Source organism: Rhinolophus sinicus, linkage group LG01, assembly GCF_036562045.2.
Source record: "Rhinolophus sinicus isolate RSC01 linkage group LG01, ASM3656204v1, whole genome shotgun sequence".
NCBI lineage: Eukaryota > Metazoa > Chordata > Mammalia > Chiroptera > Rhinolophidae > Rhinolophus > Rhinolophus sinicus.
The window spans coordinates 48,046,472-48,107,419 of NC_133751.1; the positions used below are offsets into that span (position 1 = coordinate 48,046,472).

At 50.3% G+C, this 60,948-nt stretch overlaps 4 protein-coding genes across 18 annotated transcripts; 2 read left to right on the plus strand and 2 right to left on the minus strand.

The window, feature by feature from the left end:
* Positions 1–9,600: 9,600 nt before the first annotated feature.
* On the plus strand, positions 9,601–22,085 carry VWA5B2 (von Willebrand factor A domain containing 5B2). Of its 11 annotated transcripts, none has more exons than XM_074328789.1 (20): positions 9,831–10,077; positions 10,980–11,124; positions 11,203–11,373; positions 13,224–13,443; positions 13,623–13,780; positions 14,330–14,461; positions 14,696–14,820; positions 15,219–15,374; positions 15,852–15,962; positions 16,043–16,251; positions 16,346–16,457; positions 16,954–17,139; positions 18,007–18,178; positions 18,271–18,584; positions 19,113–19,302; positions 19,403–19,759; positions 20,552–20,689; positions 20,778–20,861; positions 20,941–21,161; positions 21,247–22,085. In XM_074328789.1, the coding sequence occupies exons 2-20, from the start codon at positions 10,986–10,988 to the stop codon at positions 21,793–21,795; spliced, it is 3,744 nt and encodes a 1,247-aa protein (XP_074184890.1). In that variant the 5' UTR covers positions 9,831–10,077; positions 10,980–10,985; the 3' UTR covers positions 21,796–22,085. The 11 variants fall into 11 exon arrangements, 10 of the variants coding, with proteins under 10 accessions (XP_074184909.1, XP_074184906.1, XP_019591342.2 ...); XM_074328793.1 differs by having other exon boundaries at positions 9,874–10,077; positions 11,012–11,124; positions 13,224–13,455; XM_019735778.2 differs by having other exon boundaries at positions 9,632–11,124; positions 13,224–13,455.
* Positions 22,086–22,156: 71 nt separating this feature from the next.
* On the minus strand, positions 22,157–28,246 carry ALG3 (ALG3 alpha-1,3- mannosyltransferase). Of its 2 annotated transcripts, none has more exons than XM_074328832.1 (9): positions 27,627–28,246; positions 25,875–25,974; positions 25,637–25,784; positions 25,367–25,527; positions 24,630–24,750; positions 24,009–24,214; positions 23,774–23,851; positions 22,537–22,680; positions 22,157–22,397 (listed from the first exon to the last, which is right to left on the minus strand). In XM_074328832.1, the coding sequence occupies exons 1-9, from the start codon at positions 27,820–27,822 to the stop codon at positions 22,235–22,237; spliced, it is 1,317 nt and encodes a 438-aa protein (XP_074184933.1). In that variant the 5' UTR covers positions 27,823–28,246; the 3' UTR covers positions 22,157–22,234. The 2 variants fall into 2 exon arrangements, with proteins under 2 accessions (XP_074184933.1, XP_074184939.1); XM_074328838.1 differs by having other exon boundaries at positions 27,664–27,859.
* A 261-nt stretch (positions 28,247–28,507) lies between these two features.
* Positions 28,508–59,952, plus strand: ECE2 (endothelin converting enzyme 2). 4 transcript variants are annotated; one of them, XM_019735790.2, is made up of 20 exons: positions 28,554–28,836; positions 34,452–34,735; positions 47,585–47,671; positions 48,034–48,169; positions 48,357–48,572; positions 49,042–49,166; positions 49,284–49,430; positions 49,597–49,662; positions 52,291–52,479; positions 53,180–53,322; positions 53,690–53,804; positions 55,182–55,292; positions 56,235–56,333; positions 56,442–56,519; positions 57,069–57,172; positions 57,361–57,471; positions 57,596–57,663; positions 57,845–58,035; positions 58,149–58,244; positions 58,953–59,952. In XM_019735790.2, the coding sequence occupies exons 1-20, from the start codon at positions 28,641–28,643 to the stop codon at positions 59,127–59,129; spliced, it is 2,739 nt and encodes a 912-aa protein (XP_019591349.2). In that variant the 5' UTR covers positions 28,554–28,640; the 3' UTR covers positions 59,130–59,952. The 4 variants fall into 4 exon arrangements, with proteins under 4 accessions (XP_019591348.1, XP_019591349.2, XP_074184922.1 ...); XM_019735786.2 differs by lacking the exons at positions 28,554–28,836; positions 34,452–34,735 and adding an exon at positions 41,812–47,347; XM_074328821.1 differs by lacking the exons at positions 28,554–28,836; positions 34,452–34,735; positions 57,361–57,471 and adding an exon at positions 41,809–47,347.
* CAMK2N2 (calcium/calmodulin dependent protein kinase II inhibitor 2) lies at positions 36,167–38,445 on the minus strand. The gene is made up of 2 exons (XM_019735754.2): positions 38,049–38,445; positions 36,167–37,191 (listed from the first exon to the last, which is right to left on the minus strand). Exons 1-2 carry the CDS (start codon positions 38,215–38,217, stop codon positions 37,121–37,123), a joined length of 240 nt encoding a protein of 79 aa, XP_019591313.2. The 5' UTR covers positions 38,218–38,445; the 3' UTR covers positions 36,167–37,120.
* Positions 59,953–60,948: the final 996 nt, after the last annotated feature.

The window sequence follows — 60,948 nt, forward strand, 5'->3', positions numbered from 1 at the left end:
ACTTGTAAATGGTTCATGGGGGGAAGTTCCTTCTATACTTCAAATTTTCTATACGCTTGAGATTGTTACAAATTTTTAAAATATTTAAAAATATAACAGTAATACATGAATGTTGTAACAAGTTGAATGCAAATAAATAGTTAATACCCTCCTTCCCATTCTAGTCCCCTCTTCCCTAAAGAAACCATTGTTACCAGATTTATAGATATCTTTCCAAACCTTATCCATAATCAAATGAACGTTTAAATTTGTAAGTTTATTTGTATGGAAACATCTTCTGTCATTGTACCAGCTACTAACTTTCCCCTTAGTGTCCTTCATTAAACAGAAATTCTTAATTTTTATAACATTTTATTTTGAAATAATTTGAGACTTAGAGAAATGCTGCAAAATATTACAAAGAATTCTGCTCTTCCCTTCAGCCAGAGTCCCTAAATGTTAACATTTTGCCACACTTGTGGGCATTTGTGTGTGTGTATAATTTTTTCCTAAACCATCTGAGAGCAAGTTGTGGACATGATGCTCCTTTATTTCTAAATACCACAGTATGTTGTTTTCTGAAAACAAGCAGTTTCCTTATACAACCATAGTACAATTATCAAAATCAGAAAATAAACATTGATACAGTACTATTATCTAATCTATAGAGTTTATCCAAATTTTGCCAATTGTACCACCAATTTCCTTTATAGAAAAAGATGGAAAAAGGGAAAATAGAAAAAAAAATTTTTTTAATCCAGGATCACACTAAATTGCATTTAGTCGTCCTGCCTCTTTAGCCTGTTTTAATCTGGAACACTTTTTCATTCTTTCTTTATCTTTCACGACCTTAACATTGTGGAAGAGTACAAGACATTTATTTTGTAGAATGTACCTCACTTTGAGTTAGTCTGGTGTTGCCTCATGATTAAATTTAGACCATGCATTTGGGGCAGGAATATCACAGAAGTGAGGCTGTGCCTTTTCAGTGCATCTTATCAGGAGGCATGTGATGTCAATTTCTCCCATTCCTGGTGATGTTAACTTTGATTACTTGGTTGAGGGGGTGTCTGCCAGGTTTCTACTCGCAAATTGCTACTTTTCCCTTTGTAATTAGTAAGTGTCTGGTGGAGAAGAAATACTTAATTTTTATGTAATCAAAATCATCAGTGTTTTGCAACAATGATTTGTTCTTTTGAGTCCTTCCCTACCACCCATAGGTAACAAGAGATTTTATGCAACATTATTTTTTTATTAATTGTATAGTTTTATTGTTCTTATTTAGGCTTAATCTATCTAGAATTCATCCTTGTGTGTGTTGTTGTATAGGAACATGGTTTTCACCTTTCTGCATATAGTGAACCAGTTTTTCCAACATTATTTACATAACAACATATCCTTTCTTCAGTGATGGTGGTGCCACATTTATTGCATATTATGTTCTCCATATCATATCATATCATATCATATCATATCATATCATATCATATCATATCCATGGGTCAGGTTCTGTATTGGTCTATTTGTTCTTGTACCAGTACCATATCTGGTAGGGTAAGCCCCACTCTTTATTCTTTTTATATATTGACTGCTAATTTTGAAACTTTATTTCTCTGTATAAATACTGAAGTAAGTTTGTTACATTTCAGAAAATCCCCATGGATTTTAATTGAGGTTACACTGAATGTATAGATTAACTGGGGGGAAACTACCATTGTTAGTTATTAAGCCATTCCATCCAAGCCAGTGGAATATCTTTCTAGTTTGGATCATTAATTCATTCTTCAGTTGTTTCCATCTTATTAATCCCATCTATCATATTCTTTATTTTAATTGTTGTTTTCATACCTAAGAGGTCCACAATCACTTATTGAAACCCTTGCGGGGAGCATTTGAAATCTTGCTCCCTGGCATATGTTTGGCTCAAATAAACTCTTATGAAAATTCAGGAAAAAAAATATGAAACCCTTGGGGCCACATGTTTTTCAGAATTTAGAATATTTAAAATGTTAGAAAGTTACAGAGCACAATAACACTCGAATGCAATATTGTATATTATGTCACACCCCCAGTGGGGTCTGGAACAGTATCCTGAAATCAGACACATTCATCCTCCTGCAGGAAAAGAGGAATATTCACAATGAGTGGGATAACTACATATTATATATAGCTTGTGACACTCCAGATTGTGCCACCAAATGAGTATTGTCCTCAAACATTTGTTTTTATAAGTGTTGGGATTTCAGAGTTTTTGTTTGTTTGTTTTTAAATTTGGTTCGCTGATATGACATTTTGATCAGTAGTTCCACTTGGTTATTTGTTTGTTTTTATAATTTTTTTTTGTTTTTTAAGAAGCACGCAGCTCACAGTGGCCCACGCGGAGATCAAACCGGCATCCTTGGTGTTATTAGCACCACGCTCTAACCAACTGAGGTCACCCGCAACCCCAATATAATGTCTTTTTTTTATATATATATGTTGCTGACATCTTCCTTTCTCTCCTTACATATTTATCAAAGAACCTATTCTGAATTCTTGATCGCTCTGTTTGAATATTTCTACTTTAGAAAGCATACGTTGTCTAATTTGTTGTTTTTCACTTGGACCCCCCCCACCCCCAGGTGTCTGGTTAGTTTGGCCTGGGAGCTCATATTCCCCTGGGGATATCAGCCATTCTGTCTGGTAAGGGGTAGTGGGAAAGGTCCAAAGGCCCACTCCAGTTCAGTGACTGAGGAGTTCGAGGAAAGTGGAGGGAAAGAGTCCTAGGGCAGAGAACACACAACATCGCAGCTAATTGCTCCCATTTGCTATCACCACCAAGGTGTTGAAACCTTCTAAGCCTTTAGGGAGAAGCAGGAGGCGAGGAGGGAATTGACCTGCCCTGGGGTTTTGGAAAGAAGAAATAATGGAGGAATGACTGACAAGGTGATTCAGTCGCCTTGTGTTCTGGTCAATTCCTCTCCTAGGAGGAAGTTTGTACCACACTGATATTATCTCTAGAGGACTTTGGTAATTGCTTGTTTAAATGAAATGGAGTCATTCCATGCACATCATGCTGCAATTTGCTTTTTGCTTTCATCCGTGTATATGCTATTCTTTTTAATAGCAACACAAAATGCTCCATGATATGGATGTACAATCACTTATTTATTCAATAGCTTTCTTTTGGGTGGACAATAGGTTGTTTCCCTCTTTTTTGTCCCTAAAACCAGGTTTGAATCCTTGACTACATTCCCTTACACACCCGTGTATTTATTGCTGTAGGATATCTTCTCCAATGTATGGTGGAAGGAACAAGAGCATAAGAAATAATGATAACAGTTGTTACTTTTAGAGGTGGAACAGAAGAAAGAAAGGGAGAGTGACTTTTTACTTTCCACTGAACACCCATTAAGATTTTTATCCTAACTATGCATTAATTTTACGATATTAAAAAATAAAACACAGCAATGTGACTATACTTAATGCCAAAGAACGGTGTACTTAAAAACAGTTAAGGTGTGAGGACGGAAAAGGGGCCATAGGTTAAACCTGACAAGGTCTGGAGACTGAAAATAACCATATAGAATGGTGGGTGTGAACATAAAAATTCCTAACAAAGGTGGGCCATGGCAGGAAGTCACACCGTTGGCCTTTAGCTTCCTTGACAAAGGTCAGTCTTTGCCTTAAGTGAGCCTATCTGTCATCTTTTTGCATCTAAGATAACATACCCTTGAAATGTCACAGCAATCCCTTTTTTCTGACCCCCCCCTCAGGGGACACAACCCACTGCACCAGAGCAGGCAACTACAAAATCTCTCATTGTTATCTTGTTCCCCAAATACCATCTCTAACGTGGTGTAAAATGCTATTAACTATCCTGTACCCACCAATGTAAAAGAAGTGTGTGTCTCTCCATTTTGCTTTTTATCCAATCCCAGAGATTTCCCCACTTTGCTTTCTCCCACCCTCTTAAACTACAACCAATGGATTTCATGATGTAACCCTCCTCCTTTGATTCTAATGTACAAAACACGTTGCCAACCTGCCATTTTCCAAAGCATTGTCTCAATCAATTGAGACATTGCTTCCCTGCCATTGTCGTCAGTTTGGCTCAAATAAACTCTTACAAGCTTTTTCTTAGGCTGGATGTTTTTTTCGTCTATAGGCGGTAAATTTCATGTATACTTTAAGGCAATTTAAAAAATAAAGATATAATTAAATAAATAAAAAACCCTGTGTGATCACATCATTCCCTCGCTTAAAACCCCTCTAATGACTTTCCACTAGTTTTCAAGTAAATTTGAAAATCCTTAAGAAGGCTCTAACGCCCTAAATAATCTAGTAACTACACAAAACTTTCCTTTATTCCTTGCACCGCTCCACGCTTTCTCCTAACTCACGGCGTCTGCATACACAGTTCCATCTGCTAGACAGTGTCTCCTCGTCACCTGCCTAGCTAATTCTTACTCCTTCAAGTTTCAATGTTCAGAATAGTATCTCTGGCCCTTCCCCCAAGACTAGGTCACATTCCTTTATCATGATAATTGCATAGAAAAATGTAATTTCTTGTAGCTATTGTCATAATTACAGCTTAAAAATCTAGAACAAAATATGAATAACAAAAGAGATCTAAATAAATGAAGAAACAGGCCGTATTCGTGGATTGGAAGATTCACCATAGTAAAGATGTCAATTGTCCCCAAACTGATATACAGGTTTTTTTTTTCTTGTTTTTTTTTTATTGGGGAACAGTGTGTTTTTCCAGGACCCATCAGCTCCAAGTCAAGCCGTTGTTTTCACTCTGGTTTGGAGGGCACAGCTCACTGGCCCATGTGGGAATCGAACCGGCAAGGTTGTGTTATGAGCACTGCGCTCTAACCAACTGAGCCAACCAGCAGCCCTGATATACAGGTTTAGTGTAATTCCTATCAATATCCCAGCAAGATTTTTTTATAGATATAGACAAGATTATTCTATAATTTATGTGGAAAGGCAAAGGAACTAGAATAACTAAAACAATTTTGAAAATAAGAATAAAGTGGGAGGAATCAATCTACACAATTTCATGACTTATTATATGTCTTATATGTCTACAGTAATCAAGGCTATTTGGTACAGGCAGAGGGACAGACACACAAACCAATGGAACAGAACAGAGTACTCAGAAACAGCCCTGCCCAAATATAACCAACTGATTTTTGACAGGGGTGCAAAAGCAATTCAATGGAGGAAGGATAGTCTTTTCAACAAATGGTGCTGGAGCAATTAGCTATCCATAGACGAAAAGAACAAAAATGAAAACACAACCTTGACCTAAGTCTCAATACCTTACATGTATGTAAAAAATTATTTCAAATAAATCAAAGATTTAAATGTAAAACTATAAAACTTTTATAAACTAATATATGAGAAAATCTTCAGGACCTAAGACTTAGTGAAGAGTTCTTAAAATGACACCAAAAGTATAAAGTATAAGTATAAACTGAGGTTTTGATTTCTATTGGCAAGATGTAGAAAAACTGGAACCCTTGTATGCTGCTGGTAGGAATATAAAATTATTCAGCTGGTATGGAAAACCTCAATAAGTTAAACATAGAATTACCATATGACCTAGCAAATCCACTCCTGGGTATGTACCCAAAATAATTGAAAATAGATGTTGAAACAAAAATTTGTACATGAAGTCTCATAGCAGCACTATTCACAATAGACAAAAGGTGAAAAAACCTCAAATGTTCATAAACTAATGAATGGATAACAAAAGTAGTCTATCCATACAATGGCATATTATTCTGCCATAAAAAGGAAAAAAGTACTGACACATGCTACAACATGGATGAACCTTGAAAACATTATGCTAACTGAAAGAAGCCAGACACAAAAGGCCACATGTTGTATTATTTCATGTGTATGAAATATGCAGAATAGGGAAGTCTATAGAGACAAAAAGCACATTAGTCTATAGAGACAAAAAGCTTATTAGTTTCCAAGGACTGAGAGAATGGGGGAATGGAAAGTGACTTTTAAATGGTTATCGGTTTCCTTTTTTTTTTCTTTTTTTTGGGGGCGGGGAGGGGAAGAGGACTGTATTGGGGAACAGTGTGTTCTTCCAGGACTTTTTTCCAAGTCAAGTTGTTGTCCTTTCAATCTCAGTTGTGGTGCTGTTCAGCTTCAAGTTGTTGTCCTTTCAGTCTTAGTTGTGGAGGGCGCAGCTCAGCTCCAGGTCCAGTTGCCGTTTTCTAGTTGCAGGGGGCACAGCCCACCATCCCTTGCAGGACTCGAGGAGTTGAACCAGCAACCTTGTGGTTGAGAGCCCACTGGCCCATGTGGGAATCGAACCGGCAGCCTAACGAGCATGGAGCTCTAACCCCCTGAGCCACCGGGCCGGCCCTGGTTATGGGTTTCTTTTTGGGGTGATGAAAATGTTCTAGAACTAGGTAGTAGTGATGGTTGCACAACATTGTGAATGTACTATATAACAAAAGGTAAATTGTATTTATCTGTATTTTGCCACAATAAAAAATGGTGAATTTTATTGTATATAAATTATGTCAATAATTCTGACATAAAATATTAATTGGGACATTAATGGATGCTAAAACTTGTAGGTGAGATTTTGATGAAGATTGGAATAGTTATATAGACTCAAACTATCTCCCCACAAAAGTACTTATTTAACTACAAAAAAGAAAAATAGTAGCATCATAGTGGAAAAACCTGGCAACCCTATCTGTGATAGTTCATTTCCTATGTCAACTTGGAGGGTAGTTTTGGATGAGATTAACATTTAAACTGGTGAACTGTAATTAAGTAGAATGTTCTCTATAATGTAGGTGGGCCTCATTTAATCAGTTGAGGCCTGACTGGAATTAAAAAATCAGCCTCTCCAGCAAGGGGGTTCTCTAGCAGACTTCCTTCGGATTTCATCTGTACCATGGACTCTCCTGGGTCTCCAGCCTGCTAGCCCACACTGCGAATTTGAACTTGCCGGCCTCCATAACTGGGTGAGCCAATTCCTTGTAATAAATAAATAACATAAAGACACACACACACACACACACACACACACATAATCTATTGGCTTTGTTTTTCTGGAGAACCCTAATACACTACCTTAATCCACTAATCAAAGTTAACATCACCAGAAATAGTAACTGCCATGGATATCCTGATGTGATATAGTGAGAAGGATATATCACTTATGTGATATGTGCCAAGTGAATATTCTGAATCTAATTATGAGGAAACAACAGACAAACCCAAATTAAGGGACATTCTACAGAACAACTGGCCAGTGTTCTTCGAAAATGCTAGTATTATGAAAGACAAAAAGAATGAGAACCTATTTCTGATACAAGAAAACTATAAAGAGAACTCTCAACTAAATGTAATGTATGATCCTGGGTTGGATGGGGGAGGGAAGATATCTATGAAGAACATTTTGGCAATGATTAAGAAAATTGGAATATTGACTGTAGTTTAGATAATAGCATTGCTTCAATGTTAAGTTTCCAGAATTTGACAACTATTCTGTGGCTATGTATCAATCTTGTTCTTAAGAAATACACACTGAAGTATTTATGGGTAAAGACGCATAATGTGTACAACCTATTTTCAAATGGTTCCCCCAAAATGCTATTCTTGCAACTTTTGCTAAGCTTTGAAATTATTTCCAAACAAGTTTAAAAATTTATTGTATAATTGTTGACTGTACCCCGACCACCACAACCAGGTTAAGTGCCCCTCCTGAAAGCTCCCTGTAAAAAGCTTTAATAATATCCAGTATATCTCTGTAACGCAGTACTTATCTTAATCTACTGTAACTATGTATCTGCTTTTTTCACTAAAGTATGAGCCTTGCAAGACAGAGGCTATGCCTTTTTAACTCCATACCGCCCACCCCTTCCCCTAAGCCTGGCATATAGCAGAGCACCCAAACTCATGCCATTCTTTAGCCCCGCTTAGGATCTCCTTGGCCTCCTGGAACTTGATTTGGGGCTCTGTGGAGATGAGCTGTCTCTTCCTGTCCTCAGCTGCCTGCCATGCTGCAGCCCTACTACCAGAATGCCTCCCGGCTGGGCCTCAGAGACCTCTTGTTGAGCTGGAGCTGCAGACTTTTCTCTCCCTCTATCTGCCTCAGCTAAGACAGCCTTTCCAGCAGAATCTCAGGGCTGGTCCAGCTTCCCAGCAAAGCTTGGCTTCTAACAGTGTGTCGTCTAGTCTTTGACAGGAATTCCATCTTCCCGGGACACTGTTGTACATCCAACCTCTCCTCAGGACGAAGACAAGGACCTCTTTTTTCATTTACATGTATTTGAGGCCCCTTAATGACTGCTCCCTGTAACATCTTATTCCGCCTAAGGGCCAGGTGTAGCTCTTGGTTCATTTGCAGAAGGGGCAGAGCACAAAACACCATGGGGAAGTGGCCACTGTCTGGACTTCCATGGAGCCCTCTGGATCTGGCCTCCTGCCTGGAGACCTGGAGCACCCGGAGGAGCCATCCGCCCACTCACTATCTACTGTTTCTCCCCAAGCCTGTACCAGGATGTTCAACCAGAATGAGGCTGGGGGAAGGTTCAGCAGAGAAAGGAGGAAAGGTGTCAATGGAACCATGGCTCAGATAGTGTGGAAAGGGGTAGAACCCAACTGGAGCTCCCTGTAGGCTGGACCATTGTAATGGTGTCTATGCTTTCTGTAGTATCTTTGTGCATTTCCACCCATGAAGTTCCTTGGGGAAAGGCCAAGCTAAGGCTACCATGGTAAGTGGTTTGAGCAAGAGAAAGGATTGTGGTTGAGGGCTCAGGTGCTAAAGGAGGCAGGGAATTCCCCTGGGCCAGTATGATGCTGGTGACTGGAATCAGGCCAGAGTAAGTGGGGGGAGGTGAGAACCTAAGTCTGGCTTGAGAGCCCACTCCCAACTTGCTGCACCCCCTCAGCTCTCCTCAAGCTCATTTTGCAGAATCTGAGTGTGGCCTCTGCAAGAAAACTTGCATAGGTGACCCCCGCCCCAACATGGTCACTTCCCCAGGGCTCCCAGACTCTCCCTCAGGGCTCAGGGGAGAGGTTTTAGACTTCTCTAATCTTTTGCAGCATAGCATTGTCAAGCCGCATAAAAATTCTGCCAATATCAAGGGACCTGTTTACAGGCAGAGCTGTTTTCTCCTAGGGGTGCTGCAGTGATGAGATGGGGTGGGGGGTTCACTGCTAAGATGAGGGTTAGCCACGAGAAGGTTCTGCAGGCTGGAAGGCCTCACTTCGGAGGTGGTGGACAACTGAAGTACAGGGAGTCAAAGTCTGAGGGGTTGATCCTCCCCACTCCCAGAAAAAGTGGGGAGATGGCACTGCAGGGATAAGGCTGGCTGCTCGTGGTGAGCGGAAGTCGCTGCCGTGAAGGGGAGCCCTGCTTGGAGTGAGTGGTCATGGAAGTGATCACACAGCTGAAGATACCTGCAGTGATGGGGAAGGTTTCTGCAGTGAGAAGGAGCACTTTGCAAAGGAAGGGGACTGGCTTCTTGAGGCGTGGGGTGTCCAACGGTGATAGGGCGCTGGGGTTCGCTGCAGTGATGTGGAAGGGTCACTGCAGTGATGGGAAGCCTAGCCAGGCCTGGGGTGCGGGGTGGTGATAGTGGGAAATTTTGGGTCGCTGCAGTGCTGGGGGGCTGCAGACAGAGCAGCTCTGCTACTTGTGCAGGACGCCTCACTTCCTGAAGGACAAAAAGGGTGGGGCCTCGGAAGCTTCGGTCCCGCATTGATGGGGGGCTGTGCGGCGGCAGAGACGCGGTCCCTGCACTGCGGTGCCCTGTCTGGCTGCAGGGGCCAGGACTGGCGTGGAGGCGGTACCGCGCCCGAAGTGGGAGCGGGCTGGGAGAGTGGGGCGCCTTAGTCCCGCCGCATCGGCGGGCGGGGCCGAAGCGGGCCAGAGGGGCGGCCTTTCAGAACGGGGGTGGGACTCGCAGCCGCAGGGCCGACGCCCCTGCGTGGACTCAGAGCGCTCACAGCCGGAGTCCTGAGTGGGCGCCCTGCAGGTGCCGCAACTGAGTGCTGCCCCGGGCGCAGAGGCGGCATCACACACCGTGGTCCCGTCGTGGCGCCCAGAACTCCGCAGAGGAGGCGACGGTGAGGCTGGGGCTGCCCGCGGGGAGGGAACAATCCCTAGATCCAGCCAGCAGCATCGCCTGACAGCTCGGCTTTGTGGGGCGGCGGCGGCGGCTGCAGCGGTCCCCCACTCCCAAATGAGCTCTGCCAGGGTAGGGAGAGGTACCCTGGACGGATCTCACGGACTCCCCCTACCCCAACAATTCTCCCTGTCTTGTCTCCAAAAGACCCCCTCCTTTCGCTTCTCTATCTCGTTCTTCCCAACCCAACCCCCTCCACTCAGGCCTGCAGCCAGTCTCAGGGCCCGGGTCAGATGAGGCGCGGGAGAAAGATGCAGCCCTTTGGCTCCCCATCCCACCCCACCCCTGCTGTTCCTTGCTGGGCTAGGGGCACCCAGGAGGACACTGGCCCTTTAAACCCTTGCTCCCCACCCAGAGCATCTTCCATCTCTCCACCCGCGCTACCTCCGACAGCTGGGAGCCGCGGGGAGCCCCGGGGGGCCGACAGGTACGGGGGTGGCGGTGAGGCCCGGGAGCGGGTGATGGAACAGCTGTGACACTCCGCCCCCACCCCCCGCGCGCGCCCGTCTTGGAGCCGGCAGCGGGACTGCTGGGCGCCCCGAGCGCCAGTTAATCATTAACCCTCCTCTTCCCGGGTCCCCGCGCTGCCGGGAGCTGAGCGCCGCCCTGGCTTCCCAGGTAACGGGAGAGGATGCAGGTCTCGCCATCCCCCCCACCTTCCCTGCTTTCTTCCCTCCTTCCCCTCGCCGCCAGTCCGCGCGGCCTGAACCTGGGATCAGCCTTGCGCCCCCTGCAGGTCCGGTCCTCCAGCCAGAGTTAGATTCTCCCAGTGGGCTTTCCCCAGAGTAGGTGGGCTGCCCTGGGCTCAACCTGCGCAGCCTTTCATCGACCACCCTCCCCTAGGGCACCATGCCCGGCCTGTATTGCCCCTCCAGCTGGACGCCGCTGACCCTCACGGACTCTTGGGTTCGGGCCTGCGCCAACGGACCGTGCCTCAGCCTGCGGGCCCGGCTCACCTACCACAACCCGCAGCCACAGCCGGTGGACGGTGAGGCCTGGCAGGGGCGCGAGGTGGTAGGGAGTGGGTGCCGACGAGGTCCGACACCGCCTGTGCCCTCTGCCCCAGGCGTGTTTGTGTACCCGCTGGCCGAGGCCGAAGTGGTATCGGGCTTCCAGGCGGAGGCGGCGGGTCGGCGCGTCTCCTTCCAGCTGCAGAGCCGGCGCCGCTCGCAGGCGGCTTGCTGCCGCGCGCTAGGTCCCGGGTTGGGGGCTTCGACGCCCCGCCGCTGTGCGCAGGGTGAGTCCAGGACGCCTCCCCACCACACCACCACCGCAAAACCAGCCGCACTCTGGTTCCTGTGTCTCGCCCCTCCTCCCTCCAGTCACTGATTTTGTTTTTTCATTCATTGATTCATCCCTTTATTCAACAGTTGTGAACTAGGCACCTGACGTGCACGCCAGGTGCTGGGGGACTGTGACTGAGGCCTGACCCGAGGTTTTCAGCCAGGGAGGCAGACACAGCAGGCAGGCAGTCACACGTCTGTTTTCCCCTTTGGAGCATTAGCTCCTGAGCCTGGAACATGGTTTTGGTCACCTCCAGGTCCCAGCCTCACACTACAAAGGGGCTCAGTGAGTGCTGGGTGAGGATGAATCCCACCCCTGTGCTAGGTCTTGTGGCTTGTACTTCTTTCTTTCATTTATTTATTTGTACATTCATTTGATTCCTGCACATGGGATTTACCATGGAGGTGAGAAGAGGAACAGAATCCAGCTGTGTCGAGAGTTGGCATAAGCCCAGTAGGTAGTTAAAGGCCAGAGTGAGGAATGTTCCAGAAGGAAGTTGAGCCAGCATTTGACTGAAAGAAAGGGTAGGATGTGGTGAAGTGGTGAGGAGGTGAAAGACACCCCAGGCAGAGACAATGGTGTAAGCGAAGGTTTGGAAGTAAATTGTACTTGATGACGGTAATAAAATACTTTATTTTTATAGTGATTTACATTTGACAAAGCCCAGTCACTGGTATTACCTCATTTGAATCCAGAGAGGGATGTAATGCAAGTATTGTTCTCCTTTCCTCTTTTATAGGTGATGAAAATAACAGCAGTGGTCTCTTAGGTGTTGGATGCTTTGCATATATTATCTCATTTATTCCTCACCATGACTTTTGAGATATTGTCATTATGACCCCCATTTTATGGATGAGGAAACTGAGGTTCCTCAAAACAAGAGAGTTACCAAAGGACAGAGTTAGAAGCTATGGCGCCAAGACTCAAACTGTGCTCTTGCCATTGTAGCAGGCTATCCCCAAGCCTCAGCTGGCTGAGGAGGAAGCCCTTTTCTTTCTTCTTACCTTCCTTCTTTCCTTCCATCTTTTTCTTGCCTTCATTTATTCAGCAAGTATTTCTCAAAAGAATGGATAAGTGATTATCCACTCTTTATTGTGAGAAAGTGAGGTAAAGTAGGGCTGTAAAAGTACGCTGGAGCCAGACCATGTAGGGCCTTGACTGCCACTGTACACATCTGGCCATTTTTCCTTTAACAGCAGTGGTGACCCCCACAACTCCATCCGTTCCCAGTTAAACCTGTGATCTAAGTAAAATGGTGTGCTTGTTACGCAAATGCAGCTTTGTGGTCTCTAGTCAGCGTCCCAGCAGATTACTGCTCCTAAACTCCTCTTGGGTAGAAAATTCTAGAGCCACTCCTCGTAGGCAATGGGGAACCCCTAACTATTCATGAGCAGGGAATTTGTGAGCAGGGGTTGCCCAGGCTTTGGGAGATGTCAGTCCACAAGGGAAGGTCCTTTACAAAGATGACACCCAAGGATTGACTGGATAGGTGCAGACAGGGAAAGAGGAGCAGAGGGTATGGGTCCAGGGTTTTGGGGTGGTATGGACATGCCCTGTTTTCCTCAACCCTCCATTAGCAGTGTTGTCACTGCTCCCTTTCCTGATGACAGCCAGGTCCTTTCACCATCTGCTTCTCTTCCTACTGTCATTTATCTCCTATCCCATTCTGTGTCATCGTTTGTCTCTCCAACCACACAAAGTCCCCCTTGTCAAGACTCCCCTGACTTGATGCCTGCCCCCACCCCATTTTCCCTATCTCTTCTGCTTCCAGCCCCGTCTGACCCCTTTTCTCACTCATCGTAGGTCATCTTGTCTTGGATCTGGCCCAGGCCCGGTCCACACTCGTGCTGCCCACCGGCCTCATCGCCGCGGCCGGCACCATGACAGTGACCCTGTGCAGCAGCCAGGAGCTGCCCTCAAGGCCTGATGGGGTGCTGCGTGTGGCTCTGCCCTCGGTGCTCACCCCGCTGGCCCCGTCAGGTCCACCAGGCCCCCCCAGATCTCCGGGGCTCTGTGACGACAGGTTGGGCCTATGGTGATTCTCTTCGTCCCTCCCTCGGCTTCTCTGGGTCTAGTGCGGGTGAGGGGGCTTTGGCAGGGTTCCCAGGGGATGGGCAGGGTGGAGAAAAGCTGGAGCCAGTCAGCCAGAGGGGCTAGGGCCCTTGGTAGTGGCCCGGTGACTCTCCTCATGCTCCCTTCCAGCCCTACCAGCTGCTTCGGGGTGGGCAGCCCTCAGGAGGAAGGGTTGGCCTGGGAGGAGCCAGCTGCTCCTCCGGATGTGTTCTTAGGCCCTGCCCGCTGCCCTGCCCCATACACCTTCTCCTTCGAGATGCTGGTGACTGGGCCATGCCTGCTGGCAGGTGGGTGCCCCGCCCAGTATAGCTGACTGGGAAATAATTCAGGGCTGGGGGTGGGAGGAGCACAAGATGAAAAGAAGACAGGGGCCTAAGACTTAGGAACCTCCCATCTCACAGTAGGAGCGTCCTCCAGCTGCTTCTACATAATACACGCCCCTAGGTTTGTCAGTGTCATTTATTTATGTCCCACTCTACTTACCAGTGGGAGGAGAGAGGCTTATAATGAGACCGGTCCAGGTGATGAAATGGTGTTTCCTTGTGCAAGAGGTGGGGAATGATGCTAAATCAGTAATTGGTGGATGTATAACTCTTTGACCAGCCAGGAACAGAGCTGGGAATCTGCCTTCCAGCCCATGGAAGCAGGCCAACCCCCCCTTTTCCATTCAACCTTATAGATCAGGCTCTGAGAACAGAGCTAAATCAGTTATGATCCTTGCCCCCCACCTCCACCCCACCCCCATATACTGTGATTTGGGAAGGTGATGTTTATGCTCTTCGTACTGACTTGGGGGTGCGGAGATCATCACCCTTCCTTGCGTCTATGTCCCTCAGGCCTGGAGAGCCCCTCTCATGCTCTGCGGGCAGACGCACCCCCTCACGCCAGCTCTGCAGCCACCATCTGTGTCACCCTGGCCGAGGGTCACCACTGCGACAGGGCCTTGGAGATCCTGCTGCACCCTAGTGGTGAGAGACTGGGGAGCACAGTGGGCCAGCTCTAACCTGCTTCAGGACCACCTGGGTAGCATTGTTTTCAAGCATAGATTTCTGGACCCCAAGCCAGGTGGACAAGTCATCTGTGAGGGTGGGCCCGGTGGTACAGGGAGGTCAGACCTGCAAGGTCTTCCCGGAACAGTGGGGTTGGATAGTTGGGGTCCAGAGACGGGGATTTCCCTGACAGCTGTGTCCCCTCCTCCCCAGAGCCCCACCAGCCGCACCTAATGCTGGAGGCTGGCAGCCTGAGCTCAGCAGAATATGAGGCCCGGATTAGGGCCCGCCGGGATTTCCAGAGGCTACAGCGAAGGGACAGTGATGGGGACCGGCAGGTATAGCTGCCTGGGGACATGACCGGGTCCCTGGCCTGACTGCTGGCTGCATTTGTGTGTGAGGAACAGGCGAGCAGACTCACGTTGGGACGGGTGAGGTGCCTCTGGTCCCAGTAAGACCTCTCAATGGTGCCACCACCATCTGAGAGGGCTGGTGCGTATTGTCACAGGAGGGCCCACGTACAGCTCCCTGGGATGTGTCTTAGAGAATGGGGGCTAAGTCTGACACAGGCAGAGGACAGTGACCTGCCTCTACTCTCGCCTTTATTCAAATGACTGCAAAAATGCCTCTTCTGGGTGAAGTAGATAGAAAAAGTGTCCAGGGCTGGTTCCTGCTGCCAGTCAGGTTGGTGTTACACGAAGACTGGCCCAGAATGACTCTGGGATCCCATGTTCAGGTGTGGTTCCTGCAGCGACGCTTCCACAAGGACATCCTGCTGAACCCGGTGCTGGTGCTAAGCTTCTGCCCGGACCTGAGTTCCAAGCCTGGACACCTGGGCACAGCGACCCGGGAGTTCCTTTTCCTGTTGGATGGCAGCAGTGTAGCACACAAGGCCTGTGGGGGCACAGTGTGGGCAGGACCAGGGGGTGGGTGGGGCAGCGGTCTGAGGTGGGCTGCAGCGTGCGCACACACACATTCTTTCTCATACTCACACAGACACGTCTCTCCCAGATTCCAAGAGCCTCTCTCATACATAAAGTTATATTAAGTCACACCTAATCCAAACCCAAGTACCATATATACTTCCAGAGTAATATGCACAAATGTCTCTCATACACACTCAGAATCTCGCTACAGCCCCAGGTTCTCACTCACAGAGTTTCTCACACACAGTCTCTCACACACACCACACACACACACACACACACACACACACACACACACACACACACACGGCTTCTCCTAGATTACTTGATCCAGACCTTCATTTTACACATGGCCTGGAGAAGGCAGGCAATCGATCTGCTGTTCCTTCCTCTGTACCAAGGCCCATAGGCCTGCCTCACGCTGCCCTCCCTGCTCTCCCTAGGACGCCATTGTTTTGGCAGTGAAGTCACTCCCGTCCCAGACGCTCATCAACGTGGCGATAGTTGGCACATCAGTGCAGCCCTTCTTCCCTGCGAGCCGGCTTTGCAGTGATGTGAGTGTGGCCCAGGGACGTGAAGGTCTAGTGGAGATATTGTAGCCCAGCGTGGCCCAGCCTGTTCCTTTTCTCTCCAGGACACTGTGCAGTTGATCTGTGAGAATGTCGAGACTCTGCAGGCTGCGGGCGGTCCCCCAGATGTGCTGGCTGCGCTGGACTGGGCCATGAGGCAGCCCCAGCACAGGGCCCACCCTCGGCAGCTGTTCCTGCTCACTGCTGCCTCACCCATGGCTGCCACGACCCACCAAACTCTGGAGCTGATGAGGTGGCACAGGGGGGCAGCCAGGTATGGGGTGTGGAGAGACTGGTGTCTGAGATTGACCCCCCCCCCCCCAAGAGGCTTCTTCTGAAGGTCACAGCTGCTTCCCTTCCTTCATCAGGTGCTTCTCCTTTGGGCTAGGGCCTGCCTGCCACCAGCTGCTCCAGGGTCTGTCTGCCCTCAGCAGGGGCCAGGCCTACTTCCTGAGGCCTGGGGAGAGGCTGCAGCCCATGGTGAGCTTGAGCCCAGGCCTGTTTTCCATCCCTGGAAGTCCTCCCAAGTTACAGTCTGAAACAGAACCCAATTAAGTCATGGGGTCTCCTGGCACCCAGACCAAGACTTCTCCCCCATTTCAATCCCTACTCTCCCTTGAGAAGCCAAATGGGAGGAGCTGCTGGTGCTGCTGTGGGGTGCTTCAGGAGGCTAAAGTGGGGGGGGGGCACAGCTCTGATCACCCCCCAGTTGTGTCCTGGTACTGAGTCATATCTCTGATAAATTGTGCCTCATCCATGTGGCACAGCTCAGGCTAGGAGACAGACCAAGCCCTGAGGACTGAACACTCAGTCCCCTCGCTTTTTGCTATCCCCACTCCTTCGCCTGACCCAGCCTTTTCCTGCTCCCCTCAGCCAGAGGCTGGGCAGATGGCATCAGGGGAAGAGCAGTCTTCCCACTCTGAGCTGTGTGACACCTCTTTCTCTCCTATGGCCTCTCTCTGATCGTTCCTCACAGCTGGTACAGGCTCTGCGGAAGGCACTGGAGCCTGCTTTGAGTGACATCTCTGTGGACTGGTTTGTGCCTGATGCAGTGGAGGCACTGCTGACCCCCCGGGAGATCCCAGCACTCTACCCTGGGGACCAGCTGCTGGGTTACTGCTCACTCTTCAGGGTGGATGGCTTCCGGTCCCGCCCCCCTGGGGTAGGCCTGGGCTGGGGTTTGGGAGGTGGGCCTGGAATAGCTGAAGCCCCAGAATCTCTTCCAAACCCTTCTTTCATTTCCTGTGCTAAACTCTCCTGCTACCCCCAAGCCTCCTCAGAGACCACACTGGGCCACCCAGGGTGACTGCAGCTTGCCCCATCATGAGGTCTTCTACTGAGTTGTTCTGTAGTGTGTTGCCCTTGGCTTTTGCCAAAGTGCACTAAAGTACAAAGACACAGAAAATAGCTCCAGCATTTGCTGTGAGCTTTTGTCAAAACTTGCTCATTATTTCACACAGTGCCCTACAAAAAGCACTATCCAATTATTTCCTGAAACATTCAGGAACAGAGGGAGCAGAGTCTAGATGAAATCTCAGATCCCAGTTCTGCCATATACTAGCCGTTTGATTCTGGGCGAGTCAAACTTAACTTCTCCGAGCCCATTTCCTCATACTGATTTTTTTCACAGGGTTGTAATTAGAGGTCATAATGTATATGCTCCTGGTAGGATACTTGACACATAGTAGGAGTCTGAGAAATGAGAGTTGTTTTTATTATGAAAAGCTTTCTTTCTCCAGAAGAACTAAGCATGCTTCCTCCTTTTTGATCACGAGAGCTCTCTCTATAATGGACTATTTGCCTTGTTGCCTGGTTGCCAGGAAGCTCAGGGCCAAACCTGAAGCTCAGCTGCACTAGCTCTATTAACCCTACAGTTAGCATGGGTGCTTCCTCTTTACTTAGTACTGGGCTTTCATTTCTGGTTTATTAACTTTATTGCCTCTTGCAGTTAGCCATCTTAAATCCTGTTGGGAAAGAGGTAGCATATAACTACAATCAGGTTTCCCCCCCAGTGACTATCCCTCTCTAGGGCCAAGAGCCTGGCTGGCAGAGCTTGGGTGGCTCTGTGTTCCCATCCCCAGAGGAGGTGCCATCTGCCACCAGCCCTGGCACTGAGCCCACTGGCACCTCAGAGCCACTGGGAACAGGCACTGTGACAGGAGAGCTGTCCAACCCCTGGGCTGCGGGGGACTCAGAGCGGAGTAAGTGTTGTGTGCATGTGTGTGTCTGTGCCGGAGGAGGAATGGGCAGTGGGAGAAGCCAGGCCTGGGGTCCATTCTCCTCCCTCCATCAGGTACGGATGCTCTGACTGACCCCGTCACAGACCCTGGACCCAACCCCTCTTCCGACACAGCCATATGGCGCCGCATCTTCCAGTCCTCGTATATCCGGGAGCAGTATGTGCTCACCCACTGCTCTGCCAGCCCTGAGCCAGGCCCAGGCTCCACAGGCAGCAGTGAGTCCCCCGGCTCCCAGGGCCCTGGCTCCCCTGAAGGCAGTGCTCCCCTGGATCCCCCTTCTCAGCAAGGCTGCCGAAGCCTGGCTTGGGGAGAACCTGCAGGCTCCCGGTCCTGCCCGCTGCCTCCACCCCCACTGGCTCCAGTCAAGGTGAGATTCAGTCCACATCCGTTTACCATGTATCCAGCAAACATTTGCTGACCATCTGCTGTCTGCCACACACTGTGCAGTGGTTACTATTCGCTCTAGCTGAAGAGCGAGATGGAGAAATGTATAGTGAAGATGCCACCCGACATTCAGTGATGAGCACAGGGCATGGTGTTATGGGGGCTCAGAGTCAAAGTGACTAACCCTGTCTGAGGGTGTCAGGAAAGCCAGGGCCCTACCTGGAAGAATAAGGAGAAGTGAGCCAGGCAAAGGGGGAGACTACATGAACAAAACAGACAAGCAACAACCTTAAGTGAGAAATAGGGTGTGGAGAGAAACGCCTCTAGGAAGGAGACCAGAAGCCCTAAGGAGCCTAGCCTTTCTTCTAAGGGTGGTGAGCAGCCATTTAGGGTTTCAGACAAAATGTCATGTGACCAGTGTGTGTGTGTGTGTGTGTGTGTGTGTGTGTGTGTGTGTGATGGCCAGGAGCTCTACATTCCTTGACCAGTGGACCCCACTTGTCTCATGCAGCCTGGGGCCTTAAGTGCTGAGGTGCTGGGCCGTCAACGCAGAGCAGCTCTGGCTGGCCGAAGCCTCTCATCACCCCCAGGCCAGGTGAACCCAGTCCATGGCCGCCCCCGGCACCCCTCTTTGGGTGCAGCACCAGATGGGTCAGGCCCTGAGCCAGGGCAGCAGCTGGGACCAGGCCTGGATGACTCAGGTAAAGGTTGGATAGGGAGCTGGATTCTGACACCAAGCAGGCCTTGCGGAGGTGGGGCCCGGGGCACCACACTTGCCCTGTCCTGCCATTGTCTCCTCAGGAAACCTGCTCTCCCCAGCCCCCATGGACTGGGACATGTTGATGGAACCACCCTTCTTGTTCACGGCTGTGCCCCCCGACAGGGAATTGGGCTCCCCAGCAATGCCGCTACCTCCCCAGCCTCCACGCTGCCATGTGGTGATCCGGGCCCTTTGTGGGGAGCAGCCTGTGTGCTGGGAGGTGGGTGTTGGGCTAGAGACACTATGGGGGTCTGAGAATGATGGCTCCCTGCCTGCATCACTCCCTGAAAGAGAAGGTGCTTGGGACCAAGCCCTCCATCGGCTGACAGCAGCCTCTGTGGTCCGCGACAATGAGCAGCTGGCTCTCCGAGGAGGCGCTGAGACCATGGCTGACTGGGGTAAGTCGCTGGTGGGCCCGCTCAGCGCCCATGGAGCCTGAATGGGGCAATGGCAGAGGGGGGTGTGCTGGGTCACTCTGTACCGCACATAGTCACAATTTTAGGTGGTTCACCCACATTGACAATAAAAAAAATATTAAGCAGGGCAATGGGGAAAAGAGGGATAATAAAATGAAAGGGGTAATGAGGTTTTATTAAAGATGCACAGCACAGGTTATGTGCCGTTGCAAACATGGGACCCAAAATTGGCACGCTTCTTAGCCGCCGACAGGAAAATGTGATCTTGTAATGATGCACAATGCCCATAACATTTTTAAAAGTCTATTTTAATAGAAGACTATTAAAATCAAATACAGCTAAAATTTCAGTTCATCAGTTGCACTGGCCACACTTCAAGTGCTTACTAGTCACATGTGACTAGTGGCTACTGTATTGGATCCTGCAGATCCATAAAGCATTTCCGTCATCACAGAAAGTTGTATTGGCTGTGCTGAAGTGAGTGGATGGAACAGGCACCAGTCATGGTTCCTTCATGGTGTCCAGAATGTTGAATTTCTGGGTGGCTAGGGGGCCTAGCCTTGCTATGAGTTGAGGGGTTCTGCCTAACCACTTCTTGTCAAAGTTGGGGAGTCTGAGCTAGTCCTGACCCTGAGAAAGACTCCATTCTGTTCAAAAGTGGACAGAGGGAGAAGCTATGGGGAACACTGAGATTTTTTTCTAGGAAGCTCTCTAGAGGGTGGGCGATGGGAGTGCACCCCCTCCTGTTCAGCATACTGCTCCATGGTTGTACAGGCCATGCCCGCAGGTCCTGGCTGCGAGCCATTCAGACAAGCAAGGTCAGCTCTGCCCCCTCCTGCTTCACCTGCCCTGTAGCTGTGGACGCTACCACTAGGGAGGTCCTGCCCACAGCCCTGCAGGTGCGGAGCTCAGGTAGGGTCCCTCCCTGATCACCTCTCAGGTGCTGGCCCTCACCTTACTGGCCACCCTCTTGTACAAACCATCTTCTGTGCCCCTGCAGAACCAGCCGAGTCCCCAGGTACCCCTTCTGCTTCTCGGGGCCATCTAGATGCAGCTCCTCTGACCACAGTTGCCCACTCTAAAGGTAACACTCAAATTGGGGGAAGTGGCAAGGAGCAACTGAGCTTAGCGACCACCACTGGCACTGACTAGCTCCATTGCAGGACTTCAGGGAGGCTCCCTGGCAGGCAGCTCGGACGCAGACCAAAATGGCAACTGCAAGTCTGCTTTGTGGGACCCTGCAGCCCCCACCGGAGGTTCTCATCGTCTGCCCCCCCAGCCTTCCTCTAGGCTTAGCCTGGGCTTTCGGAAGGCCAGAGGCCCTAACACAGGCCAGATTAGTGACCACAACAGTGAAGGAAGCGACCACGACTACCTGCCCTTGGTGAGGACTCGGGAGGTGGAGGGTGGCGTTGCCAGGCCGGGGCGCTATCTCAGCTCGCTTCTCCCCCCACCTCCTCTCTCCTCAGGTGCGATTGCAAGAGGCACCCGGCTCCTTCCGCCTGGACGCGCCCTTCTGCACAGCGGTGCGCATCCCCCAGGAGCGACTGTGCCGCGCCTCCCCCTTTGCTGCGCACCGCGCCAGCCTCAGCCCGACTTCAGCCTCATCTCCCTGGGCTCTTCTGGGCCCTGGTGTTGGCCAGGGCGACAGTGCCACAGCTTCCTGCAGCCCGTCCCCCAGCTCAGGCTCCGAGGGTCCCGGCCAGGTGGACAGTGGGCGGGGCTCAGACACCGAGGCCTCGGAGGGAGCAGAAGGGCCGGTTGGGGCCGACCTGCGGGGCCGAACCTGGGCCACAGCCGTGGCACTCGCGTGGCTGGAGCACCGCTGTGCCGCCGCCTTTGGCGAGTGGGAACTCGCAGCAGCTAAGGCCGACTGTTGGCTGCAGGCACAGCACTTGCCTGACGGCCTCGACCTGGCTGCCCTCAAGGCTGCGGCCCGGGGCCTCTTCCTGCTGCTGCGCCACTGGGATCAGAACCTGCAGCTGCACCTGTTGTGTTACAGCCCAGCAAACATGTGAGGTTGCCCATTGCTCGGGCCGGCGCCCCCAAAACACTCAAGTCACTGCCACCCAGGGCCGGCTTCTCGGTGCTGGGAAGGGGTAGGTTGGTGACAGCCTGCTCCTCACTGCTTCCCGTCCCCTTCCCAGAATCCTCTTGCCCCCACAGAAAGTGCCTGCGTGTGCTCTCTCCTGCTCCTCCCACCCCCACCCCCTGCCTGTTCCCCTCTGAGCTCTATGCAGTGCAGGAAAGGGAGAGAGCCACAGTCCCTGAACCCTATGCAATAAAGTGCCTCTTAGGACTGCCGGAATATGTTCTTTATCTGTTGTGTGCACACCCCTCACGCTTGGTCCAGGCACCTCAATGAAGGCTGCGCAGAAATGGACTTGGTAAGGTTTATTAGGAAGGGCACAGAGTCCATCTGCATCCAGGGTCCTGAGAATGGGGTAGAGGTAGATCTCAGTGGGCTTTCTTGCTGTGCTGGATGGTCTTGGGGAAAGGCTGGGGGCCCAGCCACAGCTGCAGCAGAATGACAGCATGGCACACGTGCAGGGCAGCAGAGCTGCAGGACGTGGATGGGTATGTGTTCCAGGCGAGCTCAATGAGCCCCAGCACCAGCAACCTGGAGGTGAGAAATAAGCTCCAGGTATTGTCGTTTCTAGGCCCAGCCCTTCAGCTCACCCCCAGCCCCTCCATGGTCACAGCCTTGGATGAGGAGCTCCCTAGCCCTCCCCACTGCCCCAGGTTGTCCCAGCCAGTACCTGAGCAGGTGTGTGAGCCAGCGTGCAGGCGTGGCCCACAGGAGGTAGGGCAGTGTGTGGAAATACCAGACATAGAACTGGTAGTGGAGAGAACGGCTGAAGCAGATGCCAATGAAGTTGGAGGTGAAGAGGGTAGAAACTATCTGTATGCAGTGGTCAAGGCCAAGGGCAGGAGCAGAAGGGGCAGGACGTGGGGTGGGCAGGGAGGTTCCAAAACAGAGGGGTAAAAGTTTTTGGGTCAGACAGCCCCCTGGCTCTGCTATTCCTAGATGCATAACTTTGGGCTATTTATTTTTCCCCCTTTCTTCTGCCTCCCCCTCCCCACTCCAGTTCGAGCCATTGTTTCTCAGTCTAGTTGTGTAGGGCACAGCTCCCTGGCCCATGCTGGTATTTTGAGCCTTGCGCTCCCCCGGGCTGAGGCAGTCGGTCGCTGGTCATCGGTCGCTGCTCACAGCAGCTCACGGCAGTTCTTGCCAGCAGCCGGCTGCTCACGCTGGTTGCCGGCCACTCACGGCAGGACACAGTAGCCCGAGCAGCCCATGGCAGCTCACAGCAGCTCTTGCCAGCCACTCACACTGGCTGCTGGCCACTCATGCCGACCTCCGGCTGCTCATGGCAGCCCAGCTCCAGGGAGAGCCAGTTGTTCACAGCCTTAGCTGTAGAGGGCACGGCTCACTGGCCCATGTGGGAATTGAACCTTGGCGTTAGGAGCACTGCGCTCCAACCACCTGAGCCACTGGGCCGGCCCCCTCGGCTAGTTTCTTAACCTCTCTAGACCTGCTCCTCAATCTAATGTGGAGACAGTAATATCAAGGGCTGTAAGGCCTAGTGAGTCCGTCACTTACTAGCTGGGTAACCTTGGTAAAGTACTTAATCTCTTAAAACCCTAATTTTGTTATCTGTAAATAAGGATAATAAAAATACCTCCCTATATCAGGGTCTCTTATAAACTATAAATGTTAGAATGTGTGTAAATCTCTTAGCACAGCACCAGGCAGAGGGTGAGCACACATAATGATCATTCAATAATATTCAGAATTAATAATAAAATATGCTTAAATATGTAAATGCTCAGCACAGTTTTTGGTACAGAGCAGGAGCTCTAGGAATGGGCCCTGCGGCTGTCACTGTACCTCTTTTTCCCTCCCCAGGTCACCAGCCATCCAGGGCTACCTAACCAGGGACCCCATCTGCACCTGGAGAGGGCAAGACTTACCTTCCCATGATTTAAAGGATATGATTGGGTGTGAGGGGCTGGGGTGGAACCTTCCTTTTGGAGGGGTCCTTCAGCAGTGACAGGATACTTTCCCCTGTCCTGGGGAGAAGCCATTCAGACATTTATCAAGCCCCCATCACGGGCCAAGCTCTAAACTTGCCCCCATGAGCTCAACATCTCCCCCAAGCAGCCCCTAAAGCCCAGGCTCTTCACTCCTTCCCCCAACTCTGCCCACGGCACTGCTCCCCTTTCTTACCTGTGCCACCTGCAGAGAACAAAGAGCAAGAGCAGGGTGAGATGGGTGGCCAACAGGGCCAGGTGGAAGGCACGATGTAGGAAGAGGGCCTCAGGGAGGAAGCGCCAGTTCACTGTCCAGCGGAAGAGAAACTGGCGGCCAAGGTCAAAGGAGCGGGACAGGTAACCGACTGGGTTCTCCAGCAGGAAGGGCAGCCCCAGCACTACCTGAGGATGGGAGTGATATCAGCAGAGCTGGCCACGCTCACCCCAGCCTCAGGCTAATCACTGAGCGGAGTGGAAACAGGGTGTAGATCTCAGAAGTTCCCTAATTCTCACTAGGAATAGCAAGAAAGCCACCCCTCCAAGCCCCCCAAGCCAGAGACTGGGGCCAAAGAAGCCGAGGAGGCAGGTAATGGCAGTGTTTTAAGTTTGGATTCACAGTCATAAATGGGCAGAGCTAGAAAGGCCCTAAGAAACCATGTAGTTCAATACCCTTATTTTATGGCTAAACAAACAAAAGCCCAGAAGTAGTGGCTGCCCAGCCACCACCCTGTCTGTTGGCTTTGAGGAAGCCTCAAGGCTGGAAGAGGCCACAATGGCCTCCCTTCATCAAAAAGGGCAAGGGCGGGGGTGGGGGTACCTGCAGGACAGCACAGATGCCCAGCTTGGGGAGGGCCCCACGGAGGCCAAATCGTGTGAGGAGGAGGAAGAGTAACCCAGGGGCGAAGAGGAGCACGTTCATCTTCACGGAGACGGCCAGACTGGGGTGGTAGGAGAGTGGCAGGGTGGAGATCAGCTCCAGGGCCAGGCACCCCACCCAAAGATGCACCCACACACCATCACAGCAACTCCTCCCTTCCCCCACCAGCAAGCTCCAGGATGGGGCCCACACTCATACCTGCTGGAGGGAAAGGAAGGCAGCCTGGCAAGAGGCTGGGGGTAGGGCGCAGACACTGAGTCTCTATGACCAGACTGAGTGAGCGAATATACTGGGGGTGACAAAAAATGTATACGCATGACTTATAGTCATCTTTTGTTACCGGTTTATACTGAGTATTACAATTTTAATAGTTTTTTCCTTTCTTAAAATGTGTATACATTTTTTTTTTTTTTTGGCACCCTCTGTATATTGAGTATTAAGATTGTTCCATGACCAGCTCCAACAACAGATGCTGTCTGGGAGGAAGAGAGGACGGAAGAGTCGGTGTGTGTGTTGGAGGTTGGGGTAGAGGTTTTCTACACATCCTGGACGCACCTAGGGGGGCCCGAACTGACCCACACTGTCTGGCCACTCCCTTACTGACTCTGCTGCAGCAAATTGGGGAGAAAGTGATGGAAATACAAAAAGAAAGAGGACCATAAGGGAGGGATGTTGACCTGAAACAGCAGCAGCCCCAGCCCCAGCGCTGGGCCAGCAGAAGGTTGATACTAAGGAAGAGCAACACCATGGCCACTGGGTCATTGAAGAGCCGCAGCACAAAGATGGAGTGGACACGGTAAGAGGCGCAGCACATGAAGAAAAAGACGAAGGGAGGTACCTGTGAGGTGGGGAAAAAGGTCAGCTCACCAACCCTGGGCAACCCTGAGCCATCCCCACTCCCCAGCCCTTCCAGGTTGGGGACTCTGGTCCTGGTAGTGTGGACTCACCTTGCAGGTCTGGTGATAGATCAAAAAGACAAGCAGCAAGGTGGTCAGGTAGAGCACAGCAAAGATGTGCTGGGCCATGCGGATGTCAGTGCCCTGGCCAGTGGCATAGTACAGGCCCATAAAGATATACACAAAGCCAGCTGGGTACCTGGAAGATGACAGGAAATGTGAGTCTGGGTCAGGCCACCCAGCCTGGTCAGCCCCTCACATCCTCACTGGACCTACTATCCCCACTTACACAAGAGGTCCAGTGTCACCCTGCAGTTGGGTATAGTCATAGGTGCCATTGATGACGCCCTCCACCTCAGCCATGTAAGCCTTCCAGTCAATTTCTGTATCTGGAAAAGGATGGGACAGTGTGGTTACTTCCAAGTCCAGAATTTGTCTGCCCCTTATATCTCCAGCCCATCAAATCACAGAGTTCCAGCTCATTCTCAGGACTTCTATCACAATCCCTTACCTAACTGCCTACCTGACATTCTTTGGGTGAACCCAGGCATGTCTGTAATTGAACTCATCATCTCCTATTCTAAATCTGCTCCCCTTTCCGAGACCCAATGAATGGCACAATCAACCTCCTGGTTGCCCAGGTCATAAGTCTGGGTAACCTCTTTGATACTTCCTTCTCTCTCATTTCCAACCCCCAGTCACCATGGCCTGCCTATTCTTCATCCTATATATGTCTGTCTCATCCTTTTTTACTGTTACATACCCAAATTTGGGCCTAACATAATCTCAATGATGCAATAGCCTCCTAATTAGGCTCCCAACTTCCACTTTCACCTCACCACAATATATTTGCCACCCTGCAACCAGAGGGCTCTTCCTATAATAGAAATCATATCATGTGTCTCTGCTTAAAACCCTTCAATGATTCCCCAAAGTGCTTAAGATAAAAACCAAACTCTGTTATTCCCATTTTTAGCAGAGGAACCTATGAATTATTGAAATTAAGATCAGCAAGCTAGGAAGGGTAGAGTTGAAACTGGAATTCATGGGGTCCTAAATTCTTAATCACCATGCTAACTATCTCCTTAATGCAGCTTACAGACTCCTTCATGATCTGGTCTCAACTTATGCCATCTCATTTCTCAGTACTACCTTCACTTGAGTTCAATGTTCCAGCTCTAAAAAAATTCTGTTTCTCAAAAGAACCACTTTCCCTTTTAACTGGTTTTTGATACAGGATCCTTTCTGCCTACAGCACTCTTCCCATTTCCCTTTTCTCTCTTCCTCAATTGGCTAGCTCTTACCTTCCAAGGGGGACTCTAGGAAGCCGTCCCTAACTCAAGCCTGGCTTAAGTGTCATCCTGTGTCCTTTATATCACCGTGTCTTACTACTGTCATGAATACAATGCATTATACTTTTCTGCTATCTTTGTCCAGGCCCACACACCCAAGTGGGAAATGTGCCTGTCTCTTTCTCCACTGTACCCCTGGCACCTAACATAGTGTTAGGCATATAATAGGCTCTCAATAAATGTGTTGAATTAATGGTCTTTAGCAAGAAAGCCTTAAGCCCAGTGTTTTCAGCCTGGAAAAAAGCCGTCAATAATGCTAAACAGACTCAAGTGATCACAAAATGCCATCGTTGAGAATACTTTCAAGTCCCCAGAATTGAACAGATGAGAAAATTGAGACCGAGCAGGGGAAGTGATGTGTCCAAAGCAACAGCGACAAGCAGCAGCAGCAGTACATTCACTCCAGGTTGGTTTACTTTCTTATTTCTTAGCCTGGCAGGTTGTATAATATGTTCCGGGCAGAAGGCCAATCTCTAGGGTCTCCCCCTCCGTCGTGGGGAAGGGTTTACGGTGGGGTTTCGGTGTTCTGTGGAGCAGGCTTGGGACTTGGGTAAAAGATATGGGTCTGCAACTGATGACTGAGTGGATCTGGGGTGGGTTTGGCTCCGAACCTAAGTCACTGCTTGGGTGGGGGTTTCCAGTTCACCTCCCTCCCTCCCCTTCCCTCCCATCCCCCTCGGCGCACTCACATGCCACCCTGTGAATGACCCAGAAGGTGATGCCCACCTCCGCCAGGCAGAGGCAGGCGGCCACCAGCAGCGTGTAGCGCGGCTCCAGCAGCAGTAGGCGCCGCTCTTGCCAGACGCGCCGCAGCCATTGCCCGCAGAGTCCCGCCGCCCGGGCAGCGGGTCCTGCCCGGCCGCGTTTCCGCGTGCCCGCCGCCATTTTGACGGTGCGCCGCTAGTGTCGGCCCGCCACCCTGGAAGCCCGACACTTTGGAACTTAGGTTCCGCTCCGCGCGCAGCGTGTCCTAATGACTGAGCGCTGACCCGAGTTGCCAGAATCCTTATTTACTCCACTAAAATTTACTTCTTCTACATCGGTTTCCCCTGATAGACTACACGCTCCGTACGAGCAGGAATGGCCTTACTCCTCAGTATATACTTAGCCCTGGACACAAGAGCTAAGGTGGATCGAACGTTTTCCCAGAAAAACAACCTTCCTGCCCGTCCCTTCCCCTCGCTCAGTATAGCACTTCGTCTGTGTTGGGAATGTCTGTATTCATGCCAGTCTTTCCTGGAGGGCAAAACCCTTGTCTGCGTCCTTTCCACCACCCCTCAGAGCCTTCCAGGTGCTCAAAGCTGGGAAGAAATTAATCTTTCATTAATTTTTCCTTAATGGAAGGAGCCAGTCAAATTGAAAATATGTGGAAGGGCAGCGATGAGCCCGAGTGAGTCTCACACCACCAGTGTGGCTCTCAGAAGCGAGTGAGAAGTACAGCCGGAGGACTCGGTCTGGACGAAACGGTTTTCCCACCCGGAGGAGTCTTGTGTTTGTTTTTCACTTCCAGCCGGAGGATTCTTCGAAGCGCGCTAAGCAGAAGACGGAAGTTCCACGTGTTTATGTTGAGCAACCGCAGTGGGTGGGCGGAGGCACAAAGGCCACGCCTCCTCCTACATTCCACCATCCCCAATGGCCACACCTCGGAGCCAAGTCCCGCCTAAAGGTGACGGCCGGCTGCCCTACTGGCCGCAGCAGGAAGCATGGCTTCTCCGGGGGCCCCGGGGCCCCTGCCCAAGTTACCAGAGCAGAACTGCGGGTACCGAGAGGTCCGGTACTGGGACCAACGCTACCAGGACGCGGCCGACTCAGCCCCTTACGAGTGGTTCGGGGACTTCTCCTCTTTCCGTGCCCTACTAGACCCGGAGCTGCGGCCCGAGGACCGCATCCTCGTGCTAGGTGGGTAGTCCTGGCGCTGCCCAGCCCAGGTGGAGCTGACTGGACTGGCTCCATCCCGGCCTGTCCCCGTCCGCTTTCTTCGCGTCTGTCTGCCCCTCTCAGAGGACGCCCCAGTCAGGAGCCATGATCCAGTACCTTCAGAATCTCAGCAGTATTTAGTTAGCCAGGGCAAACAGGAGCCAATTGATTCTTAGTTCGCTCCACGCCCCCGGAGAAAGACAGTCTCTCTGAATGTGGTAGGTGACTCAGTGCCGCGTTCCGGACCCTCGGAAGGCAGCTGCTAGTTGGCTCTAGGACTTGGGAAAAGTCATAAACTCGTTCTGAACCTCGGATTTACTTCTAAACATGGGACTGCGAGCCCAGGTCGGATAAGGCACATGCAGGCACTTCGAGCACAATGCCTACCGCTTTTCTGTTTGCTCTGATGGACCCCGGGAGCTATTGTCACCTAGACGTACTTAACATCACTTTCCAAGCTCTGACTAAAACTTAGTCCTTTGCCCCGCTTGCAATGATGATGAGGACAGCGCCCTCTGAGGTCAGAGGGGAGATTGCAGCCGAGATTGGTGCGATTCCCTAAAAGAAACAGGTACTGGGATGCAAGATGGGTTTCCGGAGAGGTCCAGCTGCCCTCTTGGGGTTCGATTCCACTGCCAGCCTTGGGGGCTCTAGTGAAGTTTGATTGAGGAACGGGTTTCTTTTTAATTAGTTTTTATTTTGGTATTTATAAAGCATGTATATGTTTAAGTGAAATATTTCATATATGAAAGAGACATCTATAATACAGTATATGTAGAGTTTAAATAGCAATCTAATATGTGTGTGTATGCCCTACTCAGTTTGAAAAATAGAACATTCCTAGTACTAGAAGTATAACCTAGTGCTTGAGAACTTGGACCCGGGAGGCAGCTACCATATTTTGCCGTGTATAATGCGCACTTTTTTGGCCCAAATTTGTGAGGGAAAAATAAGGATGTGCATTATACACGGGTAGTACTAATTCCGTACCTATATAAATGTTTTTAATTTTTTTATTTGTGCTTATGACTTAAAAGTGTAACTAGAAATCAATAACGATCTCTGTATGCAAAATAATACTCTGGAATACGAGAATCAGTTTTGTTGAACTTTCAGACGAAGACTAAGACTTCTTGGCCTTCTGTGATGCGTAAATATCATATATTTGTTACGGTACATAAAATTTCTAGTACCTTGTATCTGTTCTTGTGTTTTGTAATTATTTGTTACATAAAATTTCTTGTACCATAATATGTTAAAAAATAAATGCTAAAATTCCTTTATAATACAAAAAACAAGTACCTAAATGTAAACAAATAAAAATTTGAATTAAAAAATTAAAACAAAAGATTTTTTCCCCAGAAAGCTTGGGCCTAAAACGTGGGTGCGCATTATACACGGGAGCGCATTATACATGACAAAATATGGTAATTCTGTTGGAATCTAGGCTCATGTAATCTCAGCTGTGGAATAATAGGCAAAATCATGGAATCTTAGCTATACAATCCTGGACAAAATACTTTAATTTCTGTGCCTCCACTTTCTTAGCTTTAAAAAAAATAAGAGTACTTATTTATCAGATTTTTAAGGTGATTGAGTGAGTGTGAAAAATAACTAAAACAAAGCCTGGCAAAATAAAAAGCCCCAGGTGTATTCAAGGTTTTCTGTGTAGTCCTCCCAAACCCCTTCTTCCCAGAGGTTAAAAACTCTTGGATTTCGTGCTTTTAAACCATTGCATTTATTTATGGATTTACCATAGATCTTAGTTTTTTAAGCTTTAGTGTGCATCAGAATCACCTGGAAAGCTGGACCCCCATCTTGAGATTATAATTCCAGGGAGCCCAAGGTGGGTCCTAGGACTCTGTATTTTCAACAAGCGCACAGCTGATTTCATGCTGGCGATTGGCAGAGTAATACAGCCTTAAAATCTCCTTGATTGGCAGATATCCTTTTTTGGAGAGAGGGGAGAAAAGTCTAAAACTCAAAAAGGAAAACTTTTCACGTATTGTTCCCAAGATCTAAAAAGAGGACCCACAGGGGTGGCCGATTAGCTTGGTTGGTTGGAACGTGGTGCTGGTGAAACCAGGGTTGCCGGCTTGATCCCTGTGTGGGCCACTGTGAGCTGCACCCTTCTTAATATTAATTAATTAATTAATTAATTAATTAATTAATTAAAAAAGGACCCACAACTTGAGGAGTATCCTATGTTATATTCCACCTCAACAAACAAGTTGAGCACTTATTCAGTGGATGCTAGGGAATACACTAGGTCCTTTCTAATTTATTTAATCTTTATGACAACCCTGAGAGGTGAGTGATAAGTATTACTAGACTTACTCTAAGTTGGGCATCGGTAAACTTTCTGAAAATGGCCAAATGGGAAATATGCTGGGCTTTGTGGGCAATGCAGTTTCTGTTACAACTAGTCAGTTGTAGTGTACAAGCATCCACAGACAATGCACAACTGCATGAGAGGAGCTGTGCTCCAATACAGCTTTATTTACAAAAACAGGAAGCAAGCTGGATTTGGTGACACCTGCTCCCGGTTGTCCCAGGCTGGATCCAGAAGCAAATCCTAAGGTTAGGATTGATGTCCTAGTCATTTGTTAGGGATGTCCTCCCAGGAGAAACTGGTAAGAGAGGGAAGGAACAGGAAAGGGAAGAGGCCAAGCAGGATTGTGGTCGCAGGCCAAGTTTCCCTGAGGGTAATTTCAGCCTGAAGAGTCACAAGTGCAAACTGTCAGAAGCCAGGATACACCGAACCCTAGGGACACCCCAAGGGGATCTGGTCAGAGCATTGACAGTGTCCATGACTGTCATGTAGCAAGTAAGTTGTGAACTAAGGCTGTCAACTGACTCCAGAGCGTCTATTGCTCCTGTTGTACCCCACAGATGGGCATAGAAAGGCATCTAGACCTCTCTTGAAATTGGTAAAATGACACCACCATGAATTACAACCTAACGGTCATATTGATATGGCTGTGGAATGTCACAAGTGAAGATGAGTGGGCCCCTTGAAAACTGGGAGACAGTGTAGCATAGTGGTTTAAGAGCTCTGATTCTGGCATGAGACAGGCCTGTATCCAAATTTTCACTGTACCGCTGGACCATGTGACCTTGGGGAAGGTCCTTATCCACCTTGCGCAGTCTCCGTTTTCCCATCTAGAAAATGGTAATGATAATAATAGTTATTTTCTGTATTAAAGTACTCTGAAAATAAACTGAGATAATTCTTATCACATGCTTAGCATAGGGCCCTGTGTTCAATCACTGTTAGCTATCATTATTATTGAAAATGAGAGTCAGAGGGGCAGTTTATCGTGGACTGTTCAGAGAACAGAGTTCCCTGCCTAAGGACTGTGTGTATGGTCCCTATGGCTAGAATACCCTCATAGCACACGAATGCATGTGGCTACCCCAACTTTGCCATCATTATACGTCTCTGATTCTCCTTGCTCGACTTCATGCTCCACCGGAATCTTCTGATCATAATTTGGCTTCAATTTGTGTTTCCTATAGAAAGAGAAGGGACTCACCAGAAGTACCCATGGTGGCTATTTTTCCTGTTGTAAAGTAGTGAATTGGAATTCTGGCTAACACCTGTCTCTTGGTGTTAGGATAGCATCCACACAGCTCTGGACTCCCATGTAATGGGTTCTTGGATCTGGCTTAATTCTCCAGGGCCTTCCCAAGCACCATCTTAGTTGCTAGTCCCAAATCACTGAGGCAGGAGGATCAGAAATCACTGCTTTGTAAGCATGACTGGCCTTGTGGTCAGACTTTGTTCTTCCTTCACCTTTGGTAAAGTTCTCTTGGAAGATTTCATTCCTTTACTGAGGGGAATAAAGGAAGGATATTTGGGTTTGTCTGCAGTTGGGCAGAGCTCTGCAGGTATATGAGGTCAGATGTAGGGTAGTGAAGGGATCGTGGGTCAGAGAACCCAGTGGGATTTCAGCCTGAACTGAGTTAGCGTTTCTCGTCCGGCTTCCCTCATCTCCCATCCCATGTGGTGTAGCGGCCAGAGCTCGCTGTGGGGAAGCACACACTGGTTTTTCTCAGGCGAGACAGTATTCTTCCTGAGCCCGGGGCCTGAGGTGGCACACAGAAAGGGGCAGCTGAGGACCAGCCAGCAGCCTCTGGGTGCCCTGACCAGGTGTCAAGCCCTGCTAGATTAGGGCTATCCCAACAGCTGATCCTGTGATCCTCTTAGGGACACAAATGGGGATTAAAGGCAATCTAATCCCAAAAGCTGGGCATTCTCATGTCCAGCCTCCAAGAGCTGTCAGACTGACCACAAGATGGCCTGGATGAGGCCAACAGATATTCAAAGGAAGTCATGCTGTCTGTCTGAGCGGCGGGCCCACATCACCCCTTTGACCTCCACCCGGTCTCTCACCTGGCCCTGCCCTCTTTGGGACTGCTTTCCAGGCACGTTCCCATGGAGCATTAGGATGCTTCAAGACTCTGATGGAAGGCAGCTTCCCTGAAACCCTGGCCCAACTCACCTAAAGTAGGGACAGGGCCCATCCTATGTGCTCCCACAGCCTGTCCCTATTGAAATACTCATCACATTATGTGGCAGTTGCCTGATTACACATCTGTTCCTCCCACCAAAGGATGAGCTCCTTAAGGGCAGGGAGTCTTACTCTTCAGCAGAATCCAATATGTAGTGCTTAGTACATACATAAAGGAATTACAAGGAATCAGCTCCACTGTGTCTCCACCTAGTTTCCCCTTCACTTTCTAACTCTGCCTTGGAAACCAAAGTAGGATAATAACCTGTAACATGATGTCTTCCCAGAGGACAGGGATTAGGATAATACTAATGTCCTATCCTAATAATATGATCCTAATGATGCCAATATTACCCATTCTGATCTTGAGGAAACTAAGGCTCAGAGGCAAGTGGCTTGCCATGGTAGTGTGACTAGGAATAGCAGAAGCCAGATCTTTGAACTAAGTTCAGAGCTCCTTCAGCTACTCTCCAGTGTTTTTTTTTTTTTTTTTTTTTAAGATTTTTATTGGGGAAGGGGAACAGGACTTTATTGGGGAACATTATGTACTTATGGGACTTTTCCAAGTCAAGTTGTTGTCCTTTCAATCTTAGTTGTGGAGGGCGCAGCTCAGCTCCAGGTCCAGTTGCCGTGTTAGTTGCAGGGGGCTCAGCCCACCATCGCTTACAGGAGTCGCACCGGCAACCTTGTGGTTGAGAGGACCCGCTCCAACCACCTGAGCCATCTGGCACTGGCCCATGTGGGAATCGAACCACAGCTTTCAGCATTAGGAACATGGAGCTCCAACCGCCTGAGCCACTGGGCCGGCCTTAGTTTTTAAATTCAGTGTAGCACATCCTACACACAGGCTATGTCTTATCTTCATTGTTCAGAATAGGAAATCCAAGTTCCTAGTCCCACACAGGAGATGTGCCCAGGTCTGTATGACTCCAAGCCTCATGCTCTTTTCTGTACCATACTGCTTCTCCCTCAGTACAGGAGGGTTTGGGCTGAGAGCAAATGGGCCAAGTGTGGATGGATAATTGGGGAGGGTAAAACCAAAGCTAACCTAGTCCTTTTGCCACCCACCTCTTCCTGCTCCAGGCTGTGGGAACAGTGCCCTGAGCTACGAGCTGTTCCTCGGGGGCTTCCCTGATGTGACCAGTGTGGACTACTCGTCAGTAGTGGTGGCCGCCATGCGGGCTCGCTATGCCCATGTGCCCACGCTGCGCTGGGAGACTATGGACATACGGGCACTGGGCTTTCCCAGTGGTTCCTTCGATGTGGTACTTGAGAAGGGGACGCTGGATGCCCTGTTGGCTGGAGAACGGGATCCCTGGACCGTGTCCTCAGAGGGTATCCACACTGTGGACCAGGTGCTGAGTGAGGTAAGGAAGCAGCAAGAGCGGTGGGCAGACCAAGAGGTGGGGATAAAGAGTTGAGGTTTCAGGAGACTGGAAGAACTCAGAAACCAGAAAGAGGCATGGTTTGGAGCAGTCATTCTCAGGACTGTGGTTATCTGAAGAAAGGGAAGGGTTATTTTGGGTCAAGATTATAGGAGGCTGGCATAGCCAGGCTTATAGAGGCTGGTGATTGGCCACTGGGTTGCCATAGGGATGAGGTAGCAGTCAGGTTCCAGATAGATAACAGACTGGAGGGTGAGCAGTTGGCAGGAAAGCAGTGTCCCTGCATCTGATATCACTCCCATGCTCTCTTTACCTGTCTAGAATATGGCCCCACCCCCAAGAAATGACCAGGGGCACAGAAGGAGGCTCATTCTTTTGCCATGGAAAGCTGGATATAGGGTCGTACCTGGGAGGGCATCTGGGGCAGTACTGACCTTTGAGAACTTCAGATGGATTCCTCACCAATGACTTCTGTGTCTGCCTTGCAGGTGAGCCGGGTGCTGGTCCCTGGAGGCCGGTTCATCTCACTGACCTCTGCTGCCCCCCACTTTCGGACCAGACACTATGCCCAAGCCCATTATGGATGGTCCCTGACGCATGCAACCTATGGCAACGGTTTCCACTTCCATCTCTACCTCATGCACAAAGGCAAAGAGCTCAGTGTAGCCCAGCTGGCTCTTGGGGCCCAGATCCATTCACCCCCCAGACCTCCCACCTCACCCTGCTTTCTCCAGGACTCAGATCATGAGGACTTCCTCAGTGCCATTCAGCTGTAAGGCCAGAAGCTTGGTCCTCCAGCCTTTCCTGCCTTTCCGCCTTGGACTCCTCAAGTTGTTGGAATTCCTGACTCAGGGTTTAGGGTTGGGTCCAAGGTGCTCGCATCCCAGGGGCCTCAAGCCTTAGAGTTGATGGGAGCAACATGAAACAATATAGTCCAGGCTAAACTAGATCCCAAATCCCACGTTTCTGGCTTTCTTCTTGGGTTCCTCAGCTCTCTCCTGGGTTCCCCAACTTCCTCTCCCACCATACTGAACCACCAGTGATCCATCCCCTGCAGCAAAGCTCAGCAAAGCCCCTCTGCACGCCAGCCAAACTCAGACCTGCATCCCTGGGGCATTATTGCCTCCCATTCAACCTGGAGTTATCCACAGGAGCCTGCAGACTTTGAATCTAGATTGCTTTATCCTTCTGACCCTACCTCCAGCCCCAACTCTGATGACCTGTTTAGGGTGTATATTTCCCCAAGGAGGCTACATTGTAATGGTGTTCTCAGGTCAGGCTGGCCTACGTGTGTTTACTTTCAACTCTTCCCTGCCACCTGCCAGCATCTGAGATTCTCAAGTGCCTTCCCCAAAAGGGACTGGAGCCATTTTGGGCTGGCTCCTGAACAGACCAAAGCAGCGGCCACACACACACAGGGAGGTCTGTGTTTATTCACACACCTGGTACAGTGAGGATGGAGGAACATTTACAAAGGACACCCCTGGGTTGAGAACATCTCTTGGGCCACAGGTGTCATCCAAAGGTACAGCGCAGTCCCTATTTGGATTCCCAGGGGCAGGGCGCAGGGGTTCAAGGTAAAGTCAGACCTGGGCCGGTGGAAGGTGATACCTTGAGGAGAGGGATCTGCCAGAGAACTGCCTGGGGTCAGGCCTGAGCAGACTGGCCATGTGTTGTTTATCATGTTGGGGGGCTTGTCCATTCCCAGCCTCAACACCCGTCCTATCTGCCAGGCGCAGAAGAGCGAGGAGACTGAGGGTGCAGGGCATGAACTATGAGGGGAGGCAGTAAACAAAGAGTCGGATATAAAAATACAAATGTGCTGAGGAAGTCCCTTAGAAAGAGGCTGAGGCTGGGGTCACGCCAGACAGGGGTGGGGGTGAGGAGAGGCCCGGAGGGCTGGGCTCAGGTGGGTGGGAAGCTCATGCAAATACGCAGCCAAACATCCCTGGCCACGCACGCAGTCCGACACGGGTGGGCAGCCGGGTCTGCAGACCAGACCGGCCAGAGGGGCGGGGTAGGGGAGCCGTGCGGGAGGGGGCGGACCGGGGGCTGAGGGCCGCGGGTCTCTGTCCGTTCCGGTGTGGGGGATGGGGCTGCGGCCCAAGGTTCTAAAGTGCATGAGCGCGACGGCGGGCTCCGGGCAGGTCCGCGCCGCCGCTACCGCCGCCGCCGTGGTGCTGAAGCGGACAGCTCCGGAGTGCCTGGCGGCGGCAGCAGCGACTCTAACTCGGAGGTGGCGCGGCCCTGCGGCCCCCGCCCGCGGGCGCCTGGGCCGGGGCGGGAGGCGCCGGCAGCCGCATCGCCGGCCCGCGCTCCTGGCCGCTGTGGGTCTGGGCCCGGAGCCTGCCGCCCGAGCCGGCACGTCTACACTCCGGACGGCGGCTTCTCCCCCATCCCCTTCAGCACGTCGTCTATCCGGTCATCCTCGATCACCACTGTGCAGGGAGAAAGCGCGTCAGCCACGCGGCCTCGGGGGGCGGCAGCGAGAATGGACCCCGCGTCTTCTTGCCCTGCTCAGCTACTGCCCGTGGCCCAGCGACGCCCCTTGACCCCCGAATCACAGTGCCCTCCCCATCCAACTCTCCTGCCGACTCAATCCACTGCCGAGCCCAGCTCCCACAGACCCTCTCCACTCTTTGTGGAGGAACGCCCCCTCTCCCTAAGGCTCCAGCGGTTCAACCTTGCGATCCAAACCCTCCCGCCGCCTGAGCTGTCCTCCATCCGAGCTGATAAGAAACCTTTTGCTCATGGAATCTCCCTCTTCAACCCTCATTGCAACTGAACCCCCTCCTCAAACGGAATCTACAGCTAGTCCTACCCTCTCCCTAACCTAATCCTCTTGCGGCTTGGACCCCTCTTCCGATCCTGGCAACAACAGAGCCCCTCCCCATGCAAATAACCAGGACATCCGATATCCCCCCCTGCCCTCTCTCCAATCGGACGTTCCTCCCCACCCGAAGGTTCTTCCGTAGCATCCACCGACTCAGCGTTTGATCCTGAAGAAGCGGCCCGTCGCCCCATGTTCCCACTTCCAGGCAGCCCCAAATGCCCCGCTGGCCCCTCCCCCTCGCCTGGGTGCCAGGACTCCACTTCCAGACGTGGCGAGCATCAAATCCGGAGCACTGCGCTCCCGGGAGAGGGGAAGAGGGGGACAACACTGCAGCGGGGACCCCCCCCCCAAACCGCGGCTTGTTGCGCTGGTCTGCGGCAAGAGCTGCGGAAGCTTGGCGGGGAACCGCAGCTGGCAGAGGGTTTCTGGGTCAGACGGCGACTCCGGGCCCCGGCCGCGTACCTCTCTTGGCTCGGCCGATCTGGCCCAGCTTGGGGGGTCGCTTGGCTTGGTTGCCCGCAAAGAAGGAGTTGGTGTCCTGGAGGCGGCAGCTGAAGGAGAGGTCGGAGCCCTCGGGGTCGGCGCCGAAGCGGCCCATCTTGTCCTCACTGTAGGGAAGGATCTCGGACATGGCGGGCGCGGGGTGGGCGCGGGACTGCGGCGGGGCGCGGACCGCGGGCTAGCTGCCGGACCTGCTCAGCAGGAGAGCCGGCGGAAGGATGAAGTCATGCAGCATCCGGGGCTGCGGATCCAAGCGGGGCCTCCTCCCCCGCGCCTCCGCCTCCCGGGCCGCTGGGCAGGCGGCGGCGGCGGCGGTGGCGGGGACCGGGCGGGGGCGGGCGGGGGGGAGGGCGGGGGTGGCGGCCGCGGCGAGTGCGGAATGACGATGAGCGCCAGACTGCCGCAGAGCGCGGCGGGCGGGGCGCAGTGGAGGCGGGGCGGGCACCGGCCAGCGGAGAGAGGCGGGGCGGGGGTTCTGGAGTGTGCCGGGTTCTCAGGGGAGGGGAGGGAGCGGCAGTGGGAGGGTCCTGCACAATGGCGGAAGTGGCGACTGGGGGAATGGTGCAGGATCTGGCCGGGAGCAGCAGGACGGAGTTGGGGGTGGGGTGCCAGGAGCGAGCCCGGCCCCGGAGGGACGCGAGGAGGGTCTAGTATGGGGTCTCCAGAGCCCAGCAAGTGGCACCAGGGAATTGGGGGGCAAGTCAGGCCAGAGGGCGGGAGCAGGGCTGGAATTCGAGTGGGGGGGCACTAGAAACGCGGTGGGGGGAGAATTGGGTGTCGGTGAGATGTGCGGACTTCGCGAACCCGCAGGACTCGGAAACTGTTCAGACCAGTGAGTGGTTTTCCCGCCGTTGGCGCGCTCTTTTATCGGGTTACTCTTCGGATTTTAAATTGTTAATTTGGAGTCGGTGTTTCTCTGACTGCCACTTCTGTGTCTGTTTCTCTGGTCTATGTGTCAGTCTATCTTTAATGTGTCTGTCTGCATCTATCTATGTGCCCCATCTCGCTGTCACGGTGTCTGTCTACGTTTGTCTCTTAAAGAGTCTCTGCCCTTCTGTGTCTGTCTCCATGCGTGGCCCCTGTACCTATGTGCCACTTTGTCTTCATCTCCTGAGTCTCTGTATCTCCGTCTCACCTAGGAGAGGTCTCTGTGATTGGGCCGACACGCGCGCACCAGGGCAGACACCCACCCCCAGCCCTACTGCTGGAGCCTAAACTCGGGTTCAAAGCGCCCGCCGTGCCCTCCAGTTCTCTGGGCTCCGGAGGCCCGCGCTGCGCGTACAGTGTGAAAGGAACGAATGGCGTCGCGGGGGGTGCCCTGGCTCCAGGTGCTGCGGGGAAGCCCGGAGTGCCTGAGGACACGACGCGCGTCCGCTTGTGTCCAGAGGTAGACGGGGAGGGGGAAGGACAGAGGGCGCCCCGGTAGTGGTGCGGGAGATCACGTGACATTTCTCGCGGCACCGTACGAACAGGCCCTCATCCCACCCCCCATCCCCGGCTGGCTGTCAGCTTTGGCGTCACCTGCTGCTCGCGCTCAGGGGCTCTGGCGCAATCACTGGACTTGGGGGTGGGGCAGGGGAGGGCTGGTGTCTCACAGTCGGATACAGTGACGACAGCCCTGATAAGGGGCATAATTATCCCGTACGTTCAGTGCATGCCGGAGTTCAGTGCATAACCGAGGTGGAGGGGTCTCCACTCTCCCTAAAGCGCTTTACCTCCTTTCCCTCCACATCAGGCAGCTAGTCAGGCTGCCTGGTGCTGGGTCTTCTTACTCCAACATCTCACCAAGTGTTAGTCCCTGGAAACAGAGACAAAGGCAATGGTGGCTGCCCTCAGGACTCAGGATGGAGGTGGAGGGAGCGTGGTGCCAGAGGATGCCTCTTTGCAAACCTCACTCAAGGCTCCAGACCTGGGAGTCCTTCCCTATCAAGCCGTCCTCTGCTGTGTCCTTGTCTCTGGGATGAGCTCTGAAGTTAGAAGTGGAGGCCCAGCTGTATGTAGTGAGAGGAGCCTGGAAACCTGGAAGGACAAGAGGCTGGAACTCAGGGTCAGTAGGAGAGAGTCCAGAAATTCCACCCCCGCTGGAGGTTGTTCCAATCCTGGCTCTGCCACTTTCTGTATGACCTTGAGCTGCAGGCTCCATAATTATTGTTTTTAAAACAATTAATTCATTTGTACTGTAACATTTTAGGAAAATAACCAAAAATCACACAAAACCTTTGATATGCATATATCTTTCCAATATTTGCCTCATGCATTTGAATAATGTGCATGCTTCTCTGAGCCTGCATGTTCTAGTCAGAAGCATAGAAATGACAGAACCTACATTAAGGACAGTTTTGTAGATGAAATTGTTGTCCTGAAGTGAAGTGGGTTGTCTCACGAGGAAAGGAGCTGCCCCTTACCAAAAGGGCTAAAGGGGCCATAAGAATTCTTGCCAAAGGTGAGATGAGAACACTGGGTGGGGAATTGAAACAATTTTCTCCCCCCCCCACTCCACCCCAAATGAGCGAAATTGGAGGAATAGCAATTTAACTTGGAATTCATTTGGTTAGTCTCTTCTTAATCTTATTTCTGTCCCTGCTGTGTATACTGGATCATGATGAAAGCAAAAGACGTAAGTGCAAAATTGTAAAGATACAGCAATATATAAGCTTCCGTTATGTGATAAAAATGTGTGCGTGTGTGTGTGTGTGTGTGTGTGTGTGTTTTGAGGGGCAGTTCTTTAAATTGTGATCTTCTATTTCAAATTCTGATGTTCTTCAACCCTACCCATGAGACAAAAATTCATTTCCACGATCAAAATAAAATCAAGTTTGTTTGGAGCTTTGTAACTGCATTAAATTTCTCAGTTGAAAGTCTGCAAAACCTAGTGGACTCAATCCATATGTTCTAAATATATGCCTTTTGAATATTATTGGTGCTTTTATTCAAGTGGAAACTGTAGGCCTGTGTAGTGGATTGAATAGGATCCTCTAGAATTCATGTTCACCTGGTATCTCAGAACGTGACCTTCCTTGGAAATAGGGTCTTTGCAGATGTAATTAGTTAAATTAAGAGGAGGTTTTACTGGATTTGGGTTGGCCCTAAATTCAATCAGTTGTGTCTCTATAACAAGAGGACAGATGCACAAAGACATATATACTCATATACATACGGTGAAGAAGGTCAGGTGAGAAAGCAGAGGTAGGCTGATGCCACTAGAAAATGGAAGAGGCAAGGAAGGATTTTTCCCTAGAGCCTTCCAAGGGAATATGGCCCTGCTGACACCTTGATTTTGGACTTCTCGCCTCCAGAACTGTGAGAGAATGTTTCCTGTTGTTTTAAACCACCCAGTTTATGGTACTTTATTATAGGAGTCCTAGGAAACAAATACAACCTGTTACAAATATTTTTGGGTGATCTTTTTACAGCTCTCATGACCATGTTTCACCTTCCTTAAACCCTCTCTGGGGGCCCTTTGCTCTCACCCTGTCCACTCAAAGGAAGCCCACACCATGAGGGTATTTCTGGGACTCATTATTTTAGCAGAGGCTGATAAATCATAAAAAAGAAGGAGGCAGATCTGTGTGGATTGACATGATAAGATCTCCAAGGCTTGCCAAAGTGTCACCAAATAACAAGTGTAGAGTGTGATTTCATATATATATATATATATATATATATATGAATAAGGTATATATATATACACACACACAAATGCATATGTACTTACCTATACACACACACACACACAGTTTAGGTATGTAAATGCATATGAAAGATCTGGAAGGATACATACCAAACTGCTAATAATAGTTAACCTCTGAGGATGGTACTGGGATCCCAGCAAAATGAATTTCATCTTTTATTCTATATACTTATGCAGTATTTTACATTTGCAATAAAAAAGTTTTAATGATTTTTTTTTAAAAGGTTTAAAACCAATGATACAGTCCATTTACCAAACATCATGCTCTGGCCCCAGGCAAATCAGTTGACTTAGAAAGCATAGTTAAGAGCATGGAGTTTAGATTCAAATCAAGGATCTACCTTCCGCCTAATGTGTGATTTTAGGTATGTTATTGAACTTCCCTGCCTTAGGTTCTTCATCTGTAAAATAGGGACAGTGATATTGATAGAATCTACATATTGGGTCATCATGAGGATTAAATAAGTTAACATACATAAAGTGCTTAGGTAAGTACTGGACAGTAGAACTGTTAGCTATTATTATACAGGAAAGCATAAAGAAGTTAAAAGGAATCTCATCATTAGATATATTCACATGAACATTTTGATGCATCTTCCAGTCTTTTTTCCCCCCACTGGTTGTTAAGTGATCTTTAATTGAAATATTTTCCTTTGTAGTTCTCAACTAGCTGGGCCTTACACTGCAGCACTGTTGATGTCATCTATGATGATGGGAGGGTGGCCACCATCCACATTGCAGCCCACAGACTAACAGAGCCCAAGGTCTCTTTAATGGCTTCAGAGAGTTCTCTGGCTGAAACATTGGTGCTGCATTTGTTGGGCAACGTTGACAATCTCCTCAAAAGTGATATTTCCACTGGGCTTAATGTTTTGTTTGTTTGTTTGTTTTGCTTCTTTCTGTTTCTTGGAGATTCTTTGAGGGCTTTGATGATCAGGACAGAGGCAGAAGGTCCTACCTCAATCTGGGCCTGTCTGTTGTTCTGAATGGTCAGTTTCACTGTAATCCAATTACTGGTTTCTTTAGTAATGTCATCAACAAACTTTTTTGGAAACAGACCGAGGGGGCCGAACTTGGGGGCCAGAGCAGATGTGGCACCGATTTCCCCACCTGTGCACCTCAGGTATATAACTTTGATCTCGGGGTCCAACTTTGGCGGCATGGTGGAGGCGGCTGGTGTCAGATGAACCCAGGTTTGGGCCGACCGTGGAAAGTGGCAACTTGGCCTCCTCCAAGTCAAAAGCCCAATCTCTTTAAAAGAAAAACTGTGTTTTATACTTTTTGCTTCTCGAAAATGAGATTTTGTAACCCCTTTTCTTCCCCCACTTGACTATATGGAGAACATTTCCCGATAGCATTAACTCATTTTCCATCATTTGTAAATGTTGCATTTTATTCCATTGTATGAATGTTCAGTATTATTCAATAAGTCCTCTACTCTTGGACATTGAATTTCCTCTCCATTTTTGTTGTTGTTGTTATCACAGACAGAGCTGTGATGAACAAATGTTGACCCATATGTTTTGTAGTTCCTCTCCTCAAGATGTAGAATATATTTCTCCAACCCTGAAACTGGACTTGACTTTCTGAATTATTTGGCCAAATAGGAACATTAGCAAATGTAATGTAAGTAGAGGCTTGAAAAGTGTTCCTGTACTGGGGCTTGCCCCATTTGTTGTTGCTGGAAATCCTGAAACCACCATATGAAGAAGCCTGGGCTAGCTTATTGCAGGAGAAACCACATAAAGACAGGACTCAGTCATTCCAACTGAGGCCCAAACATGTAAATAAGGCTGTTTAGCTAGACCACTCAGCTCTTGCTGAGCTGACCCAGACCTGAAGAACCACCTAATCAACCACTGAACAGAGAAATAATATTTACTATTTTAATCCACAGTTTGGGGAGGTTTGTTATGCAGGAAAAACTAGTTGATACAAACATCCTCTGGATAATGATTATTTCCTGGAACAATTTCCTAGAATTAGACTTTCTGGGTCAAAGAATGTGTACACTTATACCTATTGATTCATATCACCAAAAAGCTTGTTATCCATTTATAAGCCACCAGCAATATATGACAGTGTGCATATTCCTCATCTTTGTCAACATTGAACACGAATGTTTCTTACTATCTTCATGACTACATTATCCTTGTAAATTTAACACATAAACCATTGTTCATTCCCTCTCAATTTGTGATCGATTTAGAGAAAAGAAAAGATTACTCCTGTAGGAAAAGAAGAGCAGAAAAGGAAGAGAAAATAATAGAATGAAAGATTAAAACAGAGCCAAAGGTTATAAACACAGAGGAAAGAAAATAGAACTGAGCAACCTCTAAGTCTCTTATACATAGGGTACTTAACATGTAGTCAGAAATAGTTATGGGTCTACTAAATGATTTGGGTCATGAAAGAGACATGGAAAGGAACTGTCCATTTAGGCCAAGTCTAGTGAAACTGAGAACACTGTAAAAGTAGGTACAGGCTCTTTCTCATGTAGCTGCATTTAATTCTCACAGCAATTCTCTGAGATAGGGATGACTGTTCCCATTTTACAGATGAAGAAAATTAAGGGTCAGAGATTTCAAGTAACTTGATGAAGATCACACACAGCTGATAAAGAATTGAACCCAGATTTGATTTCAGATATGTCAATCTTGAAAACTGATACGTTTCCCCTTACTCTTCCAGAGATGATGTGGCAGAAGACCAGCAACTGCTGTTGGGAGGTAGTATATCTTTCTGTTAGTTCATATTGCCAAACTGCTCTCCAGAAAGGAGCCAGCTCTGCTACTTACTAACTGTGTGACTCTTAGCCTCTCTATGCCTCCTTTTCCTCCTCTGCAAAATGGCTTCATAAGGGCCATAAGGGTAAATGAGTGCATATATGTAAAGCCCCTAGAACAGTGGATGGCATATAGTAAAGTGCTATATAAGCTTCCTGTTTCCAGTATAGCCAAGAGACTATTTCTAATGAACTTGTTGCCAGGAAGTCCTTATATAGTAGCTTTGGTGACACTCACATGGCCATGTCTTGGTGAAATTTCTCACGAGGCAGAACCAACCCTGTTGCCATGTTTCCCTTCATCCAGACTAGGAGGGAAAGGGAGATGATGTGAGTGCTATGAGGCTGCATTGTCATCGGAGTAAGCATAAACAACTCCACAGAGACTTGTCCCAAGCGGACGGCCCAAGGCCTTGCTGCTGCAGATCCCAGTATGGCTGGATGTGAAAACTCCTTCCTCAGGGAGCCCCACTAACCTAGAAGCCGTCTGCCTCCTCTACTATCTGGGAAGTAAAACAGGCTTTCGCCAACCTTTCAAATTCTCATTTCTACCTATAGGATTTTAACAACAACAACACTAATAGCACCTGACACATTGAGTGCTGTTATGTGCCAGACACTGTCCTACGCACTTCACAAGTATTGTTTAATTTTTACAACAATCCTTTGAAATACCAGGTTTCTCCCAAAATAAGACCGGGTCTTATATTAATTTTTGCTCCAAAAGACGCATTGGGGTGCATTTTCCGGGGATGCCTTATTTTTTCATGACAACAATCTACATTTATTCAAATACAGTCATGTCATCTTCTTCTGGAACATCGTCATAACGTACTAAATGTGTCCATCTGGCTGACAATCTTAACTGGGGCTTATTTTCGGGGCAGGTCTTATTTTTGGGGAAACACTGTAGGTACTTTTCTTTGTTTATTTTTATTTTTTATTGGATAACTGTGTTTTTTCCAGGATTCATCAGCTCCAAGTCCAGTCTCCAGTTTTCAATCTAGTTTGGGGGTGGGGGTGGGGTGTGCAGCCCACCATCCCATGTGGGAATTGAACTGGCAACCTTGTTGTTGAGAGCTGGGGCTCTAACCAACTGAGCCATCTGGCGGCCCACCAGCAGTTCAGCTGCAGCTCCTTGTCTTCAATCTAGTTATGGAGGGTGCAGCTCACTGGCCCATGTGGGAATCGAACAGGCTCTCACTCCAACCCACTGAGCCAACCGGCTGCCCATAGGTACTATTCTTATTTCAATTTTACAAGTGAGGAAATTGAGTCTGAATCCAGAATCTTTCATCCTAACTGTGACACTGTTCTGTCTCCTGTTTGAGAACATGCAATTTTGAGGTGGAAAATGCCAAGGAAAGCAATCCAACATTTCTCAGCCTGATCTAGTCATCATTCATCCTTTCGCAGCCACAAGAGCATTCCATGTGCGAGCCACTCGCAGCAAGGTGTTTGAGAACTAAAGTGAGCGTCAGGAAATGGATTATGGGGATTCACCACCACGCCAAGCCTTCTCAGGTCAAATTCATGTACTGTGTTGGGGAGGAGGGCGTAGGATGAGGGATTTTTGAAAAATTGTGGTAAAAAAAACCCCAAAACCAACCAACCAAACAAGAAAACACTAGGCACTCTTCAGTGCGGCAGACTGCAACACCCCCAGGCCTGACTAAGGAATCACAATATGGAAGGCAGATGGTAAATGCATAGATGCCACACTATTGCCTTTCAGTTAAACATTGCGTGTTTTTTTTCTTGTAAACCACCCAAATCAAATGGTTTGCTTTCCTCAAGTTAGAAGTGTTAGCATGTCTTTTCTTTAAATATCTGTGGATGGCTGTTTTTTTCCCTGCCAATTTGTCACCATCTGTAACCCTCGTTTGTGAGATGATCTGATGACAACAATTATCTTGAAGAGTAAAAGTGCAGTCAGAGCAACGTGTAAGAACAGAGTCAGAGCATGGGCTGTGTGTGTGTGTGTTGTACGTGTGTGGCATGTATATGGTTTGTGTGTTGGGCTGGGAGCTTTGTGCAGGTATACACTGTGTGTGAATAGGTAGTGTGTACATTTGGTGAGTGTCTTGCATGTGTATGGACTGTGTATTGGGTTGGGTCTATGTGCTCTCTGTGTAGACATCGTGTGGGCACCCTGTATGTGGGTCAACTCCTGTGCCGCTCTGTATGTGCTGGCTGAAGAGGGGCTGTGCGCATTGCAGGGGCACGTTCCTCACAAGAGTATAATTTCTCAAAAGTCTTTAAAGGGAATGGGAAGGGCCTGCAATTTGGGGAATTGGGCCAAGAAGTATCAGCAGGGTTTGGGTCTGGGTCAGAGGAACGGAAATTATGGGTGGCTTGCGAGAGGGTGCTGCTGGGATGGGGTGCTGACCCTGAAGAGGAGAGGGGGGTCTCCCGCGTTTCTGGAGGGTTGTTCGCTCCGGCTGGGGCGTCAGGTTCGCGCAGCTCAGCAGGGCCGCCGGCTCTCGGAGTGAGGGAGGTCTGGGCGCCCGGCGGATGGCGGGGAGCGGCTGGTGCGCTCCTCCCCCTCCCCACTCCCCCACCCTCGGGCGCGGCGCCGCGGGGGGCGAGGGGGGGCTCGGGCAGGCGGGGGCGGCGGCGGCCGAGCGAGGGGCTGTGGCAGCGGCTGTGATGGCGGGCGGCGGGGCCGGGCCGGGGACCGAGGCCGCGGCCTCGGTGAGGGCCAGACTCTGGAAGCCCTAAGGTGCCGCCTGTCCTGACTCCACCATGAACGTCGCGTTGCAGGAGCTGGGCGGCGGTGGCAAAGTGAGTGGGGGCCCCGAGCTCCAGGGCAGAGGCCCTCGGCGCGGGGGTGAGGCGGGGAGCAGGAGGCATCGGGCAGGGGCTCCAGCTGGTTGAGCTAGGGCTGCATCCTTGAAGGGCAGGGCGTTGGAGGGACCCCAGGCCCGAGAGCTGGGTAAGAGGGAAGGGGCCTCATTGCAGGCGGGAGGGGGCCCAGCTCTTTCTGTCTGACTTGGGTTGGCTCCTCCGGTTGTTTGGCAGATGGTGGAGTACAAACGGTCCACGCTGCTGGATGAAGACGCACCCGAGACCCCCGTAGAGGGCGGGGCCACCCCGGACGCCGTGGAGGTGGGCAAGGGGGTTCTCACTTCCCCACCAGGTCCCAGTCCTGGCATGACGCCTGGCACACCCAGCAGCTCTGGGCTGTCCTGGAGGGGCACCTGCTCCCACCTCCGCTCCATCTCTGGCCTCTGCGCTAGGACTATGGTGAGGGGACTCTAAACCATGACGTTGCACAAAACAAGCTCAGGGATGAACTCAGCCTTCTCATTGCCCCTGTGCACAGAGTTAACCCGAGTAGAGTCTTTGCTCCGTGGCTTTGGAAACTGCCTGTGCCTTCATTCTCTGGGAGGATTTCTGTGATCTTGGATCCCCTCTCCCCCACCCCACAGCTACAGCTTGCTAGCAATCTGTCACCCTATGTTCCCCAGGTGGGATTCCAGAAGAGGACAAGACACCTCTTAGGTTTGCACACCCAGCTGGAACTCATCTTGGCAGGTGTCTCTCTACTGCTGGTTGCACTGCTTCTGGGTTGCCTCGTGGCCCTGGGGGTTCAGTACCACAGAGGTAGGTGGGCCCACGCTTGTCACCTAGCTGTGGGGGCTCTGGAGGCTTGTTCTTCAGTTGTGGCCTCCTGTCCCCAGCTTGTCTTTCTCCTCCCAACTTTCCTGTTGTCATGGCCTCTCTCAAAGCATTTGCCTTTCCCAGACTGACTGACAGCACCTATCTCTTGTGGCCATGTCCCCTGCCACAGACCCATCCCACAGCACCTGTCTCACAGAGGCCTGCATTCGAGTGGCTGGAAAAATCCTGGAGTCCCTTGACCGTGGGGTGAGCCCCTGTGAGGACTTTTATCAATTCTCCTGTGGAGGCTGGATTAGGAGGAACCCCCTGCCCGATGGGCGTTCTCGCTGGAACACTTTCAATAGCCTCTGGGACCAGAACCAGGCCATACTAAAGCACCTGCTTGGTGAGTGGGCCTGTCAGGGGGGCTTGTGCCAAGCACATGCCTCATGCCTAGGACAGGGCCTGGCACTTAGTAGGTACTCAATAAATGTCCACAAATGAATAATTAAGTGGATGACTGGGAACACCCCTGGGGTAAGCGATGCATAGGCAGGAGGCTCCTGAGAGGTGGAGATGGGTTTGAGAGGAGCAGACCTAGAAGGATAATGGAGGGATTCCTCTCTGCATTCCATTTGGAGGACTGTTGAGGTGTGGGAGGCACCAGGGAGTCTGCAGTACTTAGAGATCTTTGAACCCTTAGGGCTCGTGGACAGGGGAGGGGAAGCCACACTTTGCTATTTCAGCCAGTCTTCCTGGGTCTACATTAGGAGGACTGCCCCTTGAGAAGGCAAAGAAGAGGGATCAAGTAAGAGCCTGGGACCCCTTGCAGTAGTTAACATAGTTGTCACCCAGAGCTGTATTCTATTCCACAGAAAACACCACCTTTAATTCCAGCAGTGAAGCTGAGCGGAAGACACAACGCTTCTACCTATCCTGCCTACAGGTGGAGCGCATTGAGGAGCTGGGAGCCCAGCCGCTGGGAGACCTCATTGAAAAAGTAGAGCCCCTGGGTGGGCTGCGGGCAGGGGGAACAGGATAGGCCTTGGAAGAGGATATGGTCCCAGAAATCTTTGGGGGCCCCTGTGCCATAGATTCCACTATGGTGTCTACTCAGATTGGTGGTTGGAATGTTACGGGGCCCTGGGACCAGGACAACTTCATGGAGGTGCTGAAGGCAGTAGCAGGGACCTACAGGGCCACCCCCTTCTTCACTGTCTACGTCGGTGCCGACTCTAAGAGCTCCAACAGCAATGTTATACAGGTACATGGCTGGGGAAAGATGGGGAGAGACTTGTGGATCATTTGTTGAGCCTAGATTCCCCTCCCCTGTGATAGGCAGGCTGGGGTGGCCCCCATCCCCTCCCCCACCCGCTCAAGAGTCCAGATTTTGGTGGGGGTGGGCTTACTCCCTTACCTTGCTATTGCAGGTGGACCAGGCTGGGCTATTTCTACCCTCTCGAGATTACTACCTAAACAGGACAGCCAATGAGAAAGTAAGGAGCAACCTCAGAACCTCCACCCCTACATTGAGCTGGGATGATCTCTGTTTACTTTCCCTTTGCCCAGGGTAAGGGTGGGGAACGTGAGCCTGTCCTGTCACCTAGTGACCCCATTACCCTTCCTTCCTTTTTTCTCCCTTTATTTTTCCTCCCTCCCTTCTTTCCTCCTTTGTTTCCTTCCCTCCCTCCCTTACATATCTTTTCCCTCCCTCCCTCCCTCCTTTCCTTCCTCTTATTCTTTCAGGGAAACATTTTATAGGCACCTACTGTGTACCAGTGCAGTGGTGGAATTTTGAGATGTACATTTCAGAGCCACTGTTACAGGAAGCTCTCAGTGTAGTGGGATCACGGACCTAGATATCTGAGAATAAGGCTCAAAGAAGGTCTCTGGGACTCAGGAGAGACTGAGGTAGATGAAGAAAGTTTCCTGATGAGATTGCATTTGAGCCAAGCCCTGTAGACTATCTAGGGGTGGGTGATGGAATGCTGGGTAAAGAGAATAGTTTATTCTCTATTCTCTTCCATCACAGCATCCCCTGCGATGGCATGCTGGGTAAAGTGATGAAGAAGGAAAGGCTGAGGTGTGTTTGCACCATGGGAAGGGATCCAGCTTGGCAAAATGTAGAGCTCAAAGCAGCTGAGAGTATAGGAAGGTGGGTAGGGTCTAGTTTAGTCTGGAAAGGCACACTAAGGAGTTTTTCTTCATAGGCCTCAGAGCCACTGCATGCTCCAGAGCCGGGAGGGAGTGACAGGGCTTTAGGAAGCCAGTTTGGTGGGTTGTGAAAAGTAGATGCAAGAGAGGGAGCCTGGAGATCAATTAAGAGTCTCTGTAGTACTCCAGGCTCTGAGTCTGTAAGGATCCAAAGGGGGGAAGTGGCAAAGGGATGTTAGGAAGTGGAGGATGCAAAAGATATAATCAAGTCCAAATTGTGAGTTGTTGGCGACTGGATGTTGGAAGAGAGAGCAGAAGGAGGAAGAGGTGAAGTGAGTTGAGGCTATCAGCCTGAATGGTGGTAGAATGTCAGGGTCCTTAGAGAATCAAGTGTTCCTGTAGGAAGAACCAGTTCAGAGCACATTGGGGCAGAGGAGACAGTGTGATGTCACAGGAAAAGGGCAGACTTTGGGCTCAGACCTTGATTCCAGTCCCTGCTCTGAGTCTTGGTGGATGTTGATTTAGCTTTCTGTGGCTGGTCTTTCATCTGTAAAATGGGATCATAGCATCTACCTTATACAGCATTTGGAGGGGCAGGATGCCAGCTTATGCTCTTGCATATGACAGACACTCAGGGAGTGGGAGTTGCTCATTTTAGACATGTGAGTTTGAGGAACCTGAACACCATCTCTATGGAGAGGTCAGCAGGCAGCTGTGAGTGGAGTCCTGGAGAGAGGTTGAGGCTGGAGGGAGCTGCAGTCTTGAGGAACCTAGACAAACATAGTAGGAGAGATAAGTGAAAGGGGAAGAATAGAGAAAGGAGAGGAGATCCTTTTTTAAGGGCAATGGGAAGAAAGAGAGCCAGCAAAGGAGACTGCTATGGAGAAGGACAAGCAGGAGAGTCATATATCTTTTCTTTCAGTTATTCTCATTTACTGAGCGTCCCTCAGCCAGACTCTCCCTTCTAGGCATGTGGTGAACAAGACATTGCCACTGTCCTCTAAGTGGGGGAGAAGACATGAAATAACTTGGTATATCTTGTTTACAGTTGCTGGGACTACTATAGAGGAGAAATATGGCATTCTGAGAGTGAGTGTAACAGGCAACCAGCTTAGTCCTAGGGTGAGGGTAGACTGCAGTGAAGGGAGAGGGCTCTAGGCAAAGGGAACAGCTTATGCAAAGGCCCTGAGGTGGGAAGGAGCATGGCCTATTGATGGACTAGAGAAGGGAGTAGGAGGGGAGAGGGGTCGAAGTCCTTCTGGACAAGTATATAGACTGACTCATTACGCATGAACATTGTGGGTCAAGTTTAGCATGTATCCCCAAATAAATGGAAACTCAAAAGTAGGAAGTGGTGTGAACAGATGCATGGTTTTGACATTACCTGAGTCAGAGGAGGAGAGAATTTTGAGAATGCAGGAGAGAGCCACTTCCTTTAACACTTGGGAAAGGGCAAGAGAAAGCCTCGATTCAGCTCTTAACGTGTTATTGGTTGTCTTGAGCAGGAAGTCTCCTGTGCCAGCATCTAGGCGAAGCTGTGGCGGTCAAAGGTTCAGATAGGGTAAAAACTTAGGAGGAAAACAAGGCTCAGGAAAGTATCAAATGTCAGTCTCAAGCTGAAGGTAAGGAGGTAGGGAGAAGACGGCGTGATAAGGTGATCAGGGTGGGGGTCAAGATCACTGGCTGAACTACCTTGACCCCTTAAGAGTTGGGATGACTGAGACTGATATCAAATCTCTTCCTCTGACACCAGCAGCAAGGAAAAGGAGAGGTGGAAAATGGAGAAAATCTGAAGTACAGAGAATGAATATTAAGGGCTCTGAAACTTCTCAGTACAGTGGTCTCTGGGAGGTACTCAGTACTGAGGGTCCACAGAAGAAATGGGAAGCAGAGGTGGAGACAGAACAGATCTTCTTAGCCTTGGACAGGACTCGTTGCTGGGCTCCGAGGATGACGCAGGGTTTTGACAGGTGCTGACCGCCTACCTTGACTACATGGAGGAGCTGGGGATGCTGCTGGGCGGACAGCCGGCCTCCACACGGGAGCAGATGCGACAGGTGCTGGAGCTGGAGATACAAGTGGCCAACCTCACAGTGCCCCAGGACCAGCGGCGGGACGAGGAGAAGATCTATCACAAGATGAGCATCGCAGAGCTGCAGGTGGGGCCGGCAGGGAACAGAGACCGATGGGAGGGGCCAGCCCCTGGCACAGACCCCCCAGCTTCTCTTCAGGCCATCTTCCTGAGGCAGCCAATCTTTCCTCATTTCCTTGCTTTTCTTAGCTTCCCAGCTGCACACTTCCTATCCTGGAAAGAAAAGTGGCATCCATTTTAGGCCACCTCTCACGGGGCCATCCTTTGGTCACTTTTATGTTGCCTGGGGATGCATAGAGAGGTTACATTAAAAATCTCTAACAACTTGTACAAGATACCCACAAAACAGTCAGAAGAGACATGGAAGCATTTCCTGGAGGGCCCTTACTGTGCCAGGTATCAACCCTTTAGTTGTTGGATTGTGGAAAAGTTGAGTAAGGGGGTTCTGGAGAGGAGGCCAGGTATGTAGGGAAGCTAGGTGGTGTCAGGGGAGTGGTATGTTATCAATTCTTATGAAAATCTGTGAATATCTGTGCCCCAGCTGAATATCACACATGGTGGTTTTCCTTGCGTAAGTGATTGGGCTCCCAGATTGAGGGGCGCTCAAGCCAGGAAAAGGGTTTATTGAAGGAGGGGCCACCAAGCAGCTAGTACCTGTTGCCTTGTTAATGGGAAGAGCTCTCAGGCTCCAAGGTGTCAATGGACGAAGGCTCTGCTGGAAGCCAGGCGGCCACGCAGGGAGGCTTGATGTTTTTTTCCGCTCGCAGGCCTTGGCACCCTCCATGGACTGGCTGGAGTTCCTGTCTTTCTTGCTGTCACCACTGGAGCTGGGTGACTCTGAGCCCGTGGTGGTATATGGGACAGATTATTTGCAGCAGGTGTCACAGCTCATCAACCGCACGGAACCAAGGTGTGGGGCGTGGGGCTCAGGGCTCGGTGTAGGTCCCAGGCAGGAACTGGGCATAGGGTACTGGCACAGCCAGACACAGAGCAGCATTTGACAAGGCTCTGGACCTTCCAAACATCAAAACAGAATGTCAGTGGGATACTCCCCTAGGCCAAGGCTTCGGGGGTCTATTTGTGACCTCTATTCCTACACATTGCTCCAACCTGACTTCTGTAGGCAGGTGTGTGGTCCCAGGCTGAGAAAGAGGGATTCTGGGACAGCTCCCACATATGCCCCTCAGGACTTCTGCTGTCTGCACATTTGTGGCATTGATTTGGGGTGGAAATGGTGACCCACCTGCTCTTTCCTTATGTTCTGGTCCGGGTGCCAGCATCGTGAACAATTACCTGATCTGGAACCTGGTGCAGAAGACAAGCTTGAGCCTGGACCGACGCTTTGAGTCTGCGCAAGAGAAGCTGCTGGAGACCCTCTATGGCACCAAAAAGGTGGGCTCTCTTTCGCTGCCCCCACTTTCCAGCCCAGTCTAGCTGATGTTTCACATCTACTGTGTGTCGGGCACCAATTGCCTCATGGTGCAGTATGGAGCACAGGATTAGGAGTTAAGCTGACTTTGGTTCCAATCCCAACTCCTCCAGTTTTTAGCCTATGGGATGGACCTTGGCATGTCACGCAGCCTCTCTGACTCTCCATTTCCTGGTGTGTAAAACAGGAATATCTTGCAGGGCTGTCATGAGGATTAATTGAGTTAATGTAAATGAAGCACCTCCCCAATGCATGGTATGTATGTACAGGCAGCACTTAACTTTGATGATGATGGTGAAGAAGAAGATGAATGAATGCAGTTTTTAGTTTCAAGATGGCCAGTTCAGTGGGGAAAGTGGCCATGGAAACAAACATATTACTTAGGGGTGATAAGTGCTCACATTGAGTGAAAGACCTTTTTTGTGTTATAGGATAGAGGTGGGGACACCACATTCTACCCGGGGGTTGGTAAGGTAGGGGCATTAGGAAAGCCTTCTTTGAAGAGATGACATTTGAAGAATGACTTCACCAAGAAAACAAGAGAGACGGGCATCCCAGGCACAAGGACCAGGATATGCAAATTCCCAGAGGGAGTGCGGTGGGTTTGCCTGTGTTCTGGTATGAGCTTGAGAACAGGGCGGCTGAGAGGCTGAGGGGGCTGGGGTGGGCCTGGAGCCGTCCGTGAACGGACCTGAATGTTGTGTTAAGAAGTCTGGCCTGGGTTCTTTCAGGGATGGGGAACCACGGGATGGTTTTAAGGAGAGGAGTAACAGTTAGATTTATGTATTAGATCATCTTTCTGACAGCTAAGTGGAAGATGGAGGGGAGTGGCACAGGAAGGGGGATGAGAATGGAGTCAGAGTGTCTAGTTAGGAGACCACTGTAATCTTTAGGCAAGACAGTGTTGTCGGGTAGGGAAGTGGCAATGGGGTGGATGGGGGAGATGATTAAGAAGTAGTCTGTGTAGAAACTGCTGAGAGATTGAATGCAGAGATGTAGGGAGATGGAGGAAGCTGGTGACTCCCAGGTTTCTGGCGTTGGGGACTGACTGGATATAAGACTGAGATGTGGAGCTGAGCGAAGAAACACCTGGACCCCAATGGGCCTCTTCCGAGAACAGAATGGGTAGCAATGATGCTCCTCCTGAGGTTGTGCTGCTGGGGTTGATACAATTGGTGATATTGCCCTTCATTTCACTTGGAGTCCATGGGAGAGATGGCACCCCAAACCCAGGCCCCCAGTGTCCAGAGCTGAGAGGGGCTGGCCCCAGAGACAGAGAAAGGCCCTCTGCCTGGAGGACAGAGCCATCTCTGGGAGGCCGGGCTCTTTGTCCCTTACAGTCCTGCGTGCCAAGGTGGCAGACGTGCATCTCCAACACAGACGACGCCCTGGGCTTCGCTTTGGGCTCCCTCTTTGTGAAGGCCACGTTTGACCGGAAAAGCAAGAAAATTGTGAGTCTTCAAGCTTCTTCGAACACTACCCCTGGTTTTTGTTAAAATTCACTGTTCATATTTGTGTGTACATGTAGGAAAAAAACTCGAAGGAAATTCATTAACAAATTAATAATGATTCCTTTGGGTGTGTGGATGATGAGGGATTCTTTTTGTCCTTTAATGTTCTCTGCATTTTCCAAATTTTCTGTAATGAGTTTATGTTACCTATTTAAATAGAGAAACAATATTTGTTTATATATGTATGTATGTTTTTATTTATTAGGAGATGATAATGAACGTGCTTAAAGTATTATCTACAAGGATGTTTATGGCAGCGTTGTTTATAATAAGGAAGAATGAAAACAGCTAAAATGTCCAATCATAGGGGAATGGAAAAATAAATTGTTGTTAGGATAGACTATGAGGCATCCTTAGAACTAATGATATATCTTTAAGTGAAAAAAACTAAGTTACTATATATATATATATATATATATATATATATATATATATGTTGCACAACATAAGTGCATATTGCATATGTGTGTCTGGGCAGGGAACGACACCAGGAGTAGATAATCAGCATGTTAAAAGACGTTCTCTCAGTGAGGCATTCTAAGTGGTCTATTCTTCAATTCTGCTCAATTTTCCAAATTGTCTGCTATCAATGCCTTCCCTTCATAATCAGATAGAAATCAATGTACTATATTAAGTTATAATATTAACTCAATTAATTTGTAAATTACATGTTTTGATTAATTAGGAAAAAAGCCACCTGCCGTCCCAGTACCTCACAAATCGTGTTTCCCTCTCATCCTCCCTAGATGCTCAGCCTTATTTCAAGAATCTGGGCACTCCCACATGCTCCTCTGGAAGGAGAGCAATGGGGCACGAGGGTAGAAGGGGAGAAAGGATTCATTCATGCGAGTGGGAGGCCGACTTGGGCTCCTTCTCTTCCAGGCGGAGGGCATGATCAGTGAGATCCGGACCGCCTTTGACGAGGCCCTGGGTCAGCTGCCCTGGATGGATGAGAAGACCCGCCAGGCGGCCAAGGAGAAAGTGAGCCGTGGCCAGGGTTGGGGCGCCCTCTTGAGGTGAGGTGGGGATGGAGGATACACTTTTGGGGGGAGCCTGGGGAGGGAAACCCTTTACTCGTGGTCTTTCCAGGCAGATGCCATCTATGATATGATCGGTTTCCCGGACTTTATCCTGGAGCCTAAAGAGCTTGATGATGTTTATGATGGGGTGAGTACCTCTGCTCACCAGTTTTGAACTTCAGCCCCTTGAGGGGGCACTATTCTCTGGATTCAGTAATGGGGGCTCAAGCATTAGGCGGGAAGGAGGTGCTTATTGTTTCCTTTCAGAGGCAATGCAGGCAACAAACATTGCTCAAGTGCTGGCTCTGTGCCAGGCTGCAGGCCAGACATTAGCACAATGCATTGTTAACCAGAGGGATTTGTAGTCACACCTGAGTCAAATCCTGCTTCTACCCCCATCTAACTGTGTAACCTTGGACAAGTTATATAACTTCGCAGCCTCAGTTTCTTCATCTGTAAAATGGGGCATCTTACATCATAGTGGTGCTGCTGTGAGACTAAAAAGAGGCACCTGTTGAGCGCTGCTTCGTAAGTGCTCTTTAAGTATTGGTGATTATTATTTACCAGATATTTTACTCCCATTTTATAATTGAGGAAACTGAGGCTCAGAGAGGTACTAATTAGTAGCCACGCTGGAACTATGATCTTCTCCAACATGCTTTTTTTGCTTGCTTTCTAATTCCCATCCTTTCCATAGTACGAAGTCTCTGAAGATTCCTTCTTCCAGAATATGTTGAATTTGTACAACTTCTCTGCTAAAGTGATGGCTGACCAGCTCCGAAAGCCTCCCAGCCGGGACCAGTGAGAATGGAGGGCCACAGACACTGGGGCAGCAAGAGAGATAGGGGAGGTTTCCAGGGCTGGGGGTGGGGGCAAGACTGGTCCCAAAGCAGAGACACAAGTGCTTGCAGGAGATGGGTCAGGGCTGCTGGGCTGGGAGCAGCGTCAGGAGGGTCAGGAGCCTCAGCCTCTCCCCGTCCCTCCCCTAGGTGGAGCATGACCCCCCAGACAGTGAATGCCTACTACCTTCCAACCAAGAATGAAATTGTCTTCCCTGCCGGCATCCTGCAGGCCCCCTTCTACACCTGCAACCACCCCAAGTGTGTCTGAGGCAGGCGGAGCTGGGCACTGGAGCCTGGGCCAGCGGGTGGGTGGGAGCAAGGCTGGAGGTGGGATCCAGAAGTCTCCTCTGCCGTGTCTCACTCAGCATTCCTCACCTACCAGGGCCCTGAACTTCGGTGGCATCGGCGTGGTGATGGGCCATGAGTTGACACATGCCTTTGATGACCAAGGTAGAGGCCCATGGAGTTGTCGCCTCCAGCCTAGGATTCCCAGTGGCTCCTGCAAGGCCTTGGGATGTTGGGATTAGGCCCCAGGGACCCTGGAGTCTGTGGACCAGGGTGGATGGGGGAGCTCCTGACACCAAGGGTTGAGCTCTGGTCTTGGTGGGGTGCAAAGGTTTGTTCTCCTCAGGGCGCGAGTATGACAAGGAAGGGAACTTACGGCCATGGTGGCAAAATGAGTCACTGGCAGCCTTCCGGAATCACACAGCCTGTATGGAGGAGCAGTACGGCCAATACCAGGTCAATGGGGAGAAGCTCAATGGCCGCCAGACGCTGGGGGAGAACATTGCTGACAACGGGGGGCTTAAGGCTGCCTACAACGTGAGTGGCCTGGCTGGCTTTCCAGTTGCTGAGGCCCACCCGCCCTGGGGGGGAGGGTACAGGGTGGAGGTGGTGGGCTGGCTCTAATTTGCCACCCCTGTGCCCAACTCCAGGCTTACAAAGCGTGGCTGAGAAAGCACGGGGAGGAGCAACAGCTCCCAGCTGTGGGGCTAACCAACCACCAGCTCTTCTTTGTGGGATTTGCCCAGGTATTGCTCTTCTGGGTGGCCTTGGGTCTGCCCCTCTCCCACTCCCTCCTGGGCGTATCATTAGAAGTCTAGGCAAGCAGGAAAGGAACTGGGAAATGGGTCCAAAGTTGGGATGTAGAAGGTGGTCTGGGGAGGCCTTGTACCCAGAACCTCTTGGCTGGGGCCCACCAAAGCCTGTGAGGAGGCCTGAGCAGGGAGGATTCTTCAGGAGGCTTTTGCAGATCTCAAAGGCAGGGCTGCCCCGCTTGAGGGGAAAAGGGTGGGGAGCAAGATTAAGCCTCACCGTGTTCCTGTGAGGTGGCTGTGGAGGAGGAAAGTAAAGGTCGGCGACAAAGTGGCTCATCCAGGGCCACCCAGGAATAAAGTAAGTGGCAGAGCATAACTCAGGCAGGGTCTCCTCTAGGGTCTCCTCTGGACACTGGGCTTCTTCCCCTCAGACACATCCATCTTGGGCAACCCCATTACCAAGGCAGCTTTGAAAGGCCTTCAAAGAATTTGGGAGGGAGGATGCTATCCCCTCCCTTAGTGTTGATAGCAAGGGGTTGGGGCTGAGACGCTGGCTGAGCCCCTGCCTGTGTCCATGAGGCTTCCTGAGCTGAGGGGCAAAGCAGTGGTTGTTTGCGTCCCTGGGATGGCTCTGCCATAGCCGAGTCTGTGGCCCTGCCCACACTAGACACCATATGTCCCCGTGTCTGTCCTGGCCTGCAGGTGTGGTGCTCGGTCCGCACACCCGAGAGCTCTCACGAGGGGCTGGTGACCGACCCCCACAGCCCTGCCCGCTTCCGCGTGCTGGGCACTCTCTCCAACTCCCGTGACTTCCTGCGGCACTTCGGCTGCCCTGTCGGCTCCCCCATGAACCCAGGGCAGCTATGTGAAGTGTGGTAGACCTGGGTCCGGGGAGACATGGTCGGCTGTGGCTAGGGCCTGTGGCAGTTTGCCCAGCAAGGCTGTTTGCTCTGGAGTTTGTAGAAGGCAAATGCCAGCTAGGCGGGGTCCACCCTCTCCACACCACACATGACATGAGTCCTCGTCCCTGCTCAATCACCACATTGTGCCTCTGCTTTGGGGGTGCCCCTGCCTCCAGCAGAGCCCCCACCATTCACTGTGACATCCTTCCATGTCACCTTACCTGGAGGAGGCCTGGGTGGGGGGGCACCAGCTCCCACAGGAAGGAGTCGGCCTCTCTGCTTCCAAGCTCACTTGGCTTGGTGGCCATGCGGCCTGCTGTGCCTGCCACACTCTGACCATGCAGGGTGTGGGTGGTGTGCCTCCCATGCTTCTCCCAGAGGCTCACATACTGCTCACTTGGGAGTGGACTCAGCTCCTTGCAGCACCCCCGTCAGGGGCTGCCCCCCACCCCCCATGTTCCTCATGCTGCTGCTTCCCATATGCTTCCAACCCTTACTGACAGACCAGCTGTACTCAGCTCTTAGTGGAAGCCCGAGGGCCTTTACAAGCCTTCCTGCCCTCTCCTGATTTCCCTGCGCTTAGAGGGAAGTGTGTATGTGCAGGGGGTGCTAGTTCCTACGTCTTGGGGCACAAGTCTTAGGGGGTGACTGAGTCTCTGTGGACCGAGCAGGAAAGCAGACAGAGCAGGGAGAAGAAAGAACAGAGTTTATTTTTACAGGGAAGACGGTGGGGAGGGAGTGGACTTGGCCCTGTAGGACCCTGTGCCAATAAATAGACGCATCAGTCAGCCTGTCTCTTCCTTCAGTCCTGTTTTCATTTATTTGTTTACTTATCCCACCAATATTTATTGAGAACCTGCCATATGCCAGGCACTCTCCTAGACACTCATTGGCTCACTCACCAGACACAGGGGACTGAGATTTTGAAGCCCCAAGAAAACAGAGAAAGAGAGGCGGCGTGGAGGAACGGAATGGAATGGAGTTGGGTCTAACTGGGCAGAGTACATCCTCTGCTCACTGGTGGCCATATCCCCATTGCCAGCTCTTCCACAGCTGGAAGGATTTGCCACTGCCCTCCCTTGGTACATGCCTCTGGGCCTGACATTGAGTCTGGGTAACGACTAGAGCAGGGTCAGTGGAGGGAAGCCCTTGACAAGGTAACACACCAGTCTCTGGACCTTGGAGCTCTGGCCTCTTTCTGTGGCTGAAGAGACACACATTTCCCCCGGCGTCAAAGGCTCAGTGCTCCTGAGCGCCCCTCAGCCTATTTTCATCAAGCCTACCAAGTGCCAGGCACACGGATTGTAGCTATGGCTGCCACCCTCCAGAGCGAGGGGGGCGAAGAAGTATTTATCGAAAACCTCTTGTGTTCCAGGCACTTCTGCTAGGTCGCTCATTTATTTATTCATTCATTTATTAATTTATACTTTCATAGGTATATTTTTTTAAAGTGTATTGTTTATCAACAATGTGTCAGGGCACTGGTGATGCAAAGATGAATAAGATGGTTCCTTTCCTCAAATGACCCTTCTTCCAATGGCACTTTCATCTTCATGAGCGCATCTAATCCTCACAGCAACGTACATAATAAGTGCTCCAGTTTCCATTTGACAGATGTAACCCTAACCACTTCGCTAAAGTCAAAGAGACTTGGATTGAAATAGAAGCCCTGATAGCTCTATGAACCTGAGCCCATTCCCTAACCTCCACGAGTCTCAGTTTCTTTACCTGTAAAATGACAACTAGAGGAAAACAGTAGAGAGTCCAGTCTCAATTCTCTTTAAAACTCACTGTTC

What these genes read in the sequence shown, in the direction of transcription:
- VWA5B2 (XM_019735778.2), top strand. Translation starts at nt 10,986, where the DNA reads ATGCCCGGCCTGTATTGCCCCTCCAGCTGGACGCCGCTGACCCTCACG. An exon ending in ACAGTGATGGGGACCGGCAG is followed by an intron (nt 14,821 to 15,218) that starts GTATAGCTGCCT and finishes TCCCATGTTCAG; the next exon opens with GTGTGGTTCCTGCAGCGACG. An exon ending in CACAGTTGCCCACTCTAAAG is followed by an intron (nt 20,862 to 20,940) that starts GTAACACTCAAA and finishes GCTCCATTGCAG; the next exon opens with GACTTCAGGGAGGCTCCCTG.
- ALG3 (XM_074328832.1), bottom strand. Translation starts at nt 27,822, where the DNA reads ATGGCGGCGGGCACGCGGAAACGCGGCCGGGCAGGACCCGCTGCCCGG. An exon ending in TCTATCACCAGACCTGCAAG is followed by an intron (nt 25,528 to 25,636) that starts GTGAGTCCACAC and finishes CCCACCTCACAG; the next exon opens with GTACCTCCCTTCGTCTTTTT. An exon ending in GTTCTCTGCAGGTGGCACAG is followed by an intron (nt 23,852 to 24,008) that starts GTAAGAAAGGGG and finishes GCTTCTCCCCAG; the next exon opens with GACAGGGGAAAGTATCCTGT.
- ECE2 (XM_019735790.2), top strand. Translation starts at nt 28,641, where the DNA reads ATGGCTTCTCCGGGGGCCCCGGGGCCCCTGCCCAAGTTACCAGAGCAG. An exon ending in GGACCGCATCCTCGTGCTAG is followed by an intron (nt 28,837 to 34,451) that starts GTGGGTAGTCCT and finishes TTCCTGCTCCAG; the next exon opens with GCTGTGGGAACAGTGCCCTG. An exon ending in TGGACCAGGTGCTGAGTGAG is followed by an intron (nt 34,736 to 47,584) that starts GTAAGGAAGCAG and finishes GTTGTTTGGCAG; the next exon opens with ATGGTGGAGTACAAACGGTC.
- CAMK2N2 (XM_019735754.2), bottom strand. Translation starts at nt 38,217, where the DNA reads ATGTCCGAGATCCTTCCCTACAGTGAGGACAAGATGGGCCGCTTCGGC. An exon ending in GATCGGCCGAGCCAAGAGAG is followed by an intron (nt 37,192 to 38,048) that starts GTACGCGGCCGG and finishes CTCCCTGCACAG; the next exon opens with TGGTGATCGAGGATGACCGG.